The sequence below is a fragment of the Neopelma chrysocephalum genome, unplaced genomic scaffold (assembly GCF_003984885.1).
Source record: "Neopelma chrysocephalum unplaced genomic scaffold, ASM398488v2 Primary Assembly neopelma1_141, whole genome shotgun sequence".
Classification (NCBI taxonomy): domain Eukaryota; kingdom Metazoa; phylum Chordata; class Aves; order Passeriformes; family Pipridae; genus Neopelma; species Neopelma chrysocephalum.
This window is the reverse complement of record NW_020897803.1, coordinates 2,762,179-2,825,495: the sequence shown is the minus strand read 5'-3', so window position 1 is coordinate 2,825,495 and position 63,317 is coordinate 2,762,179. Positions and strand designations below refer to the sequence as shown.

The 63,317-nt window shown below is 39.2% G+C and overlaps 1 protein-coding gene across 3 annotated transcripts; it reads left to right on the top strand.

Annotated features, from left to right (window-relative positions):
• The first annotated feature begins 4,483 nt into the window (after window positions 1-4,483).
• On the top strand, window positions 4,484-33,538 carry PROS1 (protein S). Of its 3 annotated transcripts, none has more exons than XM_027699766.1 (15): window positions 4,484-4,594; window positions 8,783-8,940; window positions 9,743-9,767; window positions 10,092-10,178; window positions 12,827-12,949; window positions 13,045-13,167; window positions 14,962-15,087; window positions 19,296-19,417; window positions 22,039-22,157; window positions 23,897-24,086; window positions 24,559-24,726; window positions 25,761-25,929; window positions 27,097-27,245; window positions 28,114-28,327; window positions 31,157-33,538. In XM_027699766.1, exons 1-15 carry the CDS (start codon window positions 4,534-4,536, stop codon window positions 31,300-31,302), a joined length of 1,980 nt encoding a protein of 659 aa, XP_027555567.1. In that variant the 5' UTR covers window positions 4,484-4,533; the 3' UTR covers window positions 31,303-33,538. The 3 variants fall into 3 exon arrangements, with proteins under 3 accessions (XP_027555567.1, XP_027555568.1, XP_027555566.1); XM_027699765.1 differs by lacking the exon at window positions 4,484-4,594 and adding an exon at window positions 4,697-4,870; XM_027699767.1 differs by lacking the exons at window positions 4,484-4,594; window positions 12,827-12,949 and adding an exon at window positions 4,694-4,870.
• Window positions 33,539-63,317: the final 29,779 nt, after the last annotated feature.

The window sequence follows — 63,317 nt, the reverse complement described above, 5'->3', positions numbered from 1 at the left end:
AGAAGATGTATTAATTATCTCTTGGAGAAAAAAACTGATGAATTTTTGTAACTGAATTAAAAAATATGAAGCAAATGAAGTAAAGTATAGGTGGGATACAGGAAGGTCAGCACAGAAATGTAGAATAGTTTCCCATATTTACCTGACAGGTTCCCGCCACCGTTTTAACCAGTTGCAGCAATTGGCCATTAGACTGAACATCCCTCTTCACTATCCATCCAGAGCCATCCAGAAACAATGTGGACAGGCCAGAGCAACCCAAAAAGACTTTGTCTTGTCACTGCTGCTAGCAAGGAAAAGAAGGGGAAAAAAGGCATGGTTAGCCCCTATGTTTAACCAAGGCAAGGCATTTCCCTATCTGTTCATGTTCACTTAGCCCATGACAATCCCATTATTTCTTTCTCTTTTCCATCCTCTTAAACTTCATCTGCCCCCATTTTACGTATCTGGGCAGCAACAACACAGTATTCACATAAAGTAATAACGCAAAGCAACTGCACACAAGGAAACCTGCAAGTTAGAGGAGCAAGACGTATCAAGCTACAAAATTCCAGTGCTTGCCTTGCTGACACATCCCACAGTTCTGCTGAGGGATGGAAAGCAAGGACCAATTTCAAGCATGAGTAAGGCTTATAAGAACATAACAGGATAAGGCATTAAAAGCAAACACAGAATGTCCCTACCTGCTAAGTGTATTCATTTAACACAAAAAGATCCCACAACAAGGAAACTGGGTTCTCTATTGAGTATTTTGAGGAACTGGCAACTGTATCTAGTAATGGTCACTAAATTAAATGGAAGTATCAATTACTTCCATCATTTTACAATCCCACTTTCTACTCTTTAAGTAGAAAGAAACTGAGAATATTCCTTTTTCACACTGCTCTATGAAAAAAACAATGGAAAATAACTGTGTGATATGTGCTTGGCTATTTTGTTGTACACACATTTATATTTATTTATGTTTATATATATTTATTTATAAAATAGTAAAGCTTACACAAACCATGCAGTCAAGGGCACAGAGATGCAAAAGCTTTAAAACTCCCCTAGTTATCCAAGTTACAATAATCCTATGGCCAACAACAGTAGTTGTCGAGGTAAAGGTCTTTTACTTTACTGTATATTAGAGTCCAGCACTTGTTAGGGGCTGGAAAACGCGGTTTAGGTTGCTTCTCCCCTGGGAAAACGCAAAGCCATTTGTGGGATTATGTTTTCTCAAGTGCACTTGGTGGGTAACATGTAAAGGTGGGGAAATCCAGTGTGCATCTCAAGGAAATTTAAACTTGGGGGAAAATAACCCATGATTTGAGTTTTATGTTATAGGATGTGCACTGTCACCTCAGCTCATCTCAGCTCCCATTTTGATCAGCAGATTAAGCTAAGAAAACAACTGGATTCACATCAGGGCAGCTGGGATGCAGACACATATTCCCTACTGCCAACCTGCCTCCATGAGAAGATGAACTGAGAGTTGTGACACTCTGAATTACCACAGCAAGCCTCCTAAAGCTTGAGTCTCAAAATCCCTCTCATATTTTAAATTATAACTAACCTCAAACCAAGGTAATTTCAAATGATGCAGAAAACTGAATAATTAGAGATTATAACAACTTTCCACATCGGTCATCTTTCAAATATAGACCAACAAAAGTGAAAAAGAAAAAGAATTGAGGAACTATCCCTAATACACCTATGTTGTCCCTAACAAACTGTGGTGGTTTAGATAATTTTATACAGGTAGGAACTGAGAGCTCTTCCTGATCCCATGAAGTTGCTGTATTCAAGGATGTCTTTGTGTGGATTTGCTGTCATTTAATATCAGAAATAGGTCAGATTTCTTTCGAAGCAGAGACAGATACTCTTCAAACATTTATATTCCATTGTACAAGAGAACCTGAGCTTCTCCACAGGAGAGCTGAGCGCATGAAGAACACAGAAGTTTTTAGAAAATAGAGCAAGATGAATGCAATTATCACAAGTAGTAAAATTGGGTTCTGAAGAACACAAAATCATAAAAAAAAATGCAGTGGGGTATGGTGCCTCAACCCACAAGCAACAACAGAGCTAACTTTGAGAACACAGTTACACGCATTTTCAGCTGGGTCTACTGAAAAACAAAATGTAACAGCTCAATGAACAAAGTGTGCCATTGTCACTTTGTCAAATGACAAAAATGTGGCATTTTCAGTGCCTGAGCATCCCCACAGAACAATTCCCACCCCATATTATGCAGACCGTCCAGCTTTGCAAACTGCTCTCAGCACACATATGGCCCAGAGCATTCAAATGGGATTCAGGAGACCAGGAAAACTTGTTAAAGACTGAAGAGCAGAGGATTACTATGTCATAGCACAGGAATCTCTGTTTAAATATGGAATCATAAAGGTAGGTGGGCAGGAAGTCACAAATAAGATAAAAACTTCCACAAACATGCCACTACAAAGGGCATTCAACGCTGCTGAAAAAAATCATGGTAGGGAGGCAAATCACATTGTGTTATGGGAGCTTGGAGAGACTCGATCCCTGAAATATGTATGGCACATGACAGGTATTTTATATGTTGCATTAACAACATCCAAAACCTGTTCCAGACATTACATCTGTCAGTTGAAACTTTTTGTGCCTGTTAAGGTCAAACAAAACCAAGGTCAGAAATATTTCACAGTTAAGCCAGTACACCATTTATGTAGCAGGTCAGCACAAGTGCCAAGGACTAAGAATGTCAAAGATCCCACTTTTAAGTACAAAAAAAGGTGTAGCAGAAAGAAAAACAAGACAGATAAGTGCACTAACAGTGTAGATTAAGATCAAGAGGTACTCAGGAGCCCTGATGTTCTCGATTCAAAGCAATGGGTAGCAGCAAGTCCAGCATCCAAAGTCATCTAATGAATATGTTTATCTGCTTTCATATCAAAGTGCAAAACCAGCACCTTTTACACATTTTACTGTAAGAATCTACATTAAATGTTGTACCTTCAGTAGAGGCTTTTATAGTAGAGAATTTCTCTCAGTCACAGCAGGGTTTCACGTTCTTTGAAACGCAATTTAACAAACCATTTAAACCTGACCCTCCTCACGGAGCTTAATTATTCAATTTCCTACTGTAACGTTCCTCATCTGACGTGTTTGAATTTTATTTTATATATACATAGACTTACACAGAATTTTAGTTTTGTGTAGTTTTCAAACAGTGGTTTTCACATATTGATTAAGAAAATCTTTGCACCTCAATTAGCAAGGTCTTAGAAAAAGAAAAGTTCTGAAATATTCCCTAGTTAGGTACATATTTCTCAGATTAAGGTGATGGTGGGTTATCATTTTATAGAAAACTGAAAACCTTTTCCTACTAGTGGCACAAAATTCCACTTCTCAGTTCTGCCATGTCAAAAGATATCGGTCCTTAAAGCTGTCACTGGTTCCAGACAGAATAATGATGGGCCTCTAGCCAGAGCACGATTTTGAGAACTTCCAAAAAGTTATTCCTCAAGCAAAACTTAAATTTTGCAAGCGGCCGTTTCTGAGCATTTTAAGAACGATTTTAGAATCAAACCCCGAGAACCGCGACGCCTTGAAAAGACTTGAAGCATAGGAGTATATGCAAGAAAACAGCTATGAGACCGCCAGCTTTCTTGGAAAAGTCACTACAAGAAAACAGCTTTAGGACCTCCAGCTCTCCAGGAAAGGCAAAGTTACTACAAGATCCGCTGCACTTCCCAGCCACGCTCCTCCCCTTCCAAAAAAGAAGCAACTTCAAAATCCAGACACCCATGCACAGTCCCTTCACTCGACTCTCCCACCGCGGAACGTGTTTTTTTTGTTTGTTTTATATGAAAGAAAACCACTTTCTAAGGGGTGGACACCTCCCCCTCCCGGCTGCCGAACCCCCACATGGCTGCGCCCCCCCCCCCCCCCCCCGCCCCCCCCCCCCCCCCCCGGCCGCTCACCGGTGGCTCCGGCTGAGGCCGAGCGGTCCACGGCGGCGGGATGTGGCGGTATCCCCCAGGCTGCGGGGGGAGGAGCAGCCGGGGGCGACGGCCCCTCTCCGGCCCCGCCGCGCCCGAGGCGGCTCCGACTCCGTGAGAGGCGCCCCCGGCCCCTCACCCCGGGATACGGCGAACGGCGGCCGCGGGAGGACACACTTAATGGCAGGCAAGAGGGTTACCCGAGGCCCGGCCAATAGGACCGGGCGGCTCTGCCCGATCAGCCAATCAGCTGCGAGCATGACCCAATCACCACCGCCCCCTCCGCCGCGCTCCCCCGGCCCGTGCGAAAGTAAACACGGTGACCCTATACTAACACGGGTCTATTAGAGCCGCCGTGCTTGTTTCGGTCCATTCTGCCGGGATGCCCGCTCAGCCCTATGTGCCCGGCCCACTGTGTCCGGTCAGGCCGCTGCCCCGGTGCCCTGCTGACGCTCCCCGCAGGGCAGCGCTGCCCGGCCTCCCCCCCGCCCCGCCGTCCCTCCCTCCCGCCCCCGGAGCCTCGCCCGGCCCCGCTGAGTAGCGCAGTCCCGGCCGCCCCCCGGCAGCTATGGGGCCGCGGTGGCTCCCGCTGCTGGCGGTGGCCATCGCGATGGCCCAGGCGGCGACCTGTGAGTGGGGAGAGGGAGAGGAGCGGGGGGACGCGGGGGGACGGGCCGGGGTCGCGGGGACGGGGTCGCCCGGAGAGTGTGTGGAGCTCATCGGTCCCAAGGGATTCGGCAGCTTTCTGGGACAACTGGGTTGTGACTCGGCGCCGTGAGCGTCTCTGGAGCTGTTTATGGCCAAGGGGAAAGTGTCCCTTCACGGGATTCCCTCCCAGGAACAATCCTTGGGGATAGATCGAGGTCTTCAGGAGACACCGCGTTATTGTGCGGTCCCTGACTTTGGTAAGTTCAGACCCTAGGTAAGGGCTGCTTGCTCTCACAGATTAAAAAACAATAATAATAACAATAAAGTCTTTTCGAAACAAAAGTCTTTGAGCCTTTTAGTAGTAAAAGAAGACTGTATCTGGAACAAGCTCCAAGTAAGCCTCTTTCTGACCCATTTTACTAATGATTAAACCGGCAGAAGAGAAACCCAGTGTTTACCATTCAGGCTTTCTGTTTGAGTGCTGGGGTTTCTGACTCGAGAAGGGAACAGTATCGAAAGATGAAAGTTCATTTTTTAACTTTTTTTGAAACGGGTTCTAAAAATAAATCTTCTAATGAGTGTTTCATAATGTTCTTTTCTCCTGTTTTCATCACATTTTCGGTTCCATGTGTCTTCTCCGTTGCATACCTTGTCACTTTCTCTTTTCTCAGTAGTAGTGTCTTGCTAATGCAAAATTTCTGTGGTCCATATAGTCCAGCTTCCTATCCGTCTCTCTGAGCAATGGCAGGGATTTCTGGAATGGCAGGGAGGCAGGAAGAGAAAATAGCTTAATGATGCAGCTTGTACCGTTCAATAATCATAAATGAAAGTTGCTTCTCTGCTGGTCTTAGTGCAGTTGTTTGGTCAAACACCCAATGAGGGACACATTTTGGAGAAGGAACAGAGAAATATTAGTGGCTGACTTTTTTTTTTGTTGGCTGCGTAAAGCTTATGTCACTGATAAGCATTTTAGGAGACTCTAGTCCCTGGAATTTTGGAGCTGTTTGCAATACAACAGCATCACATGTCCTTTTTATTCAGTTTATGGGGGCTCTGAGTTTCTGGGAGAGAGCGGGACTGGGCTACAGCTGCTTTCCATGATTGGGGGATTAGGTAAGCAGCTCTAAGTTAGGTTTAAGTGGCCCGCTTAAGGCAGGTTTATGGTTGCATCTGCACAACAAAACAGCTGTAAGAAACTACTGAATCTCTTCCTCTCCCGCAATTTTTCTTTTTTTAGTAGCATTACTTCTAAACAGGTGCTTGATAAGTCATCACTGCACAGTGTCTGTACAACACCTATGGAAATTGAAAGGCAAGAGGCTTCAGTGATAACCGAGTGAAACACACCAAGTGCATTAAGGGTTAACTGTTGGTTTGGCATAGTCAGAAGTGGGCTGGAGTTTCCTGTAATCAAACTGGCAGCAGTAGCAGTCAGGATTGTTTTTTAATAAAGGTCCTATCATAATCTTTGTAATTAAAACATGGATTATTAAATACACTAGAAATTCTGTGTATGGGAGTTGAAATATTTGCACTAAACCCCATGGAATTTGCTTTGAGTTACGTTTTATTTAAACTTAATGCCATAGGAAATCACCTTAGGAGAAGGATAAACAGCTGTGATGTAGGGGAAAAGACCTGTTTCCATTACCCCACTGTATACTGAAGACATGAGGTAGAAAGTGTTAGATCTGTTTGCATGCACTTGAAGTTTTCTTGTGTTTTATTTACTGTAAAACTGTGTGAAAATGAGAATGATGCAGCTAAAAGTCAAAACAAGATTGTTTAAAGTCAGCTGTGAATTAGGCCTCATCTACACCACAGAGCCTCTGCCCCAAAGCTATGTCAGCGTGTTTGTAGAAACCTTCAATGCAAATAAAATCAGCAGATGTGGTACACAATTTTACTTTTTTTGTTGTCACTCCTTTTGCCTCAGAATAGATGGTCCTTCTGCATCCTTCTTATTAACTTGCTTTTATGTAGTGACAAAGCATTTACTCAAAGTAATTAAAATGACAGTGCTAGCAACAGTTGATGGTAAATAAGTTATCAGTGTTTCCTGGGAGTGCTTTCCAGTGCAGTTAGGGTTCTGAAAAGGTCTTAGGAGGCCTTTCTTGTCCTGTCATCTCTCTGTGCATTTTGCCAGTCTCCCAGGAGACAGCATGTTAGTGGTGGGCTTTTGGATTGAGAGAAAAGGTCTAAGACATCCACAGTTGCAGAGTTTCCAGTTCGTTGCTCCTCCTCTCTGCTCAATGAAGAACAATCAGAAAATCCAAATCCACCTCTTGAAATACATTGTTAACAGCCTTTCTTGAGACATGCTTCTGGTATACCTTAAGGATTGTGAAAGTGGAAGACAGTAGCAGAGAAAAGCAGGCTTGAAGCATTTCTTTTGTGACAAGAATTTTGCGGAAAGTGGAGGCCCAGAAAATGAGATTGTTCTTTCTCCAAGCAGTTTCCTTGAGGGTCAGTTTCACCTTGCAGGGTTCGTTCTTTTCTCCAGTAAAAGCACTGCGTGGATTAGCATGTCTATAAGAAAAAATGAATCGTCAAATACCAGACTGATACACTTATGAGCAGGGAAGGACACAAGCTGACCTCTCCTCCTTGCATTCCTAAACAGCTTGTGGTTGCTCTTTGAGATAAAGGTGTGCTTTAAAACTTTGGAGGTGTGCTGTAGTACCTCCACCTTATGCTAAAGAAATTTTATCTATTGCCTTTCTGGAAAGATTAATCTTACCAGAGTGAAAGCAAATAGATCAGTTTGGAGGTACAAGCTCACCCCACATGAAATACATGTGGGATGCTGTAACAGAAAGGTTTCTTCAGGTCATTATCCAGTGTTGCAGAATGCTTCAGCTGTGTTCCTTGCAACTTCCTAGAGACCGTAATGTGTTTAGGATGGTATGGTTTTATTAAATATGTCATCTAAAAGCCATTCTTGATTCAGGTTCTGGGCCTCATTAGTTACTCTTTCTAAGTTTTCTCTTTCCTGTCAGTGCACAGAAATTGGGAGGCTGTTCCCTGACACTTGGCTGCTCATGTGTCTCAAGAAGGTGCTCTGGCTTTGAGGTGTTATCTGCTCATGATGAGACTGAATTGACTGTGTCTACTTGAATTGGTCTTGTCTGCAGACCTGTGATGAATATGTGTGAACACCAAATCTGATCTGCACTGCAGGTGTCAGGACCCTCACAAAGTTGTGCTCCTCTGAAAGTTTAAGTTGTGCAAAGGATGGTAAAAGAAGGGCAGGTGTAGAAGTGTAGGTACTCTCTAGTTAACATGTGTCATCCATGTTCTTTAACCCTGTCAGCTGGACTTGTTCCAATTATGCTCATCCATTTTTTCCTTTATCACAAGGTGTGTCCAAAAGTTAAACATGAGGTAGTCTGGTTTAGTTGCTGTTCCTGTAGTGTTGTCTCTAAAAAGAACACCGAAGCAAAAATATCTTTCATTTTTAGTATCATTTCTCAACTCACCTATTTGTTCACCATTTGTGTAAAAGTCAATAAAATGACAATAACAAGATATGTGAAAATTAAGTAACAACACATAACATGATGGATCTGAAATATAAAAGTTAGCTAGGATTCTATTTTATCTTGGTAAACTGTGAATGTATTCATAGGTTATCTGAGATTTCTCACCTTTTACTTTGTCTTGTTCTGTACAGTTCTGAAAAATAAAATTACATTAATGTTAATTACATATAACAAGTAGCGTGATTTTATAAGACATATTTTTGGTCTCACATGACTTAAATAGCACCAGAATATTTACTCCTAGATCACTGAGACAGGTAATATAAGAGGCTTTGCAGCTTTTTTCCGCTTGCTGGTCACATGTCTCATTTTGTAATACTCATAACTTAAAAAAAAAAAATCTTGTCCTGAATATGAGAGTTAAATTATGCTTTGAACATAGCATTGCAGAAACATTTTGGTGACTCAGGATTTCTGTTTTTGGTCAGAAACAGCTCCCCCAGATACAGAAAACAGACTCCTAGGATTTCTTGACCGCAGTTTTCAAAATGACAGTGAACTCACTTTTGACCAAGCATTTAATTCAGAATTTTGTTTTAGGTTCTCATATTTATTCAGTGTTTATAACTTTTTTCAGCTGTTAAAAAGATAGATAAATAATGACAGAGCTCCTTTGTTTCTCCAAAGTTTTATCCCAGCAATATGCCTCCCAGTTCCTGCTCAGGAAACGTCGAGCCAATTCCTTTATGGAAGAAAGTAAGAAAGGAAATCTAGAAAGAGAATGCATTGAAGAATTATGCAATAAGGAAGAAGCCAGGGAAGTCTTTGAAAATAATCCTGAAACTGTAAGTATTTTATGAATATCTGTGACATAGATAGTTCTTTGCAGAGGGAAAGCCAGAAGTACATAGAATTCACACTTCAAAGCTATAAGAATCCTAATGAAAGGGTTAGATTTAATTACTGCAAGATTTTTTTCAAAGTGGGGAGGACTTGATTCCTCAGTTCAGTACCACTGCACATTGTTTGGTAGCAGGTGTATTTTATTTACCTTTTTACTACAAAAGGTTTATTATATTTTGCAAACTATGTCAGTTCCAAGTTCTGTCTTTGATAACATTGGATATATACTATATTGGATATATACTAGTTGTTAAGTTTAAATAGTTTCAGTAGTCAATGGTCAATTGCTTTTAATAGTTTTTGCTTTAGTAAAACTTTTCATTTTATTTGGAATGAAGTTGCTGTGAGAAGTTAAATGTATTCCAGAGGGGGTTGTTTGTTTTAGGTTGAAAACGGGAAATAAAGGAGCCTAGTTCTACATCCAATAACAGCATCAGACCAGATCCTCCCATTTAAAGAGAATTTTCAAAGTAATTTTGACACCCAGTTAATTTTCATTGCCTTCCTTTTGCAAGTTCCCAATTCAGTGCAGTATCTTAATCTCTCCATTGAATCTTGTGTGTATTAAATAATCTAGTTGTTTAGGCTAAACAACAATGATGTAGAAAGCTTGGCCTATATTCTATGAGTCAAAGTAACTTTTTAATTTGTTTGTAGTCCTAATACCAATACATTTTAGAATATATTCAGTGATATATTTTGCTCTAATTTTATCTACCTGAAATTTTTCTTTTCTTTCTGCAGGAGTATTTTTATCCCAAATATTTAGGTAAGTACAAAAAAAACCCCAAACAACTCTAGTGTCTAATTCCCTGATCCTCTCTTTTGGATAATACTGGTTTAGTTATTCTGCCCAGAGCACTTGAATAATTTCTGTGCTGATTATAATGCACAGAATCTCTCTGAGTGCTTAGATCCTTAGTGCAGAAGCACTCAGGAGGTTGCTCTGTGATCAGCCGTCCTTAACATGCCCAGACAAGTTTCCTAATTCAAGCTTTGGGAACAGACTCTTTGAAGATGAATGAGCTTGTTGTGATTTTGGTCTAAATGAGTGCTAGTATCATCAGCAGATCGTGTGGGTTTGCATTTGCAGGCTGCCTTGCCTCCCATCGAGCTGGGGTTTTCAGGGTTGCTGCAGTTACTCCTGATTCTCCAGCTGACCTGAGGGCCTGTGTCAAGGGTAAGTGCTGCTGTTAAATGCTTTACCTAATGCACTCACATCTAAGAACATGGCTACAAAGAACATGCATGGCTACAAAGCAGTTCCCACAGGCAGAAAAACAGACAAATAACCATTTAACTCAATAATCTAAAGCAGAAATGGACAAAAAATGTTAAGTGAGACAGAGCATTTTCAGAGAAAGCAATTTAAGTGACTGGTTTTAGCTTTATGAAGCACCCTGGAAAAGAACTATGACTAAGTGCAAAATGGAAGGCAGAATTCTCCTGGAAACAGAAGTGTCCTACACGAACCCACCAACATTCCCCAGTTCCTCTGTACTCTACTATGTCTTTAAGTCTTTGCATCTAGCAAGTCATGTTCTATTACCAGTTAAGGTAACTGGTTAATTCTTCGTTGTACCACTCTTTGGCCCATAGCTGCACCGTGACCATTCATGAAATGGGTAACATCAGCTGAAAAATTGAAATCTTGTATGGAACACAGTCGTTGACTCCCCAAAAAAGGACACAAAGCATGAAACTTGTGATGTTTCTCAAATATTTTATTTTTATGCCTTTATCCATTCGTAAATCCAGTGTGAATTGTGTTCTCGTTAGTAAATTCACAGGAAGCAATTTTTACCATATTCCCTACTTGCCACAGTTGAAACATCTCTCCAAACCTCTTAAACTTTTACAGCCTAGTTGTATCAAAGAAACCTTCAGTTTGTTTGAGTGGGAATGGGGATACTTGACCTTCTGACACTGAAAACTTTTGTCACTGAAAACAATGGTAGGCAAAAAAAAATCCTTAATAATTACACTGCACATGGTCACGGATGAACATATTTTCCAGATCACTTGTCCAACGTGACTGCTGCTGTCACAAGCTAAAATATGCTCCCATTCATATCTTTCTCAGTCTCATTAGAGGTCCCGGGAGGAAAGGATTTAGCAGAGCTGTGTGAATATGTATTACGCAGTGAAAAAAACCTAGTTTACTTGATAGTCATTGTATTTCTCCCTTTGGGTTCACATTATAAAATCAAATTAAATAAATTATTACTAGTCACTAGGATAAAGGAGAAGTGTGTATGCATAAAATTTTCAAATGTTTATAAGGCTTAAATTTATGCGTGTTTCTGGAGGGGAGCCACTGCTGAGAAAGTGGAATTTAAAATTCCCATTAAAAATATGTAACTTTTTTTAAAATGTGTTTTTATTGAGACAAAGGTTTTGTGATACCGATATCAACATTTTTTTTTTTTTAGTTTTAGAAGTTTTGTCTTCCTGAACTTCTCAACCCAAATGGTTTTGATACTGTCAAATGAAAAATCTAATTTTACTAATGAGAAATAAATAAATAATTGTAATTAAGTGTATTATAATTCAGTAAATACTTTGAATCTCAAGCTGAAAAAAAAATCAAGGAATAAAAATAGCAATACGAGCAGAATTGAAAAATAATTTGTCCAAATTATTTATTTGAGAACACAAAGGAACATACATTTTAAAGACACAGATTTCTAGATAAACAATTATAAAAATCAGTGAATAGACTGACTGTTTAATCCTCATCTAGGAAAGACAAGGAAAATTCTGGAGTTCTTTAGTTCTTTTGAGTGAAGTAAGAAATGTTTAAGAAACCCAGTAAGGCCTTATGTACAGAATTGCAACAAGTTTTCGGTCTTCAGGAACATACTTGCCTTTTCACTCCTCTTTTTTGAAAATGAACATCACTGAATCCTTTCAACTTTTCATTCTGCTGTCTGGTTTTTAGGACACTATCTTATTTTTTTTAAAGCATGTCTCAGAAGGACATTCCAGAGCTTTAAAGTAGAAACAATGCATTTATAATGTTTGGAGGCCTGCAGAAAAATAATCCAAAAGGACAACATCGTAGCCAGCAGACACAAATACAACAATGCCTTATGTGGTATGCTGATGCAAAACTATAAAAATCATGGGAACTGCTGAAAGAAATGTATGTGTTTCAATTGGAGAGAAAAAAGTGGTGAATTCTGTGTTCTCTGCCCCAGTCTACATATTTTGAACTTTGCTTTCTGAGATCTTGCTGGCTTGTATAAAGAGTCTTCAGTTGCTCTTTATGATGCAGATTTGTTTGTCATTGAAGTTAATATTTGTAAAAGGTGACAGTATTAAATGCTGATGTATCCAGCCTACCCTTGACCTGGATGGCCAAGGCAACCTGAGGTGCCAGTTTCTCTGTAGAAGTGACCCTCCTTGAATAGAGAAACTCATCTAATTTTGAAGTCTTGGTATTCTTGAAACTTTCATCTGTCTACTGAAATTTGTGGCAATATGATGGGGCAGAGCACTGTTCTTTAAAAAGTGAAATACATCCGTAAAATGTAATGAAAATAGTAACAAGTATGAATTTGGTCATATTTTGCAGGCATTGGCATGGTTTGGCAAGTAATTTGTCTTCTAGTTGTTTTCTGTCTGACAAAGAAAGTATTGGTGGCTTGGTATGTTCTCAGTCACTTGTAAATTAGTAGCAAGATGGTTGTGGGGCTACTTGATGTTCTGCGTCAAGCCCTTTACTATTTCATGACAGGTACCTGTAGGAAGAGAAGAAGAATAAACTGATTTCTGAGGAAAAATAACCCCAAATAACAAGTCTTTTCAATGTTTTCCATCCCACAGAAATTTCAAACCAGTGCAGCCCTCTGCCATGCCATAAAGATGGATATAAGGATTGCATAGATGGACAAGGCAAATACACATGTGTCTGTAAACCGGGGTGGAGAGGAGAGAACTGTGAAGAAGGTATAGTCTTTGATCTCATGTGTTAGTTCTCAGGAGTACAATTACAGTTCTGCTGTTATTGAATAGTATCCTGGTTGTATTTTGTTTTCCTTCAGATATAAACGAGTGTGAAGACCTTAATGGAGGTTGTAGCCAACGCTGTTCCAATTTACCTGGGAGCTACCGTTGTTTGTGTGAAGATGGATACTTCATGCACTCGAACAAACGGGATTGTGGAGGTACAAAATGAGACTTAAGAACATTATTACATGACAATACACTGCCTGCTGACTAGAGAGAGGAAAGAATTTAGTCCAATAGTTCCATAAATGCTCCAAGTTCATAAAAGGTTGCATTGCCTCTGAAAGATGCAACCCTACTTTAACTTGGTTACTCACTGCAAGCATTTCTGACAACCACATAGTGATCCAGATCAAGGAGAAAAAAAGAAAGAGGAAAAAGGCTATAGATGAGATTCTTCTTCATTTCAGAGCTCCATAAAGCTTGGTTTTATCCCTTACCAGTCTCACATACGCTTTAAGCATGCTAAAACAAGAATCTAAAGCGGTGTGACCAGCTAATATTGTTACCATGGAAATCCCGCCTGGGTTTTGGCTGAATCATAATTAGTGATGCTGCTCTCTCAGGAGTTTGAAGTTCATTGGAGAAGAAACTATTAATGATTCCAAACATTTTCATAATGGAAAGAGAGATTTGGCTTTTATTCACCCAGAATAATTTTTTTTCTGTGCCTGCCTGTGTCTGTTATTATTGGCCATGAGCTACGTGCTTCGTTCCATTCTGGATAAAGACCATGTACTGACATAGTTAGCAATTCTTACTGCATAGTTAGAAAAAAATACAACTTCATTCTATTTTAACATCATGTTTCATTGCCAAACTATAACAACAGTTTTGGATAATGTCAAATAATTTAAGAGACTGAATTTGATGGCCATCTTCAGCTATCACTTTCTTTAGTCTATAAATTTTTGTGAATTAATAACTTCCAAAGTAATGCCACAACAACCAAAGATTGTGGTTTTGTCAAAAAGGGCAAGCAGATAAGTTGGTTAGAATCTCTGTAATTCTTGCAAAGATACTGGAAAATTTGGTTAAAAAATAATCAAAGATAAAAATAGACCACTATACCTTAGTACCTCGAGTACCAGTTCTGTCATTTGATAAACTGGATTTAAGTATTTCATTACATCCAACTACAGTTATACAACCAGGAATTTGGAATACACACAGTAACTGTAGAAAGGCAGTCCAAATTCAGGGCAGCTTTGACTTAATAAGGTTCCAGGAATCCTGGCAAGCCAATGGCAGACTCTATTCTCCCTGTGGTGCACCATTTCCACTACTACTTAACCACAGAGAAAACTGGAATGATCCCTGCACATGCAAGTGGGGATGAAGTACTACCAGGGATCTGATATTTTTCTGTCCAAAAGACATTTAGTAAGATTGATGCTATGTGCTGAGTCCAGTTGTCACATCTGCATTGTGAAAATGACAGTGAAAAATTGGAAACAGCCCAGAAGACGGGCGCTAAAATGGTTTGAGGGATAGAGAGACAGTGAGGGACTTGAACACCTGTCAGCAGAGCCAATTAAAAGACAATTGTGACATGAATTGATTGTAGCATGTAAGAACCTCCAACAGGATTATCTCTTGTCTTTCTTTCTGGATGTCTTTTTCTAAAGTAGAATTTTATTCTGCAGTCTGGCTTAGTTTATAGGAAGTCTGCAGACTGTTTCTCTCCCTGCCTTCCTGGACAAGCATTACTTTTCCTGTTACCCACAGAACACATGAAAGAATGAGAAAGATAGGCAGGCAGAGGCTTTTTTTTCCACTGAGGGCATGCAGAGGTGTGTTTTTCCACTGGAAATCTTTATGGCTATAGCTGTAGTCTGCTATGAAAGCATGGTAGACCAGTTTTCCAGCCTCACTCAGGTTGGATAGGGTTAGGAAAAAAAATTATATGGAAGAGAGTGACTTGTTTTTTAATAACTTGTTTTTATTTCTAGATATAAATGAGTGTGTGCTACATCCAAACATCTGTGGGACAGCCATCTGTAAAAACACCCAGGGAAAATACGAATGTGAATGTGCAGAAGGCTACACATATAATTCAACTTCCAAGAACTGTGAAGGTAGGGCTTTGCTCCCAACCCCCTCCTTTTCTCTTTCATCTTCTTGCTCTTCCCGCTTTCTTTTTTTAATCCACAGCTACACCAAACTCCAGCACCTCATCCAGTGGTGTATTTCTTAATCTTCATACTGTTTATTAAATGATGACTCAATTGTTTATTCTTTCAGAGGTTCAGTCAGGCGTTATTACATGTAGTATATACAGTTGCAGTGACTTATTCCCAAACATTGGATTCTCAGTTCATGGGATCTCTCCTTTCCCGCTGCAGGGAGGACTTTCAGTCCAAGCTCTAAAAAACTGTCTGACATGTTTCTTGCGGGTACCTTGGACCAATGTGTTGAGGACCCGAACATTACTAGAGTATTTTGTTCTTTGTTTTTAATCATCATTGCAGTTATCATCATGGCTAGGCTTCGCGAACGAAGATTTGGGAAGGGCTCTACCCATGTTTGTTTACAAGTGCGCTGGTGGCTAAAAAGGCCAATACAAGATAGACACGTCCGGTTGCAAAAGGGACAGCAGAAATACTCCTTAGCTGGTATATTCTGCAAGACACGATTCTTTCTGCATTGTCTTTTCTCCTCGAGAGTGATCCTGCGTGCTTTCTCAAAAGCATCAACAGCGTTATAGATGGTGTGTCTCCAGACCTCCCGATTGGAGGCCAGAGTAGACCAGTTATATTGATCAATATGGCCAAGGCTGAGATGTTGTTTCAGGGAATCCTTGTATCTTCTCTTCGGGGCTCCTCTCTTGTGGCAGCCAGTGGCAAGTTCACTATAAAGCATGATCTTGGGGAAGCGGTGGTCCTTCATCCTTGAGACGTGTCCTGTCCAACGCAGCTGAGTTCTCAGCAACATGGCCTCAATACTCGTGACTGCTGCTTGTTCTAGAACAGACGTGTTAGTCACATAATCTGCCCAGTGGATGTTTAGGATTGTACGGAAACAGCGTTGATGGAAGCGTTCTAGGAGTCGCAGGTGGTGGCGGTAGATGACCCATGATTCGGATCCATATAAAAGAGTAGACAGCACTATGGCTCTGTAAACACTGACCTTTGTACTTTTCTTCAAGTGTTTATTTCGCCAAACTCTTTTATGGAGTTTTCCGAAGGCACTATATGCCTTTGCTAACCTGTTGTCTATCTCCCCGTCAATCTTACCATCTGAGGAGATGAGGCTCCCTAGGTAATTAGACTGCTGGCCTGATTTGAGCTCTGATTGGCCAATGGTGATATGGGGATGATGGAAGACTTCCTGAGGAGCTGGTTGATAGAGAACTTCTGTCTTCTTTAAGTTGACTTCCAGCCCAAAGAGCTCAGCAGCGTCTGCAAAGCAGGATGTTAAACGCTGCAGAGCTGCTTCTGTGTGGGCGACAAGGACGGCGTCATCAGCGTAAAGCAGCTCCCGGACAAGATGGTTTAAGGTCTTGGTGTGGACCTTCAGTCACCTTAGGTTGAATAGGCTTCCATCAGTACGATATCGAATGTAGATACCGTCCTGATCATCGAGGTCTGCCGTGGCCCTTTGGAGCATCACGCTGAAAATTGCAGTTATAAGGATGGAATATTTGATATCAGTCCATAAATATCCTTAACTCAAGACAAGCTATAGTAAAAGCAACTAAAAATACTTATTTGGCAAGTTAGGGAGATGTATCAGGAGATAATCACCAGAAGTGCAAACTGTGCTTAATCAAGCTGTCTCAAGAAACTAAAAAGATTGTTTTTATCAGTCTATTTAGGTGCTTATTTAATCCTCATGGCCAGGAGCTCAGTCTTTATCCTTTGTATGTCCTTAGATCTCAGATATTGGAAAGACCATTTCACTGAGGTCCCTGAATTCCATTTAACATAACATTCATCTAATCTTTCCTAGAAGTATCTACTTATGTTAGAAAATAACAGTGTTACAGTGAACTGATCTCCATTCTAGGCTGGAAATGACAGCATGGCAGTTCTCTAAACGATTTTTTTATAAACTCTTCACATGTAAAATAAAACTGTTCTTAAATATCAAAAAAAAAAGAGCTATGAAAAGAAAGGAGCTGCACCAGAAGCATCTTTCCTGAAATGAAAATCTGTAATTAAAAATTTCCAGACAAAGTTCTGTAACAATTTCAGCAAAGTTGAAAAATATTTATAGCCAAGTAGCAAGAAGCCATTCATACACAGACCATAATAAAATAACTTCTGAAGTGTTGAAAGTATTTGCATAATTGTTTTATAGTGTATTTTATTTCTCTCTATTTGTTAAAGGTTGTGTTTAGTACACATCAGAAATTAAATTTCAGTTGTAGGACAGCTATGAAAGCTCTTAGAGTTTTTCAATGAAGAGGAATTTTCTACATTGCCAGTTTAAGAAAAATATATCAATGACTGGTTTTTATATTTTAGATGCTACCTTTATGTTAGTGCTCAAAAGGACACAGAAGTAGCTTCTCACTGGCCATGAATCTTTTGCTCCATGGCTTTTCATGCAGGTTTCTTGTCAGCTCTTTGTCCGGTACTATGGGATTAAAATGCTACTGACAATTTTATGTTCCTGTGTGCACCAAAATGAGAAAAACTTCACACTAAATCATTTGATTCTCGTTCCTCTCAGTATTTTCTTCAGATAAATTCAATTTGATGCAACCCGTGTTAGTATTGCTTTTCTAGTGGAACATGGATTCCAGGAGGTTGCAAGATGAGGATGTTACAATGAAAAGTCTCACCTCCTAGAAGGAGATTATGCTGCTAAGCTTTTAGACCCGTTGTAACCACATTAAATGAGTCACCAAATCCTTTCTGAGGACAGGATTGTTCAGACTGACAGGAATGCAAAGTGACATTAGCTTTTCATTGTCATATTGTGTGTAGGTGGCCAAATTCAATTATGGTTATTAGAAAAAGTGAATTTACATACATTTATGCGCAGCTATCTCTGTGATGACAGATTCTATTAGACTGGAACAGAAAAGGGTTTGTTGTCTTTTTTTTCCTCACCCATTCCTGTGAGAATGTTGCTGCAGTTCTTCATGCCTGCTGGAGATGGGAGACACTATGGAAAATATCTGTACAGTTCTCTATTTCATAGTAGCCATACAACTTTAGACACATAATTTGATTATCTTTTCCTCACTTTTGCAAGTTCAAACACCCTGCCAAAAAAATAGGTAATGGAAATTAGTAAGAACACTTATTGTGCTAGAGGGGTCTATCTTGCAGTCAGGAGAAGTGAACTCATCTCCTAAAGGATCAAGGTTTTCTCTTCCCACATGAATTGTCTAATGCGCACAGAACCCTGCCTCCCCATATCCATGCATCACCATATTTCCTCTCTCTTCCTCCAAGCAACAGGAAAAAAAAATTAATATTTAAAAAAAATCCCAGCATAGTATAAAGCAGGTTTAAATGCATGCATTGGGTCAAAATTGTTTATTCCCACTAGGAGAGCCATTTGTTTCAAAACAAGTGTTGCATTTACTTCAATTTGAGGCTCCAAATCACCCTCATTAGAGTCTCTTGTCAAGGAGAGATTTTGTTTTTTATATTAGAACTGTAAAAGTTACATTGGCCTTTTACACAGCCTTTAATTTTAAAGTTATTTATTGTGTACAACCTGCTAAATAGAAAATGAAGTTCCTTGAGTTGATTTAGCTTACTTGCAGTTCAAATCAGACTATTGTCTCCACAAGCAGATGCTGTTTGAAACTCAGCTATTTATGAAATGATTGTATTTTATTTTGAAAGGTATTTTGCCCTGAGATTATTTTGGTTTTATATCAATAAAGCAGGTCCTTTCTTCACATACTTGCCATATATACTCTTAATATTAAATCTAAGCTCTCATGATGTCTTATAGGGAAAGGAAGAGATCTGACCCAGAATGGCATTTCTGCCATATGTGGTGGTCATTTATCAGGTCTCTTTCACTAATTCAACCACATTACAGCTCAGCTTCTTAGTGCCTCACAAGTCAGGCGAAACTGTCTCCAGCTCTCCACACCAGGGCTCTATCAGGTTAGTAAATCTTACACACCTAGCAGGTAATTCTGGATTGTAAATTTTACATAGGAGACATCCATGAGCATTAGTTTAGCTTAGCAGCAGTCACCTATTGGATTCCTGTTATTCCAGAGAACCTATTTTGTTCATTATTCCACTAATTTATGTTAGTTTATCAGTCTATGCCATGAATAAGTCTTCCTGTATGCTTTCATTTCTCCTAGATATTGATGAATGTGCTGAAAATGTTTGTGCTCAACTCTGTGTAAACTCTCCAGGAAGTTACAGCTGCTATTGTGATGGCAAGAAAGGGTTCAAGCTCTCCAAGGACACGAAGAATTGTGAGGTAAGACTGTGCTATGCAAAATTCCGTGTGGGAAATCACAAAATTGGGTATTTATTGATGACAGGACAAATTAGATTAAGGCAAAAGGGAAGCTATTTGAGAACAGATTAAAAATTACTGGAGATTCTGATCTATGGTTTGGCTCACAAAGCAGGCCTGGTAGGGATTTGGATGCCATTTAGTTCATGAATGCTCATTTACAGGAGTCCTGTCAAAAGAAACTTGCCTTAGCCAGTCATCTTTATTCTCTGCTGCTTCCAAAATAAGCCTCAGCTTTCTCCTCTCAAACAATTAATTTCTGTTCAACCTGCTCCGAGGCAGAATGTTCAATTTGTCCATATGTTCCCAAGTTTTCCTTAGACTGCACAGAAGTTTTCATTCACTGTTTCAGAATTACTCTATGCTTTGCTTGTTTGGATTAAAAAAAACCACCTCACTAGGTTGTTTTCCACAGTGCTTAAGAAAAAGCACTCAGTAATACTTGCCAATCGAAGAACATCCTGCAGCCAAAATTGGCTGTTCTTGCTCAGTTTGAAAATTTACACTTCTTAGTAGCAGAAACTTTGCAACTCCAGAGGATCAGAATTCAAGGATTCAAGTCCAAGGATTTTCTTGTGTTCTCTGTATACTTTGAAAGGTGCAGGCAGGCTGAGACTTGTTATGTGAAGGGAAATCACATAACAAGTGCCAACAAAAAACCCACCTCTAACAGAGTCTAACAAAATTTGGATTAAACTTCAGGAAGAAGATCTGACACGAGTTCTGACATCTGTGTGTTAGATCTTGTTTGTACTTTCTGAAGTTTAGTATCTGAACAACACTTGGCAGTAATTATATTTCATTTTGCTCCTCCTTGAAATAGTAACATGTAATGAGGCTGGAAGATGCTCTTATTTTTAGTACTGTAGTTCAAATATGATTAATTCTCTATCTGGAAGTTAATTTCATGCCTTTTAATTGGGGAAAAAGAAAAAGTTTAATCAGCTGAAAATAAATGCAGTCTAAAGACTAGTGATACTAGCAGGCTTGAAATGAAATAGCCATAAAATTCAAGATGTGCACCTCTACATTTAATGGAACTGCTGCATCGGGAATACAGAAGTAAAAGTTTGAGAACTGCATTGATAACTTTTACAGGAGTACAGCATTTCTTGAGAACAGAAAAGTTCTCACACCTATTCTTGATCATTCTGTTCTGTAGTACTACTATTCTGCCATCATATAGAAGACAGTCATGGGGCATTTTGAGGGATAAGATTAGATCCAGATGACTTTTAGACTCCTACTATGAGACTTTTTTAGACTCCTCAGTGAGGCAGGTACTTTAAACCCCGTTCTGGGATAGTCTTCCCACCTCTCTCCACACACACAGCCTGATTTCCTGAATCTGAAGGAATCAGTGTTTTACTTTTAAATGAAATCGTACATATTACTTAAGTACAAAATTACACTTTCAGAAGATAAGTCAATAGTGCCTTAGAATGGATACCTGACATTTCTTTACTGAATATTTTCCTAGTTTAAACTTGCACCACACAAAATAGATATTATTCCTGAATAGAAACATCAAGAGGATGAATACCTGAAGGAATAACCACTGCCCAGGGAAGTGGTGGATTCTCCGTCCCTGGAGGTTTTTAAGATGAGGCTGGACACGGCACTTAGTGCCATGGTCTAGCAGCTGTGGTGGTAGTGGATCAAGGGTTGGACTTGATGATCTCAGAGGTCCTTTCCAACCTGTCTGATTCTATGATTCTAATTTCCCCCCTGCCATTGCAACTATGATTACTCACATTGACTTTGGCAAGAGCATTAGGATTAATCCCAGTTTTACATACTGTTTGTAGTTGCCACAAATACTTAGAATTTTTTACACTTTCCCTGATAATGTAGTCTTAAGAGGTTCATAGTCCCACTATCAATCCTCAGAAATATTAATTCAGTGCTATTCAGTAGGAATTGTGGTGTTGCTTTTGTCAACATTCCTTTCCAGAGCTCAAATAGGACAAGTACATTCAAAGAACAGCCAAGATAGAAACATTTTCTTTTAATCTGTTACTTAATCCACTTGTAAATTGTTACTTTTTATTCCAGGTAAATAATTCTAGTAGTACTAGAGATCATTCAGCTATGAGTAGCTGTAAATCAGTATTGATAAAGAAAATAAAATCACCTTTTATTTTTTTTATGCAATCTTCTCAAGACACAGCTCTGACCCATTCCCTTCTAACACCTGATCAGGTTTAGATTCTACAGAACTTCAATAATGGAGCTTGGCAGGACCCCCAGTATGGGGGTGTCAGACATCCCTGGTGAAAGGAAAGCACCTGATGGAAGATTTGAATTCTTAATTAAAATACTAAATATTTAAATAGTAGTTTTGATCCACCAGAACTGTGTTCCAACCTGAGTTATCCTCCAGCAGTTTAAATAATGGACATTTCAAGCAAAAGCAAAACCACACCAGTTCATTTGTACATAGGTATTCAAGTTCTAAAAAGCCCAAAAAACCGGAGGTAAGCCATTCTTTAAACATAAAAAAGGACAGGCCAGCAGCCAACAAGAGTTGCTTCATAAGCTATCACAATGCATTACCAGTTTTTTTTCTCTACCATTTTCAGTCTATTACTGAGTGTATCCCACTGAACCTCGAAAAGAATTATGAGCTGCTTTATCTGGCAGAGCAATTCATAGGAATTCCCGTCCTCTACTTAAAGTTTAAATTGCCAAATGTCACAAGGTAAGCATTTACTGTTTATAAAAGTGTGCATTGAAATTATGGTCATCTGTGTTCATTAATTTTCTGAGGGTTTAGAAAGAGTGCATTGCATGCATAAATTATATCGCCACCTGCACAGTGGTTAAGATACCTTTGTATGAAGAATGAATTAACTTGGGTTCCTACATATGTCTGTGAAATAAGAAAGTTGAAGTCTTCAGGCAATTACAGTCCCCATTACCAGTGCTGCTGTAAGGGAGAGGAGTATGGGCTGGGAGAAGGAGTTCACAGAGATCCAGAACTGAATGGTGAAAAAGAGGATTGAGGGCAGTAAGTTTAATAGGCAGTGGGTCCTCTTGGTTTGTGGAGAAGAGAGCAAAAAATTGTGGCTTTCTCATGACCAGAAGCTTCCTCTGGAGGAAACAGCAGGGGCTGGGGAAGGAGGGAGGTGATACAGATACAGGAAGGCATTTAAAATTATCAACAGAAAATTCAGAGATTATAGGAAAATAAATACTGTACAGGTCCCAGTTATATATGGGAATATATATGGGAATGCCTTCAGTTTGGATGCTGCTGCTACTTCACATCTGCTCTGGGTAGAAGCTGTGACATGCTCTGCACATACTGCTGAGAAACAAAACCAAGCCAGTGCTTCCTTTTGCAGTGTGTTCCAAGGACAGCACCTTGTCTAGAGATTTTCTTTACAGCTGTCAGAGTAATTGTTAGTGCGGGTGACCCCTTTATTACTGGTGAAATTCTCTGCTGCAGCAGCTGAAATTGCAGCTTGACTTCCTGACAACAATTTGAAGGTAACAGCAGCAGCAGCTATTGAGCTGGTGATCCCCAGAGCCTTACAGAAGGACATAAATACTGAGAACTTTTTCTTGTGCCGCTGTTCCAGGTTGGCCAGGCATTAATGCTGTCCTGGAAGACCTTTCTGAGGTGATAAATGTTTGAAGGTGTCCTACTAGTGTCTGTGTAAATACAGGACGGTTCTCGGTGCGGGTCTGGTGAGGGGCAGCTCCATCTGGTGGACAAGGAACAGCACTGCGAGTGAAAGCCACCCAAATTAATTACAGATGCTTTCAGCAAGTCCTGACTTGCAAATGCTTTGCTTTCCCCTTTCATCTTTAATCTATTTTATCCATTCCCAAAGCTTCAGGAGATACAGTTTCTTTACTATACTTCTACTCTCTTCTCTTGCACTGTACAGTTTCTATAATGCAAACTCTCATTTTGCTACATATACACGTTCAGCCAAGATCCAGATAACAAACCCTCAGAAATTAGAGAATAGCATATAAAAGGCAGCATAACCAAAGCAAATTGCCAGCTTACAATCGTTGTAGGACAACACTTGGCAACCTTTGTTGTATTGAAGCACATCATTGCTCATATATTTTGTCTGCATCACATCCCCACAAAACGCAATGGGAATATTACATCCATCTTATTCAAGGGAGTGGGATGTCCTTCACATGTAAAGCTCATAGTGGATTTGGGAACTGAACCAAGGTTCTTTCAAATCCCAGCTCAGCCTGTTAATCTGGAAACTTTTCACTGGATTCGGGTGAACAAGGCTCACATTACATTCTGCTTTTGACTAATTCTATGCAAATATCACAACTCCTCAGCTGCAGAGATACCAAAAGGTTAATATCTGTGAACTTTTTTTAACCCTGGTAATGGGTTATTGTAGGCTGTACAGTATTTCATGTTTCCTGTCTTCTTATTAAGATTCCTTCTTCACAACTCAGATTTACAGCAGAGTTTGATTTTCGGACATATGATGCAGAAGGAGTTATCCTGTATGCCGAATCCCTTGACAATTCAGCATGGATATTGCTGGCTCTTCGTGATGGGAAGATTGAAGTTCAGTTCAAGAACGAATTTGGAACAAAAGTCACCAGTGGAGGCAAAGCCATTAATGATGGACTGTGGCATATAGTAAGTTGAGTTTTCTTCTCCCCTTTCCTTCCTTTAACCCACTATGGAAATATTCTGTGTTTATAAGTAAAGTAGGGAGAAACTAAGCAACCATTAAAAGACTAAAAATCATGCACTCACCCCCCAGATTTAAAAATCAACCAAGAAATGCACAAGAATGCCTTACATCAGGAAATTGTGTTGCCTATTTACAATCAAGAAAGGGACAATCACCACAAGCTGTCAACATAGCAATTATTCTTTTTAAACATGAAAAATGAAGTGGCAGAATATTGAAAAGTGTGATTGTGTGGTCAAGTTCATAGTTATTAGATACTTTGTGTATAGAGCAAGTTTTACATTTGCTAGACCAAAATCCATTTTGTTCTTCAAGCCTTCCTCTCTGAGATGAAAGGCCTGGCTCACTTACTCCATCTATAAATAGCTACATTTTCTTGTGTGTATATGTCTAATTATTTATATCTTATTCTAGATATCAGTTGAAGAACTGGAGCACAGCATCAGTGTAAAAATAGCTAAAGAAGCTGTGATGAGTATTAACAGCCCAGGAACTCTTTTTAAACAGTCCCAGGGTTTCCTGGAAACTAAGGTGTACATTGCAGGATTACCTCGCAAAGTGGGCAATGCTCTTGTTAAACAGGTAACTAAAATAACAAGACTAATGTTGATTGATACTGTTCTGTTTGTTCAGTTTTGTATTGTTTACTTAAGAGTCACAGAGGAAGCAAGTTTGGCATGGAACCCATTTAGGAAATGAAAATCTGGTTATTAAACCACTGTTTTGAAAATAAAAGCTTTGTGTTCTGTCTTCAGTAAGTTTCAGTTGTAAAAACACAGAGCTTTTGGTCTAATCTTTCAGGATTCTGTAACCTGTTTCCTAATAAAGCTTTAAGATTCCCTAAATCACCACCACTTCTGCTGAGAGGGCATTTTGGAGTGATTCATGTTTATGGTGCTGGCTTTTGGTAGGCTCTGAGTGGGTGCAGAATTTACTGTGCAGGCAGCACAACGAGCTTTCATTTTTACTGGGTTTTATAATAGCCCAGGCTGGTGAAGCCCTATGATTCTTTCAGTCTTCTAACCTCAACAGCTCATGCTGGGGATGCACTCAATCAAGTTGCAACTGTCTGCCTTGCAGTCCAGGAGCCCTTTGGCAATCTAAACAGAGGCAAAAGGAAACTGTACACCTTTTTATTTATTTTTTAAAAAATCAATTTTTGCTCAAAAGTGAGGCAGAAAGAAAAAGTATGAAACAAAACAATGACATCCCCTTATCCAATAGAGAGCAATTCCAGAAATTTCTCTGTGTTTTGGTATAAGAAAAAGATGAAACTTAAAACAAGTAACAGTGCTAGTGATCACTGTCTTTCAGCTACAGAAAAGCTTCCAGCCTTTTGTTCAGGTCACAACATGAGCTTTAAAAGTTGAAGGAGTCTATTTTTGTACAGGTCACTGGCATCAAAGTGGGAAATGGTAAATCAAAAATACTATGGAAGGCTCAGATACTAAAAGCATGCCTTTTGTTTTCTCCCAGCATCAGTGCTATAGCCTATAGCATTGATAAGACTATTAATAACTACACAGAAGTAAGTTGATATGTAAAATAATGCCTTATTTTTAACATTTTTAAAACAACTTGGAAGGCAAACACCTAATGCTGCAATTCTTCTACAGATTAACCCTCGGTTAGATGGTTGTATTCGTGCCTGGAACCTGATGAATCAGGGACATTCAGGTGTAAAAGAAGTTATTCAAGAAAAACAAAGCAAACACTGTTTAGTATCAGTGGGGAGAGGATCCTTCTACCCTGGCACTGGAATGGCAGCATTTCAGATAAACTATAGTGAGTATTTTTGTATCGTTATATTTGTTTTGCTGGGCTAGTAATGGAACTGATGAATTGTTAAGAGAAAGAAAATAAGAAAGGACACACAAACTAAGCTAAACACCACTGCATCCACCAATGATTCCCTTTAGCTTCTGTTAGAAATTTGCTTGAATGAGAATTCTGATCCCACTAGTGTCATTTATTCAATTTCTGGAGTGCTTTACATTCAGGAGCATATTCTTTGTTTGCAAAGGATGGGCACTGTTGAACAGCACTTTCACTTTACAAAGTTTTAATTCTGTCCCCTCTTCATCAGTGGGGAAAACAAAAAGTTGGAGATATAGAAAAGGATCACTGACAGATTTGTATATGCAATTTTGCTCCTCAACAAACATCCTGTCTTGAGACTGTAAGTGCATCTCTTGCTCCTTCCTGAACCCAGAATTTCCTTACCTGACCTCCTGCCTTAACTTTAAAATTTGCAATCCAGAATCTCCTTGTGCACACTTGAAAGCCCAAATCTCTTGGGCATTGTCCCAAATCCTGTTGTCATTATACCCTTTCCCATCCCAAATGGTGTGCTGCCCTTCAGCCCCAATAGTTTTCATCCCAGAACTTGCTGTTCTCTCACAGTTTTAAATTCCCTAGCACATTTAAAAGATTTCTCCAGCATTTTATATTCTGTGCTTCCAACCAACTTAAATCAGTTTCCTATGCCACTCAAGTTGTAAATGTAAAAGGGTGTGAGAACTACCAGTTTTTCTTGGCTGTAGTTTATGGGTAAATTGGTTTTTTGGATTTAATTTTGAACTGACCTCTAATGAATGTGGCACCTGTTCCATGTTAGAATGGAGAAAGTAGCAAAAAAAACCAACAAAAAAACCAAAAAGAAAACAACAACAACAAAAAAACACCCCAAAAAACCAAAACAAACACTCCAAAATTTCATAAGCTCAGAAGATCCAGGATTAAAAGTTAGGTGGGTTTTGTTTGGTGTTTTTTTTGCTTGGGTTTATTAGACTTACAGTTCTTTCTATAAGTTCCAAAGTTCACTGTTTTTTTTCTGGAGATTCATACTAATTTTTCCATAGTGGGCAGGAGATTAAATACTAATTTTTAACACTGTATTAATTTTTCATTACCAGATTGATTCATTAATTTCAATTATTCTTTTTAAAACAGATAACCTTGACAGTGCTGAAGATTGGCTAATAAATGTGACTCTGAGTATTCGCTCATCCACAGACACTGGTGTTATGTTTGCCTTGGTTTCTAATGAAACAGTGCCTCTTGCATTGTCCATAGTGGACTCTAACTCCTCTGACTCACAGGTGATCTTACAATTATCATAACAATTAATTGCATATAAGTCTCACATCTTGGTTTTGTCTCACTTAAATTAGTGCCCCATTTGTGAAAAATCAAGCTACAAGAGCCACTCCCATGTACTTGCATGGTAGCCTGACTTAATATTTTGAAAAGGATTTATATCATATAATGATGTGCAGAAAATATATTTCTATCAGAAAATATATTTCTATTAATGACTGAATAATGTGTATTAATATATTTCTGTTAATGAAAATATAATTGTATTAATTATGTCAGCTACATTACATTATGTCATCTTATGTCAGATCCCTTACATCATGATTTCTTTAATCTTTCCTTCTTTAGCCTTTCCTTCCAAATGCACAAAGCAGAAAGGGGAGTATGACAGTAGCGGAATGATGATGAGATAATAATGGCATCGTGTTAGTTTGAATTCATAAACAGATTTTGCTGTCCTTAAGTTTCCATTATCTAGAGCTGTACCTTGAACATCCCAAGCTAGATCATGATTATATTCCATGGCTAATCCATGCTTCTGCCCTAAATAAGACCCTATAGCGAACACTTAGTTACCTTTAAAACTGTAGTGGTACTACTTTTGCCTGTAAGTGAAATGGGATTTCACCTCAGAACCACAGCCAAAGATGTTTTACAGTGCACATTCTCACTTACAAATTTAAGAATGGCATTTATCACCAAAAGTGATCAAACACATCAACTTTGGTAACTTTTCCAGGTGAGGGTACCAGTTTTTAATAGGTGGGTCTAATATTTCCTGTTCTTCTACTGTTCTGCACCAGAACAAAGTATAAGTATGTGTTAAAGTTATACGTGACATCTTTTGTGATCTACCCTTCTTCTCTTTAGAAAATCACTGTGACCGTTGGAAACATCACTGTTGCACATCTGGAATCAAAGAAGTTATGTACCCCCAGAAAGGTGCAGGTTGGACTTTTAGTAACCAAACAGGAACTTGAACTGTCTGTGGATTCACACACAGATAGAAGCAATTCAGAGCACCTGTCTGTCCTGAATCAAGCCATGATGGCAAATGTTGTCACTTACTTGGGTGGGCTGCCAGGTAAATTCTGTTTGTTTTCATTAATTTGTTTATTTGTACAAGCCTGTTTATATTCAGCCTTACTCAAGCTGGGAAAAGGCTACAATTGTAAAAAAAAAAATGTGCTTCTTGTTTCATCCAGCTTTTAAGGGAACCTGCTTTTCAACAGTAGCATTTTATGGCCCCTTAAGACCTGGGTTTCTCTTTAGATGTTTTTAGCTTGGAAAATGTCTTCATTTTCGAGTTGGGAAGAAATGGGCATTGCATACTTCTGAAATGCCACCAGCTGGCACAATTTAGGGACTGCATCATGCACGTAGGAAAACCAGGCATTCGTAAGTAATTTAACTGTCAGAAGTGCAGAAGGAGAAGTCAGAAATATGGTTTCAACAATTAAACTCTGGCAATAGATAACTGCAAATCTTTGTGTTGAAACAACAAATATTTTGTTTAAAGGAAGCTACAAGTGTAGTGCCAGTCTTAAGATGTGTACAAGGATTATTTGGAACAGGAATTGTACACATGCTTATCTATAAAGTAGTTTGACTTCAGGGTGAATCAAGAAGTAAAATAGCATTGCCCCAGGTGAGGAATTTTCAAAGCCTAAGATACTGAAACTTGAAAATTGCCAGAGGAAAGATGCCATGGTTACAATGTTACTACTGTTAGAGCCTTTCTGTGTCTTCTATTATTTTATGGAGAATGAGTCACAATTCCTAAGAAAATTGCAAGGGTTTGACCAACATGTTTGGAATTGACATCCATTTTACTGCCCCGGATACTCAACATCATTATTTTCACCGTGTTTTTCTGCAGAAGACAAGGATGTTCAGGAGTAAGAAGAGGGAAGGGAGTTATCCATTAGATATGATCTCTTTAGGCATTTCTTCCAAGGTAGTGTATTTTTTGTAGTTCCACCCTCAGACTTGCATGTCAAAATAGAAGGAATGTATTCAGGGCAGCACTGCAGGTACCACAGCCTGTCTGAGATGGTGGTCCCCTCAAAATCCAGGCCCATGTGTTGTAATTTAATTGTTCTCTACAAGTCTTCACACACTGGTAATCAAGAATGTAACAAGATTCAGGCACCAATTTCGCCTTGAATTTTGTTTTTGAGTGGATATGCAATATCTTGGAAACCAGATAACCAGGTAAGTTCAGTTCAAATGGAATGTGTAGAATGAGAAGAATGCACTAATGATGCAGTGCTGTCACATACCACAGGAGTGTTTTTGTAATACCTGCCTGCTTTTAAAGGAGAGATGAAGTTAGTATTTACTTAGTAGAGATGGGTCAGGAGGTTAACTGAGCCATAGCAACTAAGATTCCAGTAATTTCTTAGACCTCTTCATTTTTGGGATATGTATATTATTCTTTCTAGTACATTGCCAGCCACAAAGCAATTGGCGTCTTAAGAGTTAAGATCTTTGGTTTGGGCTGTCCCAGACAGATAAGAAGAGAGTATTAGTTACTTACTGCTCCTTAAAAGTAATCAGTTTTAAAAGGTATCTTCAATATGCAAATTAACAAAACAAACAAAAAACCCCCACCCTCTGTACGAATAAAAAGTTTCTACTTAAAGGTGTCAAAAAACCCAACAAAACCCCCCATGTTATTTGAAGGAGGCTCTTCCACAACAACCTCTGTTACCAAAGAGGGAAAAAGTAGTGTAGAAAAACTAGTTCAGGTCCCTCTGTACAGCCATTCTGGCACTTATTCATTCCGGTTCACCTCTGAAAAGCCTCTGGGATTACTGAGCAGTATAAAAAAGGTAGGTAGGGGTCCCCACACTGAGCTACAGTCCACAGAACTGTGTGGTTAAAATGTGCATTTCTTGAAGACTGTAAGTCCCTCACTTTGATACACCTGTCTTCAAACTAGTAAGTGTTGGGAATATGCCTCTGTTAATTAATTCAGTGGAACCAGTGAAGGCTAAATGAGACTTGCACGGTTCTATGTCAGCAGACATGTTATCACTGGTGTAAAAAAAAAAAAAAACACCCAGGACTATTTGTTCAGTACTTCAGCTTACAGCAAAATAAAATCACAATGAAGCAACATTTGTTCCTCAAATGATCAAGTCTGTCTCCTAAGGAGGAATAGGGTGATTAACATCTGAAAAAAAAAAAACATGATGCTTTTGAGATCAGCTCCTGGTCATCCTCATTCTAGTTGATGAAGGTGCTTTGTAAGCTTTGTAACCTTGTAAGAATCCAGTTGTACCCTAAGACGTCGGAGTAATGCCTGCTTGATTTTGTGCTTAACATGCTGTTTCCTGGAAGCATATCCATGATCTGATGCTGCCAAACAACACCTAAATGAGTAGCAGACAAAGTGAGTCTTTTACAGAGAATTTGATTTTGCAGTAAGGAAGCAGTAAAATGTGAGGTTCCCAGGGGTCCCCAGTTGAGAATTGGCAGTTTTGAATCTAGAGTAGCTTTCTGGCAAGAGCAAGACAGTTCTTTCTGTGACCTCTAAGCCCATAAACATCTGTTTGTACATCAGGAAAGAACAGCAGACTCCAGGAAACAAACCACTGGTTCACTGTTGTTAATACAGGAAAAGCTACTATGAAAAATATTCCTGTAGTTCGGTTTCTGGATGAGAATTCTAATGGATATTTCAAATTCTACTGACCTTTCTCAGCTTTGCTGACTTTATCTTGATCTTAAAGAAAAGGGGAAAGAACTAAAGTGTTTCCTGACAAATTGCTCTTGTCCCATGACTAAATTTAGTCCCATGACTAAATAATGAATGGAGAGTGGAGTATTCCCCATGTTTTTCCTAATCTGAAAAATACATATGAATTTGCATGCCTTGGCCTAATAAATTGAACATGCTTTTGTGCAGATGTTCCTCTGGGTGCTACACCAGTGACTGCTTTTTATAATGGCTGCATGGAGGTGAAGGTCAACAACAGGCAGCTGGATCTGGATGAAGCCATTTCTAAACACAACGACATCAGATCTCACTCGTGCCCACTGATTATGCAGTAACCATTCAGATCTTAATTTAACTTTTTTTTCCTTTCAGATATAATTTGTGTAATTAGTCTTATGCCATAATAAAGCCTGCATTGTTTTATGCAAGATGTGCCAGGGAAATAGTGTGTTTTTCCTCCTTTTTATATAGAATGGAGGAAAAATCCCCACTCTGTTCAGAGGTAAAGAGACAATCAAGATGAAAATTCTGTAAAATGTTCTTTTATTCGTATCAGTGGTAAATCTTAAAGCTAGATTTATCTTCCATGTTCATACTATGTCCTTGGCATATTTAGCTTGGAGAGAAAGCTTAGGAATTTCTGTTGAGAAACAATTTCACTCTTCATTTTTCATGTATCAGCACAAAGTTACAAGTTATTTGTATTAGAATCTAAACAAAACTTTTCTGAGCATAACGTGCAAAGAAAGATCTCTACAGGTTTTGTAATATGAGCTTTTGGTAAAGGAAAAAAATACCCTGGAATCCATAGCCCAAGCTCTCTGTGAATATGTTTACAAGTTGTATTTATATTGGTAAAGCAACTTCAAAACAGAAATGTTTCTTTAAGTAGCTCAATTTTTGAAAATATCTTTTGTTATATTGTGCCAGCTTTAATTCTTCTATCTTTAGAACCCAGCTTTAGAGTTTTTTTAAAAGAGTTTTGGATCAGGTTAGGCAATTTAATTTAGAGTGGGTTAAAATACACCTAGGCAGTTTTGGAAAGGAAAGGAAGTGGCTTGAAGGAAGGAGCTCTGGTCTTCATCACAGGACATGAAACTGAAATTTGCCAAGTGAAACTGAGAAATTGTGGCAAATATTTCTTCTATTCAGGGCAGATCCAGCATTTCTCAACATAAGCACAGTCTGATGGTCCATCATATTCCCTTTATTTAGGTCAACCTTGCATTCACAGAGCTCCAGAATAGATTTGTGAGCTGTGTTTCTGACATCCTTAAAAGCCCAAGTTTTGCTGGTAACATCAGAAAGTAAAGCCATATTCTGCTCAGCCAACTTTAATATACCAGCAGGTAATTAGAAAAGTATTGCTTTCCTCAGGTGTGCCAACTTCAGGCACTCCTAATATTTTTTTAACATCCTTTGAGTGTTCTTTCCACTTCCAACCTCATTTTCACACAACCACAAGCCTCCCTGTGCAGCTCACCTAGTGGTTTTGTTAACCCCAAACCAAATAAATAGCAAGAGAATTGCTGTGAGCTATGGATGTGCACTCTCATCCATCAACCAGAGACATTTATCTGCCAGTATTCTTGACCTGAGGTTTGCTTTCCACACTTGAGACACTGAAATGGAAATATATGTACAGAAGGATGGATTGTGACAATATTCATTGTGAGGGTTGCCTTTCTCCAGAGATATTCTGAGTGACATTAGTGAGGTTTCTTCCACTGTGGAATGCTAACCTTAATACATCAGTATTGCAGAATCTGTGCCCATCTTTCAACATTATTGCTCTGTCTGAAGTTATTGTTAAACTTCACTTCCCACTTGTGACATGTAAGACAGGATTTGCTCCAACTTTCACACCAGTACAGCCTCTGAATCTGTCCAAGCACTGGTTCATATGTAGCTGCTGACACCCCAGGGCTACTTGCCACTAAACTACTAGTTTTTTTCACTTTCTAGGATGGTAAAACAAGTTTTGATTTCTCCTGACTCCGTGGAGGGGAGATAACTTCAGGAGAATATCCTTCCCTGCTCTCCCACCATCCCAGCACACACTTTCTTCACGTGGGCCCAAGCTGAAGAATAACTTGGCTGAAGTAAGCAGGTTTTGCAAGCAAGGCAGAGCTGAATTGGGACTTTTGACATCAAATGTGGCCACTTTGTTTATGGTATCTCAGCAGCACCCATTAATTCTGAGAGGCTCTCAGGTCAGGCTCTGCCTTGCACAACAAACACGGGAAGTATGAGACGAGGGACACAAAGTGTCAGCAATGTTCTAGATGCTTATGCTGGCGTGGGAACAGAAGAAAAGGTTTGGGGTTTTGTGGGTTTTTTTGCTGTTGTTTGGTTGGATTTTTAGGTTTTGTTTGTTTAAATGTAATAAATTGTATAGAAATGAAAGAAAAAAAAATCACTTTCTCACACAGACCGTTTCTCTTTGTTTTCATGGAATAATATCTTAGGGTTTTGTAGTTACAATGAAACCTCTGCACTTCTTTTTTTAAATGTAAAAGTGCCTCCCTATTGTAAGAATTAAATAAAGCAGCATTTGCAAGTTTCTATTCATTTTAAGTTGTATTTGCATATCTTTGTTCATTTTCACTGTGCAAGACTTGTTCTGGTGGTCAAGTGGCTCAGTCAGCAGATTGTGATCATCTGCAGCATCAAAAGAGTTGGCTCAAATTAAAATGCTCTCCAAATAGGCATCCATGCTCTCTAGATAAATTTTTAAGCTTATTAATTGTTTAATATTGCCTGAGGAAATTCAGCTTTCCTTAAAACTACATATGGAGAAAAGGACCAGGGAAAGTAACCAAATTCCTGTATTTTCTCCTTCATCAGATGTATTTCATTGTATTTTTAGGCATAATCATTTCAGCAAGGGCCACTCAGTGTTTATAGAGAACAGCTGGACCTGCTCTGCATTTTCAAGCTCCTGTGCATGTGTGTTACAAATCCAGTATATCCTGATTTCCTTGAAAATGAAATTTAGTCATGAAATTGGTTCCCAGTTATACTACAGCAGCTTCCTGCTCACATGCCTAAGTTCAGTTTACATGCTTTAATGCCTGCATGTTTTCTGGTAGGTTAAGTGCAAATACCTTTGTTATTGATGCTCAAGATTAGCTCTAGAGCTGTCATCTTCAAAGAATGAGTGACCAAACTCATTCTCTGCCATTCTCATTCTGCTTGTTACTGATGTTAGCCCTTCAGTGTCATTAATCACATGTACACACTTAATATTTTATTACCTCAGCAACCTTGTTATATCGAAATAACTGCCCTGATTTGGATGCAGTCGCATGTTTCATCTGCCAAAAAATAACAGTTGTGTACCAAAAAAATTAGATACGAGGAAAGCCATAACAGCCAATACCCAGGAGGTAAGTGAGGCATCACTTTGTGATTAAAAAGAACTGAGATACTGGTTTTGTCCCATCTTTTCCTGACTAAAGTCCTGCAACAGCAGCTCAGAGCCAAGTGACCTTCATTCCTGTCATTTTAGATTATTACCCAATATACTGGTGCAAAAGTGCCAACAAGACAGAAATAGTGTTGTGCTAAGAGCAGCATCTACAAAAAATTCCACCCAAACTACCTATGAAATCTTCACAGGGTGTATCCTTCATGTTTTTGAAACACTTTATAGCCACAAAATAACTGTACCGTTATTGTTACACTGGGCACATCCTTTTGCTCTGGGGGTAGCTACATTTTGATAATATGTGAATAAGCAGCTAAATTATTCTGGTTCTGAGTAAGGACTGTGTTGCTTACGGGCACTTGAATCAATGGAGTGGGTGCAAATCCATGTAGCTTTTATGTCATTCAGGACTTAATTATGTGGTTTTAAAAAAATAAAGTTGAGGGCTTGTGTTTTTTTTTTTTTTTTAAGGAATTTGTAGCATATCAGCAAATTAGGAATGTGGAAAAAACCCACAAGCAACGAGACATGAGTTTAGCCCAGTTGGTTAAAAATTGGTGCTAATAATGCCAAGGTCATGGATTCAATTCCCTACACGGGCCATTCACTGAGGAGTTGGACTCAATGATCCTTGTGGGCCCCTTCCAACAGAGAATATTCTGTGATTCTCTAAGAAATTAGTATCACATAAGATAGGTTTGTTGAGCCAAAGATGTCCCCCTGCCACATCATTCAGTATGAGGACCATGGGAAATGCAGCAACATACAAAGCATAAAACATTTCAAAGTAGGATGGTGCTTTGTTTCTGTCTCTTGAGTTGGGAAGCACCAAAAAGTCAGAAACCCAATCCACCGTGGTGTACTGGCTTTCTATCCTGGCTAGATAGGGACAAGCACAAGGAACCAAAAATCACCCATTAGAAACAACACTATCTTGAAACAACATTTCCCCCCAAAATCAACAGACACACAAAGAAAAAAAAGAAAACTATTTGATCCAATAGATATTTTCACCTCCTCTCCTCTCTCTTCCACTCTATGCCCCTCTAAGCACATAAACCTCTTTCAAAAGAAAAAATTAGAACCACAGCTCACTTTTATCCTCATTTGACATTGCAAGAGTTTGCTCAAAAGTCAGGGCTGTGTCATGTCCTGTCCCCCTGCAGCTTTACAAACACCTGTATTTGAACAGGCACATTTGCACATCAACTGGAGCTTAAACAAGGACTTGTTGCCCCTGAGTATCTTTCATCTCTGAGTCATTAGCAGAGTAACCAAAGACACCAAAAGTACAAGACTCTGGTTTGTGATGCCAGACCTGCTATAGATCCAATCTCTTGGTCACCTTTCCTGATAAGAAATATGAATCCCTGAAACTACTGAGAGCCTTGCTTGACTTTTGCAAGCAGTTCCAAATTAGTGTTTTGTTTCTTAGTTCTCATTAAGAAGCTGTTTCTCATCCCACAGTTAAAGGGTAAATAAAACACAACACAGCAATACACTTCTCCACAGTTATAAAAAGCTTTTCTAGAAAATTAGCTTTTCTAAAAATGGAGCCAGAATCATTCTTCTCTGATCATCCTCTGCTGAAGGCCTGAGGGCTACAGAAACGGAGAGATATTTCTAGAACTTACTAGTGGTTTTATTTATTATATCATAAATAAAATATTAATTAAATTTAAGGACTTAATTAGCAGGACATAAGGAGACTACTGTAAGGCACATGCTAAGTTGCATGTGAATTGTTGCAAGTTTTGGGTGGCTCAGAAGAAACCAAGTAAAATGGCTTTGCTTGAAACATACCCCCAAAAAAAGTGGTCCGTGTACAAAACAACTACCACTCAGCAATATCTTACCTTTCCAGGAATAGTTTTTCCCTTCTTCAGATTCTGGTATGATTCCCATCAACCAGAACTCAGTTTATAAAAATAAAACAAAGCTGTCATTAAAGCAAGCCTTACTGTTTTCTACTCTATCACAGAGTGCTTGATCATTCCCTGATCATTCCCAGCAGCTGGTCACAGACTCCTAACTCAGCCCATGGAAAAGCAATCTGCTCTTTTAAATCTGGGTGGGAGCCAGCCTTTTGCTTAAAGGGTTTCTTCTGGAAACAGGCAAACCCCATCACCTTGTAATTCACAACTTTATACTACCACCCTGGGCAATGGAGGCATTGATTAAGCTGCACAGAGCTGGAGTTTGTGTCTCACTGAAGGTTTACACACACTCTCACAATCTTTCAGAGGTTTCATAAGTAGTTCATTGGCAGCTTCACAAAATCTTCGTAGTGAAGTCATTATTCTGCATGCGCTGTTTTCCACAGATGTGAACCAAGATGACATCAGGATCTGCCCCAAACTGTCCTTCCAAAACCCCTAGTCCTTGGGGTGCTCCACTCTGTGAGGGAAATGAAATTAGTCTGGGTCAAAGAGTCAAGAGAGGGACTTGTCCTGTGTCCACGAGAGGAGGCTGCTCTCGCAGGCACTTAGCATTTGAGACAAGGACGAATGAAGTGTATTTCCATATAAAACACAGACCATCTCTTTAAAAAATACAACATATGAGAACAACCATTTCACACAAGATGAGCACAGTTACTGTCAGGCTTTTTAAAGCAAGATGAGCCTTGCATTATTGTTTTCTGAACTTTATTTATACAGGGAAGACTTTAAGCAAATAGCCCAACAAGAATTAGAAATACAGTCTGATTTTTCTTTTCAAGCAAGTGGACAGAATGTAATCACAATAATTTCTGGTAAGATGGATTGGTAAGTTCTTCACATGTCACTGAAAAGCCCAACCATTAATTTGAATGATGTGAGTCATCTTTCCATATTTTGTTCCTACAGATAATAAAATGATTTTAGAGCTATTGAAAAGCAGGTAACTTCAGTGGTTACTGTCTCACCTGTTTGCACTCTGTAGCAAGGGCTGAAAATGTAGATTAGTTCATCTACAAGAAGTAAGAACAAACTTTACCAATACTTGAAATGTCCAGCTACTACCAGAAACCTGAGGAAATCATTGCTAACAAAGGATGAGATTGATCTAGTCAGTCTCACCTTACACCCTTGTAGCTCTTGATATAAAAAGAATCCTTCATCCCCTCCACCCTCAAAAGCCCAAACTAAAAAAAACCAACAACAAAATAACCAGTGAAACTTAAAAAGTAAACATTAATTCCTCGGGAATATGCACAATGAATATTAAACAGACTCCCAAAACATTTTGTGCCTTTGCCCAGAAGCAAATGGGTTTTCTTCATTATGTGCACTGATTTTTCTGTTGCGAATGTTGGGTTTAACCCCTAAATTGCAGAAACTTTGTGTAGGCAGGTGGCAAAACAATACAGGAAGGAATGATCTCCAAGGGCACAGAGGGACATTAGGTATCCACCTACTGTTGAAAATCAACAACCCCACTATCCTTCATGCCACTGAAAAACTGTCTTGTTACACAGAGGATCCACACAGAGTATCTCAAAGCCAAAACTTAAGTTATACTCTATTCTTTACCAGGCCAAAGACCTGCCTGGATACAATTACAGAGGTTAATGTTCGCAGTCAGAGGAGAAATGCAATAGGTCCAAAGATTCTCTGACCTCAAACAAAACATGCTTGTGACAGCACTACACTGGGAGACCATTTTTAACCTGTCCCTGCTGCATGAGGCAGACAGAGAGTGAGAAAGCAACTTTCCAGACAATCCAGAGATCTGATGACTTCCCATGTCTGTTGTACACTTTACTATACATAAACACATAGTGTAATAACTTTTAAACTACTGAGCATAAGCCATGTTGGCTTTATGCAGCAATACCAAGTTTAAACTCCTGCCAGGAACTTCCTGTTCCAGGCTTTTGGTTCCTAATGATGAAGCAAGTTGCAGTGACACTAGTGCCTTTTGCAAACTGCAGCTGGTTTTGTTTGCCACTGCCCCAGTGAGAGTGTTGGGGACTCCAGTGTGCAAAATTCATCTCTGTGTCTGTTCCACCAGAGTCTGAAAGGCCAGTCAGTGTGTCTGAGCCCTGGGGAAGAGCTGGCTGGCTCTCAGGTCACTCAGTCCTCCTAGCAGAGAGGAGAAATGGCTGGCTCTGCCAGGCAAGCACAGCAGAGAGCAGATGGTTCATGTCTGGTTGGTTGGGGCTTGTGTTCAACTGGTGTTCTGAAGGCCTGCAGTCCTGAGGTACCACTGGGTGCTCAACCGCTGTGTGGACTGGAGCACTGCAGCGCACTGTAGCCTGCAGATAATACATCTCCCCTCCAGGAAGCAGTTGCATGTCACAGTCATCTGTCTGGCTTTAAACAAGCTGCAGGGAGCTGGTGCAAGCCTGTTTGTGCTGCTTCATAAAGGTTCAGGTAGCTCTGCAGCTGTTTGGGCTACCGGTCCTTTATCTCCACAGACACTGCAATGTTCAAGTGTTGATTCACAAATATACTTACATCAATTCTGCACCTTCAGGTAGGTGGATTTGTCTGCTCAAAGACTTTGGCTTTTTGCTGCTGGTCACAAGGTTCACTTTTTCACTAGAGTGCGGTGCCCATTTTGTTATCTTACCTCGTAGGGCAAAAGCCAATCCTTCCTCTCAGCCCTCTGCTTTTATAGTAAGAAAAAGTTTGTCCAAACTCTGTCCTGAGGCAAATTCTCTGTGTTAGCCCCCTCTTCCCATGTATTAGGTGTCCTATCCATCACCCACATGGGTGAATGTACATGGATGTGCTGCTGCTCACTGAATGCTCACACAGAAATTCACCTGAATACAAACAAAGAATTTTGAGATTCCAGTCAATGTCCATGTCTGACCTGCTTAGCTTAGCAAGAAAATAATGGCTGTGGTAGCTGCCAGTGCAGCAGCTTCATCTGCAGTGTAACTGGGCACACTGTGTTCTTCCAGGCTCAGGCACCACCTGCACTGCAGAGCCCATCACTGGTATTTAGTTATAAACCCTTGCTGTTTCATAAACCTGAAAAGAATATGGCTTGCTTTACTATGACTAGGTTGGTCATATAAGACTCTATCTCTCTCTAATCTTTTGTAAAACCTCCTCATTTCTAGCCCTGTCATTCAGTTTTTCTCAACTCCAAGCTCTTAAAGTCTCCTCATGCTTTTGGACGAGGAAGTTCCTACCTAAGCCTCCTTCTCTGATTCGCATCACACTTATTTTTCTGCTTCTGCTGTTGGTCACAAAGTGGAATTTAAAGCATCTGGTGCTATCCAACAACATTTTAGTCTTAGATTATATAGCTCTGCAAGCTGTACTATCTAATACTTAGATTATGTAACTCTGCAAGCTGTACTTGCACTTCTGGGAGGACATAGTCCCCCGCTGTCCCCCTGGACCAGTCTGTGAGCTATCCAAAGGGGATATCCTACTTCTATGGTTGCACTGAGATGTTGTATCCTGCTGAGATGTAGTTTTAAAGGGAAAGGTATTAGCTGTTGTGGAGAAGCTGAATTTTGAGGACTGTCAGGGGAGTGACAGTGCAGCAAGGCTCCTATCCAGCCCTCTGAGGTGACACAACCAGTTGTTGTTGGATTCAAGTCTGACTCTGGACCTCGACTCACCTCAATAGCTGCACTTCCACGTACCCCACGTGCATGAAGTTGATGGTGCTATGGCTTCACTCATACCAAAAGGATCTGCTCTCAGGTTCTCTGTCACTGTTTTTGAAACTTCTATTTCTTGGTGGAGGAGTGGAGGCGTTGCTTCAGAAAACACATGTCTTGTCTTGACCCTTCTTAATACTCTACACTACCCTGCAAAAGAGACCCAATTGTCAACACTGACATTAGACAGATTCTGCACATCTCTGCAGGGGAGAAGTGTTTTCCTGCTGCTGCCCCTTTGGAGCTTACTCTTTATGTACCGTGTGGTCTAAGTGCTTGTCTTCAACAAATAGCTGGAGAAAGTCAGCACTTCGGATTCATTGCTGGGAACAATCTGTACATGGTTATCTGGTCATGCAAATTGAATTGCTGCTACACTTATTAAATATCTAATTATCTGCCCTGGAACATTCGCACTAAACCTGCCCTTTGCTGCTCCTACCTGCTGAGGGCAGAGGAAGAGAGTTAAACAAAATAGTCTGATCCTTCCAGGAAATACACATCTGGAGTTGATGGTCTTGCAGAGATGCTGACCAGTTGTTTGTTTATTATTTCTCTGGAAATCTTTGTCTTGTTTCCAATAAAACACTTTCTGTCACAGTTTCACTACATTTCCCTGAGACTGGGGCACTGGTTTTCTTTTGTATTCTCTGTTTCCCAGCCAAACATCGCATTACAACCAGGGAAAGCTTGCAAGAATGTAGAAATGTATTGGGGTGGAAAATAAACACTCTGAGGGTATTGCAAGTATTTCCAAAACAAGTAATGCACCCTCAGCAGGGTCAGAATCAAAGTTCATCTGAAGAGGAACACAAACACATGATGTTTGAGACAGCACAAATAAGAAATCCCATACAAAGCACTCTGGATTGTGGGGCAGGGAAGCTCCTGCTCACATGGCAAAAGGTGATGGCCCATATTAAGAAGAATCTGCCATGTAGCACTTTTGTCTGCCCACTCAGCAGCTTTGCCTTTGCCTCACTGGTCAAATATATTTAATTAAGATACTAAAACCAGCGAGAAAGGGATATTTCTCATGTGGCTAACTACTGATGTGCTATCAGTGGAGCCTGTATTTGTGGAGAATCACATATTTTAAGGGACAAAACATATCTCCCCCCACCAGAGGATTTCTAGGTTAGCTGAAAAAAATCCTTACATGTCAAACTGCATTATTTTGGATGATCTACTGCCAGTTTCTCACTCAATGCTTTGATATAATGGGATGCAACAGATCTTATGTTTATGTAAGCTGTTAAACCCAACATAGTTACCTGAGAACACACAAACCAGGCTTATATAAAATATTTGCTAATAAAGTCATCAGCCCAGCAACATCAACTTGGAATCTGGTAGTCTGTCCACACCCTTGTCAGTAAGGAGTTACATTTTTCTCCCCTGAGGATCAGCTATCCATCCATTTGCTGTTCCACAAATCAGGTTTCCAGGAATAATACCTTCTAAAGGTTATGCAAGATCTGGTTGTGGATAAAATACATGTGCATTGCATTGCTATCTATGGAAAACTTCTCTGATTTTCCTCCAAGAGGTTGGTTTTGCTTTGTTTTTGTGGTTTGTTTGTTTGTTTGTTTTGAGTTTTTGTTTTCCAAATAAAATACAGAAATGTGAAGGAATTGCAGAGAAGTGGAAATTTCGTGTGAATTTAGCCTCAGAAGAAATGTTATGCTGCATTTAGGGATGATTCTGGTAGGTGCTGAGCCAGGCACCGGGTTTCCTGGGCAGGTAATGCAGGAATGCCTCAGGAATATCCCAGGCGCCCCAGCTGGGATGGCTCCTGCCTGGCTGTGGAGCTCAGGGGCGGCAGCATCAGTATAAATCATAAATTTATAATCATCCTATTAAATCACAACACACCACATTCGTTCCTCAGCCCGGGCACCCCCGGGCAGCTCCAGCTCCAGGAGGGAAACGGAACGAACAGAGAGGGCTGTTCACAGCTTCTGAATCACAGGGGAGATCTGGTCAAATCCAGACTCAATACCCCGTAAAGGCTGGTTATTACGCTTTCTACAGGTGTTTATGTCCCCATTTCCCGTAGTTTGGGAACACGGAGGCAGCCGGGGATGCTCCCTGGGATGCACCCGCGGTACCGGGATGGGCCGCGCGGTGGAGCTGCGGCATCGGGAGAGCCCCACCGCCTCCCTCATCCTCATCCTCATCCTCATCCTCGTCCTCTCCCGCAGCTACCAGAGCAGCTACAACCCCGGTGGTATTTTAAGCAAGAAAAAGACCGGTGCAAAATCATAATTTCTGCTCTTTTTTTGGCACAAACTCCGCCAGCACAAACCAACCGCAAGTCATCTTCCAGAGTTGTGAAGTCCTGTAAACACACACATAACATTTAATTCATTTTTTAAAATAAATTTATAGTCAAAGAGGGTTTCTCCCCACCATAATAAAAGGTCGACGTTTCGTTTAGATGAACATCTGAAAATGGCATTTGAAAATTTCCTGAAATAACTGCAGCATGTCTGAAGTGATCTGGGTAAATATGAGAAAGAAGTTGCCCAGAGATATTATAAACAGAATGAGTTTAGAATCTTATTCTTAACTATTCTCTTATTTAAATGTGACCTGGAGGAACTATCTCAAGCTAAGAGATAGTTCAGAGAAATGTCTCATAGCTCCCTGCAACTACATGAAAGCAAACTCTTAACTGCTGTTTGCAGGCAGATAATCTTGTGGCACTTAATTCACCAGAGTTGTATTGCCTGTGAATTGAAGGGAATTAAGTTGGTTCTGTCTCAGTTTTAACAATTACATAATTTGTAATTATGCAACTTTCATAAAATTGGGAAAAAACCACCCTATAAATTGCAAATGAAGATGAAAGCAAAGAATTAATTAGTGAAGATAGCTATGAACTTTATAAATGAAAAATAAATATTTTAAGTATATTAAGCAGAAACTACTTCGTTTTCTTTTTTAGCTAACCCAAAACATTTCACAAAAAAGTATGAGAAATATACTTATGGTAATCTCAGATAAGCGGAGGATCCTTTCAAGTTATATTTTCAAGTTTCTCTACATGGCCTGGTTACTCCTGAAGGATTTTCAGGCAATTCCAGCTCCACAGCACCCAAACTAAGGTTTTGTATCTGACAGTAAAGAGGACCAAACCCAACAGCTCAAGATATAACAAAGGCAACAACCACGTGGAAATGCTCATTTACAGCTAGTGTCTCCATACACAATTCATGACAAAAGGAAACACAAAAAGAAAACCCCAAAGAAACAAACAAACAAAAAAAGGGATAAGGAGTCAGTGTTTAAGATTCTGTTATGTACAGCTGGATATCCATTCCCCATTAGAAATATAAATAAAGGTCACTTATATGTCCAGATAGGTTTGTCAAGGCTTTCTAGAGAGGAAAAACTTCCCTGAAGCTCAAAAGTAAAATTAAAGTAGCAAGTCCACATATTATCATCATCAACCACGTTCTCTGTATTCAAAATGCACCGGGATGAAATGAGAACATCTGCTTTATATCAACAGGCATTTTGCATCTCTGCACGCAAAATGTCACAGGCCTGCACCACGCAGGCAGCAGGAATTTTATCTTACAGTAATTTTATCATGCAGCTTTGATTGTCCTGTTATTGAACACAGCCCCACCAATACAGATATTACCTGTATTGAGCTTGCAGTATTATTTATGTATAGCCTGTTTATAACATTGGCTATAAAAAAAGAGGGAAAACAAGGCCAGACAAATTAATTTTCTGTACAGAAGCTTCTCAGGAGGAACAGGATAGGCAAAATGAATTTTTATTCTAAAATGTACTTCAGTCATTCATGCTGACGGCAGGTTTTATACCAAGGAATGGAAGAGGTAGTGCTGAAGGAAAGAGATGAAGTGCAGAGCTCTAGGCTTTTCCATTGCTTTCCACTGCTTCAAAGGAAAAGGGATATGAACTGGCCGTTCTGACTTATGCTGGTGATCAGGCAGGGACCAGGTGGCCCTTATATGTCTTAAACCAAAAATATCACTTAATCCTAATTTTTCCCCTGAGTACTGGGGACAGGGAACAGAGCTGAGGCCAGTCTTTAAAATCAACCATACTAATACTTCATGGAAATGGGAATACCAGTTTTTCTCCCAGGCATATAAACCACCAAATGTCTCACAGTCCTTGTTTGATTTTTAGGTCATATTGCTTCTTCCTCTGCACTCCACTCAGCTGTGCAGTGAATGAATCTGAATTAGACTGAAGGACCTGGTAAGACTTCAAGCTAGAACAGAAGGTAATCTCCTGTCAAAAGCCAAGCAAAGATAAAAAAACAGTAATACCTTTCAACTGAATTTGGAACAATTATTCATGCAAAAGAACTGAGGCTGGAAAATTGCTTTGTTTTGCTCTGCAATAAGTATGGGCTTGGGTTGGGTTTTTGTGGTTGTTTTGACTATAATACAGGAATGTTATACCAGTTTGGAAATATGAAAGTCATACATAAGTTCATAGTTCCCTGATTGTCCTGAAGTCTTCTTGAAAAGCAGCATCAGACACAGAATATCATAAATCTCTAAAAGAAGGCTAACTGAAGTGTCAAAAAGCAACAAGAGTTGACTGTTCTTTGAGTTTTGTCAGAGCGTTTGCACAAGGTCCTTGTCCCTGTTGTTGTGTTGATTTATTCTAATCCACTTAACTATCAAAGCCTTTGGGTATCAGCAGTTCCTCAGAACAGTCCCCAACAATTGGTTTTAACAGGGAAACTTCCTTGACATACTCTGTAATGAGCATTCACCAATGTGATACTTTCAAGCTTTTCTGCTATGGATTTGTCCTTCTTTCTACATTTCAGTAATATATTGTCCCCATCAACTTGCTGGTAAACTTCCTGCTTTTGATGCATCTGAAAAAAAGGTTTTATTGTTAGATTTTGAACCCTTGCTCCTCAGAATCTTTTTTTGGCCAGATTTATTATGGATTCAGATTTAGCTTGACAGAAAGTTTATTATCTTTGCTGCAATTTTCGTTTGGACTCCATTTATTGAAGGATGTCTTTTATACTTCTAATAACCTCCTTAGATTCCTTTTAGCCATACTGGCTTCCCTTCTTATCCCTGGTTGTCTTATACTTTAGGAGTGTTGGACTAGACTCTAAACACTCTCCCTGAAAAGAAAAAATATCCAACTTCTTGAAAGATGCCAGAATTATTATTTACTTTTTAAATTCAATTTGAAACTGAAAAGTATGCCCACCCTGTAGCAGAAAACTAAGATTCAAAGTAACTTGCTCCCTCTTAGATCCCCCATAAAGTCATCATAGTTTTCCAGGCTGAAAACAGAAGCATCTGAAAAGCTGATGGAGAATATCTTTCATGTGGGGAACCCCAGGAGCCAGCAAGATTTGGGAATGAGATTAAGTTCTTCAATATGCAAAACACCTACTTGCAGGTCTAAAAAGTCGAACCAGACCTTATGAAGTGATGCAAGTTCAAAGAATTTAACATGAGCAGTGCTTGGGAAAAAATACTATGATGTTGATAATGCCAGGAGCTCTGAAGTGAATAATTCTCTGAGCACGTGCAAGGAGCTGGCAAAGACTATGCCCTTAAAACAGTGGTCAAGAGGGAATGTGTGATTTAGTGAATCAGTCAAGCAGTGAGCTTTCATCTTTGGAGCCCTGGTTTATGACTTACTTAAGGCCTTAATTATAAATGTCTTGGGTATCCATTCCTCACTTAATTAATCTCCACAAAGTGTGAATCCAGATCATAACCAAAAGCTCTTGCAACACAGGCAGCTTCATCTGAATAGAGGACAAGGAAAGCTGCTTCAAGATTTAGACAGAGTAGAAAGACAACTCATGCCTAAAGGCTGACAAATACCTGTGCACCAGAGAGAGAAGATTTTGCTTTTTTCTCTGGTAGTGATCTTCAGGATCCTTAGGCATCCTCAAAATTACATCTCACAAAAGAAGAGTTTGCACGTTTTATTGTGCACCAACGCGGCAGGAGTTGGTTGCATTAGTTCGTGCTGGCCCACGTGGTGCACAAACCTGTGTTGTTATCCAAGCAGCTCACAGCTATTGTGGACATCTACATCATCACTGTCCCATGTCTGTAAAACAGACATGCCCATAACCTTGTGGTATCTGGTCCTTCATTTTGCAGTGGAGTTAAATTCATGATTCAAACATCATTTTCCATTGGAATTTCATTAATCAAAAGAAAAGGAAGTTGAAAACAGTAAGAAAGGTCGTATGAAGGCCAGAGAGAACAGAGACATAGGAAGACTCAGGTACCAAAAGGAGAAATAGATCCTGAAGAAAAAAAAAGAAAAGCAGTAGACATGTCAAAGGCAATTAGATTGATTTAAATGCTTCAGAACACGGAATTGCCTGCATTAAGAGGGGAAACACTGGCAAACATGGTTTGTTTCACTGTACTAAACAAAGCCACAAAGCACTCACTAATTAAAAAGAAATAAATCAAAACTTAGATTTCTCTGCACATTCTGGTCTTGTTGCCTGTGTAACTTGATTTTTAAAGATTTTTTTATGTCTTCTAGCGATGAGTTCATATAGAATAAAGTATCAATGGATTTAAAAAAAAAAGCTTTTTACGTTACCATTCTTTTCAAGGAGCTTCAGCATGAACATTCTTCCTGTGATTAGTTTTACACGTGAGTTAAAGATATAATTCCATAATGAACTCATCAGGTTATGGTAGCTTCTATCATTTATGCAATCCATTTATTACTGAAAAGGCAGAGAGGCACACACATTATTGCAAAGCATTACTAATCACTATAACAACCTTCAAACATTAGATGGTAGTAGTAATTTTATTTTTAAAAATATTTTATAGTTTAGTTTTTCTGCACACAGTCAAGCTTTAATTAAGATTGCAGTTAACTGAGGCACCACAGTTTATGTCTGGGTCACTTTCAATTTGGAAGCTCATATGTATCTATCTTTTAAATTACTACAGTACAAAAATTTTCAGAAGTTAAAATTTTGCATTAGGAGATTATTATATGGAACATCTGACCTCTTTTTCACACCCAAGTGATGGAAAAACATTATTTCTCACATAGTACAATCTTTGTCTGCAGACCCAATGAATTTGGCCCTGCAACTCCAGGTGAAGGTTATGCTTGATGAATAATCACAGGTTTAACATCCTCAGTCCAACTTCATTTCTGCTCAACATGTGCACCAATCAGAGTGTAGTTAACTAACTGATTTAAGTAGAAAATATCGCTATTGAATGAACATATGAATAGTTTGATCATTAATTTTTTTTCCTGACTGTGAAAGCATAAGTTTTACTACTCACAGTAAAACTATGGTTTTACTATTGCTATTTTAATCAAGAAAAAACAACATTTCCACTTTTTGAGTACAACCAAATGTGTTAGAGAGGCATCTGTTTATAACTGTCAAAGGTCTGGCTTCTCAGTAATGTAAAATCACCAATAACTAACATACCTGCAAATTCCAATAATCTTTTTTACTTAGAAGCAAGCTGGTCGATGATGCAGAATTGAAATGTAGACAAACTGCAAGAGGTTTTCCACCAAGGACCTGGATAGAGTTCAACAGATAACCCAGAAGAAATCTCTTTTGCAGAAATTATCAAAACACAGCAAAATATATATTTGCCATATTACCCTCAAGGTTGTTGAATAAACTTGGAAATGTACTGCTTAATAGCTGGAATTCAAACAGATAACATCTCTATTTATTTAATTTAAAAATTCTGGTTTGGTTTTGATTCCCTAGATTTTTGTGACTAGCTGTTGTGTTGTGTCTGAGAATGCTGTTATTTTTAGCCACTTTTTTTCCCAGTTAAGGTCAACCAAAACCCAGCTTTGTGTATCTGATTTCTTCCTGTGCATGCAGACACATGTAAAGGATCGTGGCTTCATATGACTCTTATGGACCAAAAGGGCTTCAGGGGAACAATTTAACATACCATTACCTTCAGGCCTCTTTTGACACAAAAGCATAAAGTTCCAGCTGCACTGTAAAATTACAAATCTAAAGTGAATCTCAGTTTTATTTTGCTTGGAACCCAATGGACAAATTTAGGTTCTGAAATAGAGCAGATGAAGGATCATGTAAGGGACAGGACAAGGTGGAATGGCTTCAGACTTGAAAGAGAGCAGGTTTAGATTGGAAACTGGGAAGAAATTCTTTACTATGAGACTGGTGAGGCCCTGGCACAGGATCCCCATAGAGTTTGTAGACGCCCCATCCCTGGAAGTATTCAAGGCCAGTTTGGACGGGGCTTGGAGCAACATAGTCTAGTGAAAGGTGTCCCTGCCTGTGACAGGGGGTGGAACTGGATGATCTTTAAGGTCCCCTGGTACCTCCCACGTGACAAAACTTTCCTGGAGTGCTCTTCTCTGGTTTGGCTTTATGGCTCTCATTTCCTTCAAAATTTCCTAATGGAAATTTCCTCCCAACATCAAGAAATTTGTTTGCTCCACCACTGGATAACTCTTCTCTTTTGTTTTTGACTCCTGAGTCAAGTAAAAAACATGTATCACTAGTATCTTGCTTGCCATGAAAAGGTGTTAGATCTGCAAAAATCTTAGTTCCTTAAAGAAAAAAAAGGTGCAGACTACACTAAGACTGTTTTCTGTGTGCCCTGACTCGAGGCATGAACACTCTGCCAGTCAGATTCTTATGGGGACCTAGAAGATCATAGGATGAGCGGGACACAAGGAAATAAAACACTTTTATCACATAATCTGGGAAGCCAACATTACTTTCCATTTTACATGGGGAAAAAAAAAAGGAGACACTCTTAAAAAATAAAAAGTTCATACAAATGAGTAGGTGCTCAAAAAAAAATAGAAGTAAGATTTTTTTCCACTTAAATGGATTATCTTGAAATATCACTAAACAAAATGCAATGTTTCAAATAGTTCATCCAGTCCAGTCAAAACATGGACAAAAATCCCAGTCTTCATGAACCTTTTTTTTTCTGTTTTTGAGTTTACACTGCTGCCTGTTTTGTGAAGGCACCACGAGACAGGTGGAGGGGTGGAATATGCAGGGAGTTAGTAAGGGTGACAGATTCAATAAGAGCCATCACTTTGTAAATAGCTGACAGTCATTTCATTTGCATTGCTTCATGATGGGTACAGGCATCTGATGGTCTTATTTCCATACGACAGAAACAGATATTTTAATAATCCCATAATTTTCCACCAGTAGGTCATGAATATTCAATCAAAAATATTTCCTAAAATATTTCTTATCCTGGTCTTTTTTCCTTCCAAATGAAATTTAAAATAAAATGTGAAAAAAGTCTAGTTACTTGCTTTACAATCCTATTTTCTATCTCTGCGGATTTTCTATCTGCTGTGGATTTGAATAATACTAAAACTATTCAATAACCACCAGAAATCCTGGGTGGCAACTACCAGTTTTCACAGCTTGTGTTCTGTTCTAAATGCTTCTCCTTAAGGACTTAAAAAAGGCCCAGAATGTGGTAACCACTACAGATTTATCTCTCATGTTATCCTCTCCTTCGTGACTGTTTGACACAGTATAAAAGATGGTATAAAGAAGAAGATTCAGTACCAAGTTAATCAGAAAAAATTACTTTTATTCCTTTATCAGACTTGTAATCAGAAATCCATGATTGGAGGAGCACAGGAAGTGAAGTCTCTGTTGATGCCCCAAGATTTATACTTGGACAATGATGACAATCTTGTACCTTTACTATGCCAACTGAATATATAAATAGATTATGAATATTGATACAACATCCATAATGAACTATATATATTTAGGATCTGGAATTATTCCTACAGAAGTCAATGGAAGTCTTACTGACAAATTCAATGAATTTTGTACAATGTTCTAGGACAGGGGGAAATAAAAGGGTTTGTTCCTGTGACTACTTTATGCCAACTCTGGCCTCCACTAAAAGGTTGTGGGGTTTTTGTATTTTTTTTTTCCCCAAGCATTTAACAGGAACAAATATTTGTATAGGTGTTACACAATTGTGCTGTGGGGAAATGTTGAGTTACAAAATCAGCTTCATTCCTGACAAATTGTAATTACTGCCCAGGAGAGTGAAAAGCAAGAATCTGCTTCCTCTCAGTTGTGGGAACCAGGCGTGCTGTGCACCTGATCAGAAAAAAAGAGAAATAAATCCCCCAAATAATAAAAAAAAAAAATTCCCCCAACCAGAGTACTCGCACAGATTCACACCAATATGTTTGGGATTTCAGTTCTGTACAGATGTTGGATAGGGGACTGGGATAAGAGAAACCAGTGCCTGGTAATTATGGTTACATGAGCTGACATAAAGGAAATTTGAGATCAGAAACTCTCCCCCAAATCCAGAGGCCAGAATACCTCCTGTTTAACAGAAGTAATTCCTTTTACTTCCACAATATGGCTCCAGGTACACAAAACATGCAAAAGGCAGGATCTGACCCTTTCATGTCTTCCTGTTTCCACACTCCTGATGTATCAGGAGTTTCATATGTGTCACCATCAACTCAAAACATTTAAAAAACCCCAACTGTATATCGAGCCTCAAAATACCTGATATATGTTAAAAAGTAGACTTAAAAATAATAATTGCTCAACTCTTTTAATCTGCCCACCCCCTTTCATGATATGTAAAGCTCATGTATTTCAAAATCCACAGGGGGCAAAAATGTATTTCTTTTCCAGAAAGGAGTTTAAGGTCAAGTTAAAACCTTTATTAGCTTCAGATTTTGTCAATGGTTTAAATTTAAGGAATTATAAGGTGTGATTGAACCACGTTGCCCGACAGGTTTTAATGATGGCAAATCAGACCTATTTATATTAAATGAATTATTTATTATGATAAATGAACAGACAAAAGATCTCAATCAGAATTATTTTACTACACAGTATAAAAGCTAAAAACTGATAGTAGATTACAGTATAACATAGAATAGTATAGTGCACTATATCAAAGCTAGCAAAAAGAAACCATCATCTACAGATGACAGACACATGTGAGGTATAAGGCTGAGTATCCATAAAATGGGCACATTTCTTTCTGTTTTCTCACCAAAGTGGAGCATCTTTGGGCTTTGGGCAAAGTCCTCAGAGATGTCCTCATTCTTTCTTTTAGTGTTCATATTTTTTTCTCTGAATCATTTCAGACAATTAAAGGACTCAATTAAATGGGAGACTCTCCTCTCTCCCAGCCAGCTTCCCGTGATCTTGTCTGGACACACAATTGAACAAAAACAAGTTCTTCAGCTCCTCCTTCCTGAGGTACCTTTTTCTTTCAAAATAAGGAGTTTTTGCTTCTCCAGTCATTCCTGATTTTTCATTTCTATGAAAAGGGGTACATTCTCCACCAGTCCACCTCTTGAGAAGCTACAGGAATCAGTTCTAGGAAAAGCTTTCAGATACAGATCAAAGACTCAAGCCTTAATTCTCCACAGAAGCTCAATCTGCTCCAGTTCCAGTCTGGAAAAGAAAATATTCAGGGCTACCTTCTGCACTCATCCAACCCTGCACAAAATCATTCAAAGCAAGACAGCTCCACTGAAGACTTGCCCAAGTACACAAAAGACAAAGGGAATTTCAAACTTTGGGCTTGATAGCAAGTATTTAAATAGCTTTCCAATTCAATGAGGCATTTTAAGATTTTTATTAACATTTTTTCAAGCTTTTTATTAACAGTAATTATGCAAGAATTAGAGGTCACCAAGAGAAATTTTACAGTGGGGGAAGGATTCAGAGTGAATTTAAAGTTAGAAAATTAGATTTTTACATTAACACAAGAGGCAGATAGATGAAAGCTATTTTTACTGTGAATCATTGCCTTGAAAGATTAATTGACTTTTTTTCCCTTATGTTGCTTTTTTGCAACTTTTGACTATTAAAGAACAAAAGTTTGAGGTCCAAGAGCTACTAACAGGACTCAGTGAGGTAAATGAAGAGAAACACCATGTTGAATTAGTCCCCTAAATTATCATGTAGCTATTCTTTTATGATTTCAGATGGGAAAAAATAAAAATCATGTATTCTGGTAAACATTCTCTCATTCTTCCCACCTACTACATCAGGTAAAGCCCAGAGAGACTGAGAGATTTTCGTTACTGAGGTACAAACTGAAGTTCTCTTCCCCAGAAGTGCTTCCACATAGGTGTATTCTGAGCAGCAACACTTATAGGATCACAGCCCTCGTGTAAGATTCCAGGACTATCCACAAAAGGGCTTTAACAGAGCTGGACACCCTTGGAAACCATTCTGATTTACTGAAGTAGCTGCACACAGCAGCTGACCTTCATGCTCCTTCGAGAGCGAGCCTGTACTTAGAATATTCATCTTTCATTTTCACACCACATGGGTCAGAACCCCTGAAGGACTGTGGACTTTTTGAAATGCAATGTGCCCACTCTTGGGAGGGTGGAGATGTGCAAAGCCAGCTCCAGGTCTCAGCATGAGTGCTGATGCCGAGCTTTCCACCCAGTACGTTTCCTCACTCTAGGGCAGCTACAGCCTCATTAAGAACAAGTGCTGATTGTACCCATGCACGATTGTGGAGTAGGAAGAGGAAGCAAGCAAAGATTTCTTGAGCTTTTGCCCCATGGCTTGCATTTCTGTAGAGAAAAATTGCACACTGGCTGCCCAGATGAAATTCTTAATAGGTATTTGAACTTTTAACTAAAGTTTCCCAGAGAGCTGTAATCAAGGGCCTCGTCAAGATGGGATACTGATGGGAGGCAGACTTCCTGAAACATGGAAGCATTTTTGCCCACCTGTTTGATTTTCCAAGCATCCAGATTCTTTAGACAGCAACCACTTGTCTTCTAAATGTCACTACTGTCCGTCCAGGGGAACTTCAATTATTGGCAACGTGATTATTCTACTTTGGCACTGCTAAACAAGTACAACCTGGTGCATTAGTTTCCTTTATTTCTTTTTGATTCAGGAGTCAAGAGTTTCAAATGGACTGAGTAACTCAGGAACACACATTTGAAACCATCAGCAGCATGTGCTCCAAAATCATGGAGTACATTAAATGTCTTGCTCTACAGGAAGCAGAAGAGGCCAAGTCCTCAACAAACTGTTAACAAGTGCAGCTCATTTGGATTTGAGAGTGATACACTGATTTCTAGCAGCTGTCAGACTGTCCATAATGGCTTTAAAATACACTGTAATGTAACAGGATGAAAGTCACAATATATTCTTCTAGAGCTGCAGAAGCTGTAATTTCACATTCAATCTGTAAGTCTGGATTCTGTTAGAAATGGGTGTGAGTTCATTTCCTGCTTGTGCTGGTAAAAGACCTCTGTGATTACAAGGCACAGAGAAGAACCAAGGCTCTATAAATGTGAAATAATAAACTTTACTTGCCTAAATAATATAGGGGCTGTGTGTTCCTGTTTGAACTACAAGCTCTGATGGCACAAGTTAAAGCAGAGTACAAGTTAATTCATTGAGGGACTGCTACTGGATAAATAAAACATAATAAAGACAAATGGTACTTCACAAAAGGCATGTATTGAGTTAGACAGTGTGGGCTCTCCTCAAACATGAGGAACTGTCTTTAGTTTTGATTAATCATTTTTAATCTGATCAAATGGAAGAAAGCAAGCTGCCTGGTGCTAATGACTATTTTCCCATTCTTAACAGCTGACCCAACAATTGGGCACCCTTCTGGGCTGAGGGACAAATTAATATTCCCCAAATGACTTGAAAGCATTTAGAGACTGAAACAGGCTGCATACGGGGATGTAGCTAAAAGTAGGTTAAACAGTAAGCAATTAGCTGCATATAAACCCTGAATCAGCCTGTTTTGATGATAAGACTGTAATTTCAGCTTTTGCCTTTTCAGTACGTTTCACAAACACAATAGGAAGGCTTGAATTGAAATGTGAGCAAAATATAACTTTGTGGTGAGCAAACACATTCCTTCCTTTCTTCATTTCTTCCTTCCTTTCTTCCTTTCTTTCTTCATTTCTTCCTTCCTTCCTTCCTTCCTTCCTGCTCTCTAGGAACCAGGAGGCAGGTTCAGTGTAGACACTTTCTGAAGTCATGTTTTGTACAATCAAGCCCTTCAAAAAATATGAGGGAAAGATTTGCAGTAACATTTGAGTGTTCCATTGAGAAATGAAAGACACCACCAGTATGATCAACAGGTCAGACCTTCTGTGTGATATCATATTTTTAATCAGTTAAATATGACTGTCCATATAAAACTGATAAGTACTAAAAAGGTGATGTCTAGCTACAATTTTTTTCCTTCTTAAATTGAAACTAAAGCTTGTGTTTCATGTTTGTTTGTCAAGATTAGAGCTTCTTTAGGATTACAGTATACTAAATACTTACATCTCTACCTGAATTCACAGAGTAAAATTTTTACTGGTGTTTGAAAAGAGACTAAAGGTAACACAGAGGTCCAAGAAATGCCAAATGACAAGAACATTGATCTGGGGGATGCAAGAAAAAAAAAGAAGCACTAAAAAACTTTTCCAATTAATCTTAGAGCTTCTGTCCAAAACTATTTTAATTGGATCCATTTTATGGTTCAACTCGCACTCCTTGATTTGAAGGACAGTGTCAGAGGCCTGTCTACACCTTGATTAGTAACACACAATCTGATCAAACACACGGACACAGGGGTCAGTGTTAAAAGAAAGTAAAATGAAAAGAGGGTATAACCATGGCTATTTTAACCACTAACCACAACAGCAGGCTAATTTGAACAATGATTTTATAAGGAGTGACTAATTTACTTTTTTATTTTTTAAAAAAATTTTTATTCTTTGGACTTTCTTTTAAATTTCCTTCTATTCAGGTAATTTTAGTTTAAAAGTGTTCCCTGCCTGTCTGTAGGGAAAGGGTAGACAGAGACATGGTAGTTTTAGGAAGATTTGCTCACTGAGGCCTGTTGCAGCACTGTAAATTGTGATAGATCCCTACATTAACTCTGTCAGCACTTCATGCATGAAATATATCATCAAATTGTGCATATTTCTTTCCTACTATGCACACACAGGAAAATCAAAGAAAATTCTGCAAAGATGGAATGAAGGACACAAAAGGAAAAAATTTTTCAGAGGTGCAACTTTCACCTCTGCTTTTCTTTAGCCTCTCAGAATTTCATGCTTACTTTTGACCTCCAGCTTTCTCATTGCTCCTGCTCCATTACATGGGCATGCTCTTCCAAACCACTAGGAAAGCTGGTTATATCTATAGTGTTGCTATGAGACTGGCCTTGGCAGTGCCTCACAGAGGCATTGTAGAGCATTAGCCATGGTTAGGTTGAGCCCAAACCCTGCAAAACAAGAGTTCAGACTGTAGTAACGCTCGGGTCTGTAACAGGGCCAGGGATTCTGTCCCTCTTACAGACCTGAGCTGTTTTTTGGAAACACAATACAAAATCTGCTTTGTTTTTATATACAAAATCAATGTACCAAAATAAGAACAGAGCATGAAAGAGATTGTGCTTCTCAGCAATAGCATCTAGAGGATAGCAGTGCCTTTCCCTTCTCTTATTCATGGCATGTTCAGGCAGGGACACCAATGATGAAGCACTAAGGGATTTATTGACAGTTTGGTAGGTAAGAGGTAAACAGCGGGTTAAGGGAGTAAAGAATAAATTATAGTCCTCCTGGCTGCAGTTCATCTCAAACTGCTATAAATTAGTAACACAACTTGGCCACTTAGTCATCTTCTTTTTGAAGAGTTCTTTTCTCTACTGGAGTCAACTAAATTATCAGATCATTTTGCTGATGGACACACCAATTTCTGGCCTCTTCTCAGAGCTTTTCTCTGCATGCCATGCATGGGTGTGGCTGTGGGATTTGGTGCAGGCTCAAGCTGGACCATGTAGGCCACCTTCTCCCCAGTCATGACCATGTGTGAACCTGTGTTGCCCAACATTTGTTTTTAAAATCAAGTTTATTATGTCTAATGCAGCCACATTACGCTTGTGTGGGTTCTGGAACAGGCAGAGACAGGAGTGTTTTGGAGCTGGTCCTTCTCCTCAACACAGTTAACAAGAGTGAAGATAACTAGCAAGAAAGTTAACTGCAAGTTTAGTGCCTTACTTCTGGTTTGCCAGTGGAGAAATGATCTCACCTTGATAGCATTTTAAGGACACATTTAGTGGAGAAATAGAATAGATACACTTTGTGTGTTTCTCTAGAAAAACCTTATAAAGTTTGATTTAAATTTAATACTTAAATTTATAGAAGTTTACTATAGTTGAATAGACTTTAGTTATAAAGGCCTGTACGTATGAAAGCACTCCTACCTTCAGTGGGAAAAGGCCATCTAAGAGACTGTCAAATAACATAGGATGGAATATTTTCTCTTTTTAACCATCCTACAGAGTCCCATGAATGTAATGTAATTCTCTATTCAATTCCATACAGAAGGTATCATCTCCTATTAGAGTCCACCATGTGTTTTCATGCAGGTTTACTTTCATAGACTCCTTAGCATAGCCAGAAAATTTATTTTCTCTGCACAAACTAAATGGTGCAGCTCTCTTCCTCTGAAGTCATGTGATGTCTGTCACCACAAAATCATCCCCCGTGCAGCTGAATCTCTTTTGGAGCCATAGCCTTGCATATGGTTCCTAGATGGAGGCAAATACCACTGCAACAGAGAACATTACTTAACCAATAAATTGTCACACAATGATTAATTTCTCTTTATTTTCAGCATGAAAATCTGTGGCATAGACCCCCACGTGGTAAAATAATAGGCTGAAAGATTAGTCACTGCCACCATCTGTTACTTGTCCCTGCTTTCACTCTCTTTTTCAAGGGCCAATTGCAATTTCAAAATATTTGACTGAATGAGTCTATTTTCTTTCAAGTTATTACTTAGATGACTTCAGTAATTCTGTATAAATGGGGCCTGAAAAAAAGAAATGCTGAGAGCAGTGAAGGCGTGTAATACATTTGCATAATGCAGTGGAAGAGGGAGTGCTGTGAGAGGAAATTCTCAGGGCTGGTGTCTCCCATCAGTGGTTTCAGGAGTGTAACTCCATTGCCTGCTTTGGAGTCACTCCGGAGATCCATGCTACTGCTGCTGCAAGAGAGAGAAATAAGGTTTTCAGTGTCCTATTTCTTACCAAAGTCACCTATTGTGTACAACAGGTGAGTGATAGATTCTATTAGCATACCTATTACAAGCTGTTTTCATTAGATGGGTGTTTACGTCTACATAGCTGAATTTATTATTTCCAAAACTTATGAATGTAAAATGCAGAGGGGAAGAAGGAAGGATAAGGAAAGCCAAACAAAGAACAAGCATATCCTAGGAAGGCACAAAGGGGAAATAAATAAAAAATAAGTATGCTGTGATCAAGCTCCCCATTAATTCAAATGACTGATGGGCTTCAAGTCACATAAATATGCCCTGTACCTTTGGCATTCAGCCCTTCAAACGTATGCCAGTCTTTGCAGAAGAACCTTTGCCATTTGAAGGCTCAGTACTGTGGGCACAGCAGACACTGGTTGCACTGTGATGCACAATTTTTGATAAGCATAAATCATTCTCATGGATCAAGGCAAGGCAAGGCAACCAAGCCTAGTAAGCAAACACACATGTTCAGCCTGTAGTAAATCTTACTGAAAGCAGAGAGAATCCGCACTACCACTCTTTTTTTCCTTTTTTTTTTTAGGTATGGGAGACACTACAAAGGCATAAGCTGTGCCTCTTCATTTTACCAGCAGCAACATTGGAAACAGTACTGCTGTTTCAGAAACAGAAGTAGAAATAAATGGCACTTCTTATATTAACCATATTTATGTTCCCATTTGAACAGGAAAATAACTCCCACCTTTGTGTCTTTGGACAAAGTCGTATTTAGTGGTGCCCTCTTCCCTCTCTGTTTCTTTGTGGGGACTTCCCTTAAGGCTGCAAAGTTTTCCTTGTTTAAACTTTGCAACTATATGTCCAGCATGGCATCAATGAAGAATGACATTTTTCTATGATATGTGTAAAAAGTTCAACTTCTTTAGCAATGAAGTGAAATTTCACTATCAAATTTTTAATTTTGAGTGAGCAATTTCTTTATTCCAAGCTATCATTAAAAAGCATCTATGCTACAGGATCTGCTTGTTTTAATTCTCTTCTTTTTATACAAATACTTAACTTGCAACTTTTTATTCTTTTCTTTGTTTTCCAGATCCATCACTTCAATTGTTCACTTCGGGATATCAGGCTAGATCCTCAGTGGAAGTAAACAGCACAGTTTAGCTGTGCGTGACAGGGCTGCCCCTAAACTGAGCTACCAGTGTTTATGTGCAGGAACAGCCTAAATGTCACTCTCACGTCTGGCTCATGATTCAGAAGACCATAACTGTTTGACATAGCGCATGTATTTGTTATTTTAGGGGGCTGTTAGGAAGGAGATGGCAAAGGTTTAGGAGTCCATGATCTCCATCAGCTCTACAAACAAGGCAAGACTGCTGGGCTTTGTTTTCTTTTGGGAACTTTCCAAGCATCAGTACTTTGCAAGTTACCCCCATAGGCAATTCAGCGTCTGTTTCAAGTTCATGTGCTTTGTTTTTCAGGCCACAAATAAAATCAGAACAAAGCAAAAGTTCAGATTTGTTTGAAAACAACCCAAATTGTGTACCGTGTGAAAAGAAAGGTAAAAAGAGGGTCATGGAAGCTGGGAGTAAAGAGGGCATGGGATAGAGAAAATCTCTCCGGAGGAGGGAAAGTGATTTTTAATACACAGAAAAAGAATGCACTGAAGAGAGGGGAAAAAGATAATAGTTAGAAAGTCTACGTGAAAATCATTTTGAAATGCTGTAGCTCTCTTTCTCCTGGTGAGGCTCTGGCCTCACTCACAACAGGGTCAAAGGGACTGAAACTGCCAGCTCTCATATTTCCACTGTATTAGAGACACATGAAGCAGATGACATCAATAAAATCAAGATACCAGGACAAATTCTGTCCTTGATTACAGTAATTCAACTAATTTAAGAATCTTGTTCAACGTGACCTTTTAATTCTCTGATTCCTGAAAAAGCTACAGCAACAATGGAGGACTAGCATTAATCAGACATCAAACACACATATACCTTTGTTAAAACAAACTGAACCATGGAAGGATTTAGAGGGATCTTTCTTTGCAAGAGCAGAGATCTGTTTCCAGATCTGTGAATATGATGCTGTGTTTGCTGATTTTTCCCCTACCTTATATTTGCTCTCATCCTACAGCTCTTTTCTCAAGGATGGCACCAGAGGCTTGAAAAACCTAGTTTTACAATTCTCCACCCCTTTACAAATATTGGATGAATCCAGAGACAGTGGTTCCCATTTGTCAGGTGGGATTACATTTTCCCTATTACATAAATAAGGCAATGCAAAGAAAAATGTGAGCTCTGTTAGTACCTTTTCTGGATTGACGTATTTTCTCTCCTGCTCTGTGAAGTCAGCCTCAAAAATTTCCATTGACTACCATGGAAACTGCACTGGGCCAGTAGTAGCCATAGTGATGCCAGATGGTAAGAACCTATGCATATGACTGAGACAGAGAATTGCTCACTGAATACTAAATTCAGATGAGTGCATTGGATGCAAAGTAATCAGAACTGAGCCATCTTTTAACCTAGTTAAAAATAACGCAAATATTTTGTGAGAAATTAAAGCAAAATAAAACTGTGTTCAATGACACATCCACTTATCCACTATCAGCCATTCACTGGATGGGTTGCCCTTCTCATGAAGACATGCAAAAGAAAGAAAAAGAGAAAAAAAGTTCAGGAGAGCTGATTTGACTAAGATGAATGCTGAGCAGCGGAACTGGCAGGCTCAATGAACTGTAAATAGGAGATGAAACCTTTGAAATCCATGTCAGTACTTCAAGATTGACTTCAAATCAGTGGTGACCAACAGCCATTATAATACCTGGGTGAGATTTTTGGTTGGCTTTGTATTCTTAATCCAATTAACAACAATTGTTCACATCAAGCAATTAAAAACCCAAACCTGCACTCTCAGTTAGTTGAAAGAAATAAAACCCCTAAATCTCATTTAAGCAATTGTGTCCTTGTCAAAAGCCTGGAATTAAAAGGACCAAGACTTCCTTCCTATATAGCTCTAATAATAAACCTCAGTGCCTTGATATTACAAGGAGGACAACCAAGGAGAAATTTCATGAATGTGTTAACTGTCACCTGGGATAAGAAAATTGGTAGAATGGAGAGAAATTTTTGTTTATCTTGTAAATTGTATGACTATTTTTCCACTATTTTTGTTGTTGTTTGTTTTTCTCTGAAAACCACTCAGAAAACTCTGCTTGTGCAGAAAGCCAGAAAAATCAGTGTAGGCTTCACCAGGCAGGGAAAAATTTGCAATGCCCAGTTATCACCCTGCCCAATAATTTTATTTACTTTGCAAGAGATAGACAGAAAATCGTTACCTCTAGAAAGGTCTCTTGCTGGCAAACGAAGAGATGAAGTCGAAAAGAAAAGCAACATTTCAGATAGTTTCCTTTCATGAAAAAGTTTCAAGGTTCTCTTTCAAGAACCAATGTTAGACAGGGAGAGAAGCACAAATTACTCTCCTCTTTGATTATTAAAAAAATATTAGAAAAAGCCATTTCAGTAAAGCTGCAATGAGAAAGAGGAAAAAAGGCAGAGTTACTCACCCTGGATGCAGCTGGAGGAGCAGCGAACATGCTGAGACTAAGAACAGCTTGAAAATGTTTCTCCACACACAAATTGAATTCATGAGGGAATATATTTTTGCTATTGCTCTTAAAATTAGTGGGTGGATGATCTTCCCAGGTGAGCTAGGCACCTACCTGATTTTCAGTGTATTTATTTCCTCATGAAGAGACACTGATATAATGGCCATTCTGTGCAATGCAAATCCCACTAAATCATTGATATTTTAAGTTCAGCAGCTGACCTTGCATTGGTTGCTTACAAATGCAGGCAAAGAGACCACACTGATTGCAGCAGTAAACCGAACCCATGTCTCAAATTGGGTTGAAGATGCAGTTCGACAAGTGCTGCTTAAACAAACCTGAGCACATCAGTTATTTTCAAATGATTTACTTGTTACAGACACTCATAACAGCCAACAATCAGTCATTAGCACACAGCAGAGGAAGTTTTCCCTGGGGTGTTATGTATCATGTTTGGACAGTTAGAACTCACCACTATTATTTATTCCTAGCACCATAAATTATTCTTCTCGAAATGAACCTGAGTCATGTAAATGCTGACTTGGACACTACCAGAGGCCTCTCCTTTCCTGCAGCAAGTACATTTCCTTTCTAACAAACTTCCTGCCTAAAAAGGGAAATCCAAAGGCTAGTGGAGCTTAGGTGTTTAAAACCAATACCCTGGAGGCAGAGGGGAAAGCAGTTTGGTTAACATTTGCTGTGTGCCTTTCAAGGCTCTAAATTTAAGGGCTCAAGTTGTTCCAGCACTGCAAAGCAGCACCACTAGTGCCTGTGAGTGACTTTTTTACTGGTTTAAGCATAAAATTATTTTTCACAGGCCTTTTGCTTCCTCTTTTTTTTTTTTAAACATAATTTGTTCTGTCAAACAATATCCAAGTAGGCACTCCAGACATCTAGACATGCAATAATTTTGAGTAACTATGCATGGTGCCACTTATAGCAAGGAAACCAGAAGAAGTCAAGCAGACAGAGTCAGCTCTCTGCACAGGGAAAAGGTTTTTAGGATACAGATGCTGTTCATATTCCCAGTGTGATACAATCTGATAGAAATTGGGCTATAATACCAGAGCAGTTTATGCAAACCTTCTGATGGGCAGTGATGTTGTCTCGTGGACGTTTTTAAACAGGGGTTGGATTTAAACCAGACTGAAAAGCTCCCTGGGAGTCGTTATAACCAGCCAGAACCTGGTACTGAATTATCCTGAATTATCACTAAATTGAAGCCATTTCACAGTGCCTCTGTGGTGGTCCATTCCCACAGACACTTCCACAAATAGTAGATGAAAGAAAGATTGTCCCTGCTAAAAGTGGAGGGGAAAAACCACCAAACCAAAACAAGAAAAACCAAAGTCAAACCACAACCATGCTGCTTTCTGCTATATTCTGGATTAACCTGATTTTGAAGAACAGTTAGGCAGAGGTACCAAGGACGAACTGACAGGAGAGAAACTGAGTTGCACTCATAGGTCTAAGAGCTCTACCTAGGCTCACCCAGCTCCCACTGGAATAAACTAATAATGCAATGCCCTCTGAAGTTATCAGCATTGTTGCAGAGCATTTTAGCAGGCAGTCCCTAAGCACAGACCATGTTATGTCCCTCAGCCTCCACAACAACTCTATTTGTGGAGTGGGGACACACTCCCAGTGTGTCGTGGGGACCAAGTATCCCACAGAATGTGGTCCAAACAACGATTGAGTTGGAAATTTCAGTGGCAAGTTGAATTTCTCAGTGTTTAGTTCTTCCTCTGTTGCTCAGCCTCTGATGAACACACAGACCATCTCAGCTCTAACATTCCCAGAGATAATTGTGCTACAACTTCCGTATCTGCCTTACGCAAACACACAGGGCAGAAGCATTGTGTTCTGGGGCCAACTGCCTGCTCAAATCTCTGACAGCTTCATTGTCATGCCACGGAAGGAGTAGATACCTCTGAAAATAACTTGAAAATGACTTTATCGTTATTTTAGGCCTCACTGACGTTTCTTTGGGATTTTCTGTCTGCAGCTCCACCAGACACTGCTGAGAGAGAAGCAATTCTATTGACAAGCTGTCCCTGGAGCACGCTGGAAGCGCGACGTTATACCTCATTTGCGCATTTTGGAGATGTCTTCTTGTTTCATTTATTTGGTAAAATTTATCTCACGCATACTGGAAACACACATGTTGAAGAAAATCATTGTTGTTACTCAGCTCACATAAACACTGCAGAAGGGATTGGCAAATAAAAGAGCTGATCTCCACTGATTGCTGCAGTCAAAAAATGCCTTTGGTTAATTGTTTCTCCAGAGCCTTCAAGAATATAAGACAGGAAGTTTTGATTTAATTTTAAATATGTATATCTTTAACTGCTTTGATAATTTTTTCTATCCTTAGATCTCTCTCCTTTTTGTTTTGAGATAGGACCAAAACCAGGCAGCCACTGTCTGAGTCATGTTAATCTACTATTACCTTTATCATTAAAGTTTGAAGACACAGAAGCTCCTACAGACTAAAATCAAACAAGATCAATTTTTGCAAGCTCAGTAAGACCAAATACTGTGAACAAGTACTGAGAGACAGATCTTTGATTAATATAAGTTGTAACCAATGGTATACACTAATCAAGGGCATGGCCCTGAGGTTTGGTATTTCTTCTGCAGGCCCTTAGCTTTGAACATCTG

What these genes read in the sequence shown, in the direction of transcription:
- PROS1 (XM_027699765.1), top strand. Translation starts at nt 4,762, where the DNA reads ATGGCCAAGGGGAAAGTGTCCCTTCACGGGATTCCCTCCCAGGAACAA. An exon ending in AACTTCCAAGAACTGTGAAG is followed by an intron (nt 15,088 to 19,295) that starts GTAGGGCTTTGC and finishes CATTTCTCCTAG; the next exon opens with ATATTGATGAATGTGCTGAA. An exon ending in CTAACTCCTCTGACTCACAG is followed by an intron (nt 27,246 to 28,113) that starts GTGATCTTACAA and finishes TCTTCTCTTTAG; the next exon opens with AAAATCACTGTGACCGTTGG.